The sequence below is a fragment of the Oncorhynchus keta genome, chromosome 7 (genome assembly GCF_023373465.1).
Source record: "Oncorhynchus keta strain PuntledgeMale-10-30-2019 chromosome 7, Oket_V2, whole genome shotgun sequence".
NCBI classification, from domain to species: domain Eukaryota; kingdom Metazoa; phylum Chordata; class Actinopteri; order Salmoniformes; family Salmonidae; genus Oncorhynchus; species Oncorhynchus keta.
Window position 1 is genome coordinate 15,933,770 of NC_068427.1, and position 60,948 is coordinate 15,994,717.

The 60,948-nt window shown below is 41.2% G+C and overlaps 4 protein-coding genes and 1 pseudogene across 11 annotated transcripts in view; all 5 read left to right on the forward strand.

Annotated features, from left to right (window-relative positions):
* The window catches only part of LOC118386063 (uncharacterized protein C21orf62-like), a 15,898-nt gene extending 12,816 nt beyond the window's left edge, over positions 1-3,082 (forward strand). For all 7 annotated transcript variants that reach the window (XM_052522052.1, XM_052522048.1, XM_052522051.1 and 4 more), the window contains one exon: positions 1-3,082. This exon is cut by the window's left edge and continues 1,164 nt beyond it. The gene's annotated coding sequence lies outside the window, so the exon portion shown is untranslated.
* Positions 3,083-8,819: 5,737 nt separating this feature from the next.
* On the forward strand, positions 8,820-17,179 carry LOC118386064 (uncharacterized). Its single transcript, XM_035773459.2, has 9 exons — positions 8,820-9,311; positions 9,543-9,595; positions 9,954-10,063; positions 12,070-12,190; positions 14,763-14,920; positions 15,149-15,297; positions 15,437-15,596; positions 15,683-15,810; positions 16,105-17,179. The coding sequence occupies exons 3-9, from the start codon at positions 10,015-10,017 to the stop codon at positions 17,002-17,004; spliced, it is 1,665 nt and encodes a 554-aa protein (XP_035629352.1). The 5' UTR covers positions 8,820-9,311; positions 9,543-9,595; positions 9,954-10,014; the 3' UTR covers positions 17,005-17,179.
* Positions 17,180-27,117: 9,938 nt separating this feature from the next.
* LOC118385809 (uncharacterized) lies at positions 27,118-32,093 on the forward strand (annotated as a pseudogene).
* Positions 32,094-42,527: 10,434 nt separating this feature from the next.
* LOC118386065 (interferon alpha/beta receptor 2) lies at positions 42,528-48,469 on the forward strand. Its single transcript, XM_035773460.2, has 7 exons — positions 42,528-42,694; positions 43,145-43,268; positions 44,127-44,302; positions 44,542-44,705; positions 45,510-45,669; positions 45,843-45,958; positions 47,997-48,469. The coding sequence occupies exons 1-7, from the start codon at positions 42,655-42,657 to the stop codon at positions 48,096-48,098; spliced, it is 882 nt and encodes a 293-aa protein (XP_035629353.1). The 5' UTR covers positions 42,528-42,654; the 3' UTR covers positions 48,099-48,469.
* A 116-nt stretch (positions 48,470-48,585) lies between these two features.
* Positions 48,586-59,476, forward strand: LOC118386066 (interleukin-10 receptor subunit beta-like). Of its 2 annotated transcripts, none has more exons than XM_035773461.2 (7): positions 48,586-48,786; positions 49,413-49,536; positions 55,363-55,532; positions 55,732-55,886; positions 56,723-56,870; positions 57,055-57,200; positions 57,340-59,476. In XM_035773461.2, exons 1-7 carry the CDS (start codon positions 48,723-48,725, stop codon positions 57,436-57,438), a joined length of 906 nt encoding a protein of 301 aa, XP_035629354.1. In that variant the 5' UTR covers positions 48,586-48,722; the 3' UTR covers positions 57,439-59,476. The 2 variants fall into 2 exon arrangements, with proteins under 2 accessions (XP_035629354.1, XP_035629355.1); XM_035773462.2 differs by having other exon boundaries at positions 48,587-48,786; positions 57,337-59,476.
* Positions 59,477-60,948: the final 1,472 nt, after the last annotated feature.

The following is a 60,948-nucleotide window of genomic DNA, read 5'->3' on the forward strand; positions in this document are numbered from 1 at the left end:
TTAAATTTTCCAGCTGCTCTTTTCTCTCGGTTATTGCGTGCAGATGGCCTATTAAAACATGTTGTTTTGAAACCGGTTACGATGGCTGCCTTATAAATGGGCCAGCCTGATTAGAACCTTGTTGGATCATCAGGCGATGGACTTCACTCTTCGTGACTGTACAGTTCTGAATCCACCTACTTAAGCTGGACTTGGTTGGGGTTTTATTGAAGATGAAGCTAAAAGCGTTTTGGACTGGTTTGATCTGGAGATTGGTCCGGCCCATGCTGGATTGATTACATCACTCTGTTTCTGGTGTTCTAGAATTCAGGGTTGTCCTGGAACAACCTTGGAGTGGAGTGTTCTCCTCTCTATGTTCCACAATGTGTTCTTCGGCTCATGTTCTAGAACAGGGATGGGCAAACTTTTTGGCTCGAGGGCCACATTGGGATTTTGAAATTCAACAGAGGGATGCACATTATTTTTTTTCACTAAATAATAATTCCCCCATCAAAAGTTTGTAAAAAAAATACTCAAACCTCCCGCCGGATTGAACGTAGTTTGCCCACTCCTGTTCTAGAATGACCATGTATATTTACTGTAGTACCTTGACCAGGGACCTACTATAGACCAGCCTAGTAAGGGTTAATAAATTGTACTCATGGTGTAAAAAAAAAGAAGGAGCATGCAAAGAGGTGTTAGGAACTCAGAAAACGAATGGCACCAATCTGGTCTTTATTTCCATCTCACATCCTGAGAGAGACGTAAACATTCAATTCATCTAAAACCACTCTCACAAACAAAGACTGCAGCCAACACTTCTGTTCTGTAGATCATCCAGTGTCTGAGTGTGTGTGTCTACGCGATGTATGCATGTGAACAGTGCATTCGGAAAGAATTCAGACCCTTTCACCTTTTCAACATTTTGTTACATTACAGCCTTATTCAAAAATGTATTAAATTATTTTTTCCCTCATCAAGCTACACACCCATAATGAGAAATGAAAAACTTTTTTTTGTGCAAATGTATTTTAAAATAAAAAACAGAAATAGCTTATTTCTTATATTTACATAAGTATTCAGACCCTATGCTATGAAACTCGAAATTGAGCACAGGTGCATACTGTTTCCATTGATCATTCTTGAGAAGTTTCTACAACTTGATTGGAGTCCACCTGTGGTAAACTCAATTGATTGGACATGATTTGGAAAGGCACACGTCTGTCTATATAAGGTCCCACAGTTGACAGTGCATGTCAGAGCAAAAGCCAAGCAATGAGGTCGGAGGAATTGTCTGTAGGGATACCAAGACAGGATTATGTCGAGGCACAGATCTGGGGAAGGGTACCAAAAAATGTCTGCCGCATTGAAGGTCCCAAAGAACACAGTAGCCTCCATCATTCTTAAATGAAAGGAGTTTGGAACCACCAAGACTCTTCCTAGAGATGGCCGCCGGCCAAACTGAACAGTCAGGAAGGTGACCAAGAACCCGATGGTCACTCTGACAGAGCTCCAGAGTTCCTCTGTGGAGATGGGAGAACCTTCCAGAAGGACAATCATATCTGCAGCACTCCACCAATCAGACCTTTATGGTAGAGTGGCCAGAAGGAAGACACTCCTCAGTAAAAGGTACATGACAGCCCACTTGGGAGTTTGCCTAAAGGCATTCAAAGATTCTCAGACAATGAGAAACAAGATTCTCTGGTCTTATGAAACCAAGATTGAACTCTTTGGCCTGAATGTCTGTAGGAAACTTGGCACCATCCCTACGGTGAAGCATGGTCGTGGCAGCATCATGCTGTGGGGATGTTTTTCAACAGCAGGGACTGGGAGATCAGTCAGGATCGAGGGAAAGATGAACGGAGCAAAGTACAGAGAGATCCTTGATGAAAACCTGCTCCAGAGCGTTTAGGACCTCAGACTGGGGTGAAGGTTCACCTTCTAACAGGATACCGACCCTAAGCACACAGCCAAGACAACGCAGGAGTTGCTTCGGGACGTCTCTGAATGTATTCGAGTGGCCCAGCCAGAGCCGACTTGAACCTGATCTAACATCTCTGGAGAGACCTCAAAATAGCTGTGCAGCGATGCTCCCCATCCACCCTGACAGAGCTTGAGAGGATCTGCAGAGAAGAATGGGAGAAACTCCCCAAATAAAGGTGTGCCAAGCTTGTAGCGTCATACCCAAGAAGACTTGAGGCTGTAATCGCTGCCAAAGGTGCTTCAACAAAGTACTGAGTAAAGGGTCTGAATACCTCTATCATCTTTTTTTTGCTATGTCATTATGGGGTGTGCAGATTTATGAGGGAAAAACGATTTAATCCATTTTAGAACAAGGCTGTAAAATAACAAAATGTGGAAAAGTCAAGGGGTTTGAATACTTGAATGCTCTGTACATGCATAGGTGTGTGCATATTATTTTCTAATCTACATATTGTAACCCTATGGGCCCTGGTCAAAAGTAGGGCACTATATAGGGAATAGGGTGCCATTTGGGATGTGGGCACTCACTAATGACTGTTGATGTTGGAATCTGTATTTCCGCTATAATCTCTCAAGCACAGGCTCACTCTGTACAGCCAGAAATCTGGCATTAGTCTTTCCCATCTGGGGAATGTATGAATAGACACCTCTGAAAACCATTACCTGTGGATTAAACATTCAGGCTAGGTCATCAAAAATGTGTTGCTCCTTGCTCTAACCCTCTGCCTCTTACGGAAAAACCACATGATTTCACATGTGCCAAACATATGGAAATGTCACATGTGAAATGATGGGATTTATATGTGATAATATTTCACATGTGGATATCACGTTGTGGATCAACATTTTCAAATGAGATTTCATAGATGATGCCCTACAAACAAAAATAAGTTATGATACACATTGTGTTTTCAGCGTACATATTTGACAAACATGACTATACTAGCTAGGTTTCCATCCAATTGGCAACACATTTTAATGTGAATATTCTAAAATCCGCATGAAAACAAGATGTGTTTCCATCAAATTGACTTGTTGCAGATAAAAGTGATGATGCAGTGCACATAAAAATACATTTTGCAGTTAAATTCCCATATACCGAATAAAAAATACAAGTTAAGTGTTTCCAGGACATTTTTTCAACTGATGAAAATGTTTGCATTATATAGCGTGTTCCACTCTGGTATTGGCACATGGACTCGAGCCAACAGCTCACAGATACAGTGCAGTATTAGCCTACACAAGTGGTTCCCAACCTTTTTTGGTTACTGTACCCACAACTAAATGTTGCTCTGCCCAGAATACCCCTGAAGTACCTCCTCGTGCATTTTAACATTTTACCTGTAGGCCTATGGTCTCATGCGTCTTCTCATGTACCCTTCAAGCTCATCACCTTGCACATTCACCACCCTCTGAAGTTCATCGTAACTTATTTCATCTGTAGACCAAAAAACTGCATCCCGACAAGTCCTAGTGGGAGGACCACACAACATGTCATGATGATTATTTTTATTTCCTCATATAAGCGTTTCCATCAACATTTCTTGTCTAATTCATTTCATAGACACAAATAGATCCCACCTTGTCTAGTGTATTTTGTTTTGTCGATATTTGGAAAGTTTACCAGCAGGTCCGTCATGACATTTTTTTATCCGCCATGAACTTTACACACATAAAAAGGTTGGACATAAACCTGGTTTAAGAGGGTACATTTATTTATACGGTCTTTATTATTCAACATGTTCTTACCTGGGATTTGAAATCACAGCCTCTTGGTTCACAGCAGGAAGATCGGAATGCCACGCCACCATGTCTGTGTCAGTAACTGATTTCACCTGTATTCCTACACTTTGGACTTCAAAGTAAATCTCAGCTTTGTTAAAAACACAACTCAAGAAAAAGTAATATATTTATATTAATGATTCAGGAGTAACATTAAATCAGAATAACATGCCCCACCAACATTAGACAACTATACAGAAAACCCTCAAATTGCTGAAATAAGTAACTGAAATCCATGATGAGAGAAGTCAGAATAACTGATAACTAAAATAGCAGTGCACTTGGCACTCTTTTGCTAAGCACTGAGATGTATTATAGGTAATGAATGTTTAGGGGAATGCTATTGACTTTGTGGCGCAGCAGAAATACAGTATCAGTGTATTCCAATTCCAGAGGTTGTGAATTCAAATCCCAGATGGTATCATAATTAAGCTGAACAGCGATAACACATGGAATTGCACATTTGAAAATCTGATCACATGTGAAGTGTTTCAAAAACATGTTTTCACATGTGAAATGCCTAGTGCTGACATTTTGGTTATTTTTTGTTTTTTTAAACCACTAATTGATGATGTCGGTTCAATTATTTGAATTCCATTTAGTTTATTATTCTGTGAGCTCAATGCGCATATTGCTCAGTTTCTCATAAATCGGACAAAGCCCGAACTGTGCGATGTAGTAGGGAGTTGTAGTTTCCAACAGGCTAATATTCTACATAGTTTACCACAGAAAATTTGGTAATTTACTACAATGCCCATAATCCATTGCGCACCTACATATCCAGTCTGTGTTTCTTTTACGCCTGCTATGTATAAGAGACAGAAGAATACACAATCAAGAGAGAGTTATCTCTACCTGAAAATACATGATCTAAGAAATTGATAGTTGGTATTCAGCAGTCATAAAAGTATCTGATGAAGGCGATTCATCCTTGTCCCTTCAATAAATCTGATTTATGTAGCAACAGTGTTCCTTTTTCTTCATTCTCCCAGATAGTCACCAGTTGAAGTATCCTGGGGTAAGGAATGTTTTTGGAGTCATAAAAGTATGCTTTACTTACATTGAAGAACTACCCATTTAAAAATAAAAATTCAGACAGCATCTGACTCTATAGAGATGATGACTAGGAATGAAATAAAGTCATCAAATAAAGCAAGTGTAATATACACAACAAATATTTTATTAAAGTGAAGTAATGTGAATAAACAATGGTTCATAAGTGATATGCAGTAATGGGCAGTCACTACCATCATGGGACTTGTATTAATTGTTTTATGCTGTGTAGTTACTTCATTCAAGCCACACAATGCATAATGCATTTAATGTTTAAAAATGCGTTTTTTTTTATAATGAAACCGTGACACTTTTTTTTATCGAACCAAAACAGAGGCAATCTCGAAATGCACTCATCGCTTGTCACTAGAAATGTCACATGTAAAGTGTTACAAATGCATGTTTTGAAATGATTTCACATGTGAAGATATGAAACTACACTGTTAACCATTGCTGTTAATTTTATGGTAAATTATAGTCATTTTACAGTACATTTCTACAGTAATAGGATACTGTATTAGTGTTTCACTATATTATTACTGTCAATCGCAATGCACTTGGGTGCTTTTTGGCCCGTCCTGCAAATCAACTTGGCATGCCTCACTTGCAATTTCATTTAAACTCATAGGATAGCCTTCTTTTGAAGCACTTATGGCAAGAACTGTAAAAATCAGCTACTTCAAGAGACAGAAGCAAATAAAAAGTTGGTGGTTGTATTTGATTAACATTTTATGGAAAAGGTATGGATATCAACAAACAAAGAAAGTCACGCAACTACCGAAGACAAACATAAGTACAAGGTAGGCGTTTAATGATTACATTTTTTAAAAGTATTGGCCTTGGACGAATCAATGTAGTGACAGCTTGATTCCACAAAGCCCGGCCTCTGCTTCACTCTGTTGGTGAAGTTCATCATCAACTTCCTTTAGCATGGAGGGGAGTTTCGTTCCCTAGGTATAGGACGACAGGTAGCCTAGCAATTAGAGCATTCGGCCAGTAACCAAAAGGTTGTCTGTGCCCTTGAACAAGGCACTTTACCCTAATTTGCTCCAGGGGTGCCGTACTACTATGATTGAAATTGTAAAACAACACATTTCACTGCACCTATCCGGTGTATGAGACAAATATTTTGGGGATCATTTGTGGATTTGGCAGCTCTAGCACAGTTCCACCTCAGACACCGCCAAAATAACTGCTATGTGGGTATAACAGTGTTGCTTCTGTCCCTCTCCTCGCCCCAACCTGGGCTCAAACCAAGGACCCTGAGAACACATTGACAACATTCACCCCCGAAGCATTGTTACCCATCACTCCACAAAAGCCATGGCCCTTGTAGAACAATGTGAAACAACTACTTCAAGGTCTCAGAGCAAGTGACGACACCAATTGAACAACTACTAGCGCTCGCCCGCTAACTAGCTAGCCATTTCACACTAGTTACACAGGTGTCCACTCGCATGGATCTGATATAATCAGGCACTAAGTGTGCATAACTACTCTGAGGATTTGAACTTGCAATCTTATGGTCTGAGTGTATTAATGTCTCAGCAGTGCCACCAGCTGGTTATTTGCTACCAAGAACATACAGTATATGCACACACTCTCAAAAATAAGAGTATGTTTATGGTACAGTGTTGTTCCCTGGTGTACAAAAAGGCCAAAGGAAAACATAAGATACCTTCAAAGGTACACATAGGAACTCACATGGTACTAGTTGGTACCTTTTAGGGTACATGTGCAGGCAATCTATAATAACGGTACATTTTTCTACCCAAAATATTACATTTAAAGCTGCGTTCGTACCATGTGGGAGGTGGGAATTTACTAGTTGTGAAGTTGTAAATACCAGTTGGAATCATTGATGTGCATTCAAATTGTTGGGAAACACAAATTGGCTAATGGCCAACAAGCTGCGTCAACCATAAATGAAAAGTACAGCTATCAGGTTGGTAAGCAAATTATAGAGTTCAAAAACCATATTAACATATTGGTTTTTCTAAATTATGTTTTGTTACATTTGACTGCCAAAAATGCTGTTATCAAGGTCATTTCCTTAGAAGTAATAATAATAATAATATTGTTTTACGTGTAAAGTGCTTTTCAAGAATAATCTCAAAGTGCATAAATAGAGCATAAATAGTCTTTCTCTTTTTTTTACCAGGTAAGTTGACTGAGAACACATTCTCATTTACAGCAACGACCTGGGGAATAGTTACAGAGGAGAGGAGGGGGATGAATGAGCCAATTGTAAGCTGGGGATGATTAGGTGACCGTGATGTTATGAGGGACAGCTTGGGAATTTAGCCAGGACACCAGGGTTAACGCCCCTACTCTTACGATAACTGCCATGGGATCTTTAGTGACCTCAGAGAGTCAGGACACCCATTTAACGTCCCATCCAAAAGAGAGCACCCTACACAGGTCTGTATCCACAATCACTGACCTGGGGAATTGGGACAGTTTTTAGACCAGAGGAAAGAGTGCCTCCTACTGGCCCTCAAACACCACTTCCAGCAGCATCTGGTATCCCATCCAGGGACTGACCAGTACCAACCCCGCTTAGCTTCAGAAGCAAGCCAGCAGTGGGATGCAGGGTGATACACTACTGTCAAGGTGACATCATAGGTCAGCATGTGGGAGAAGTCAGAGCTCAGGGATGATAGACGCGTTTCCCACTAGTAATTACCAGTTGGAAGGCCGTTCATGTGGATTTTTCCCAGTCGTATGTGGTAAAATCCAACTTCCCATGTGGTCATGAATGCAGCATTAAATACACTGATTACTGGACTTTAAAATGTAGGTGGGGCAAATGTATTCGGGAGCATCTCTTTAGCAATCAAGACCTGCACTGTTAAAAGGTTACTGTGCGGTTTCCAGGAGCTTAACGGCAGCTGGTTCACAGCAAGTTGATGTTTAATTTCAAATCTTACTGTCAACTAGTTACAAGTAGGTTATTGAAAATTTACTGTAACTTAGTACAGCTAATTCTTCACACCCACTGACCTGATGGTCTGGTTTAAAGAATTAAAATGACTATCTATAAATTAAATATCGTATGGTACTTTAGTGTCGCTTCTTATAAGCTGCCTCTGTTTCCATCGATCACATTACCCCATTCTTTCCTATGCGAAGACTCAATTATTATTAAGACTCTACTATTATTCTGACATTTCACATTCTTAAAATAAAGTGGTGATACTAACTGACCTAAGACAGGGAATTTTTACTAGGATTAAAAGTCAGGAATTGTGAAACTGACTTTAAATGTATTTGGCTATGGTGTATTCAACTGTAAGTCAAAAATACAAAAAAAGTACTAAAGTAGATTTTGGGGGTATCTGTACTTTACTTTACTCTTTATATTTTTGGCAACTTTTACTTTTACTTCACCACATTCCTAAAGAAAAGAATTACTTTTTTCTCCCCACATTTTCCCTGAAACCCAAAAGTACTTCTTACATCTTGAATGCTTAGCAGGACAGGAAAATGGTCTAATTCACACACTTATCAAGAAAACATTAGATGTCATCCCTACTGCCTCTGATCTGGCAGACTCACTAAACATATGCTTAATTTGTAATGATGTCTGAATATTGGAGTGTGCCCCTGACTATCCGTAAATAAATAAAAACCTAGAAAATGTGGCCATCTGCTTTGCTTAATATAAGGAACTTGAAATGATTATACTTTTACTTTTAATACTTAAGTATATTTTTGCAATTACATTTACTTTTTTTTAAATACTTTTAGACTTTAACTCGAGTAACGTTAGTATTTTACTGGTTGGCTTATACTTTTGTCATTTTTCCATTAAGGTATCTTTACTTTTACTCTAGTATGACAATTGAGTACTTTTTCCAACACTGCAGTTCTGTATGATAGCCACATTAGCAGCTAGTTAGAATTTAATTTAGGGGGGGGGGGATAATTACAGGGAAATATATTGATAAAAGTGACCTTGTCTGAGAGTCTTTCCGGGGTATGCCTACACAAAATATAGAAAATACAGACCTTATATGAAGTAGTTCTAAAATCCCTATTGAAAAATGAATGGTGGAAAAACTATTGGAACCATGTCCGGGTTTTACCGCTAGTTTATTGTGTATTATGACTCATACTGTGGTACTCAATTGACTCCTTGAAGGACAGCTCATCTCTCCTTGTCCCAGAATCGGCCAGGATGCATCGTGCGGCCCATTAACGACACATGGGCGAAGCACACAATTGGCGTTAATACGATGCCAATGGAGTTTCCCCATCAGCTCAACATTATATCCGGGGGCGCCTCTATGTTTAGAAACTCTGTGCTTTGGCCTGTTTCTGCGGATGAGAGTTTAATTTCCCTGCCAGAAAACAGGTGATACCGTAAAGTGTTGTGTATTCGCGCACAAATCCGGGGTGTACGGTCCAAACATGCACTCAATTGACTGTAGCGTATTTAAAGCACCCACAAGTTACCGGTGGCTGAAAATACAAACATCGCGGGATGAACGAGTGTCGAATTTCCGGTCAAGGTTGGGCCATTTAAAAAATAATTCCTTCCTCCCTTGCCCTGCAGGTGTATACTCGTCAGTCCTCAAGTGTCCACTTAATTTGAGGGCTGAGGGGATAGGGTGATTCTTTGGACTGTAAATCCTTTAGCGCGGATTGCTTGACTCTTTTTTTGCGTGTGTTGGCTCCTTCAGACCGTCTATCTAATATCTATGTTTTCGCATGTATATTTTCGCTTCTGCTTTTACGAACAGGTAAACATCACTTTCATCTGAATGGAATTCCTCAAGGAACGCAAGGTCTTCAGGTACAATTATTTATTAACGTCCGCATTTAGTTCAGATCAAGAAACAGTGTAACATGTATCATTTTATTATAGAAAAACTGGCTTTTCATTACTACAGGTCTGTTTTTTTTATATCCTAAAAATAGTTTGTTGTGTTCAATCATTTCAAGACTTGTAGAAGGCTTATCGACACAATACATAAATGATAGTAGCCTAGATGTAAAGTGTTGTTCTCCTGTCTCAACCTGATCTTCATGTTTGATAGGATACAAACCTCACAATAGTTATGTACAGGATCGAATCGTAGTGTCAACCTTTCCTATTGTGTGAGCAGGACACGTTTATTTTCTGTATTCGATATTTTTTGTTTGTTTTTCAGGTCAATAACCAACCATGAGTTAGAAGACTTAGGCTATGTGATGTTTAAAAAATAAGAAGATATGAAACATTTCCTTCTGACTATTTATTTGATGGTGCAGTGTGGCTATGGTAAGTTACCAACACCAATCATTGTTAAGAACAGGTTCAACATCTGACTGTACTGTTTTTGTCACTATCATATATGTTGTTGTAGTGTGTGTTATTTAAGCAATAAGGCATGAGGGAGGCCAAAATACCACGGCTAAGGGCTGTTCTTAAGCACGACGCAACGCAGAGTGCCTAGTGCCTAGTGCCTATTGTTCATATATCACAAACCCCTGAGGTGCATTATTGCTATTATGAACTGGTTGCCAACGTAATTAGAGCAGTAAAAATACATGTTTTATCATACCCATGGTATACGGTCTGATATACCATGGCTTTCAGCCAATCAGCATTCAGAACTCAAACCACCCAGTTTATAATAAGCATTATGATCTGGGTGGTTCGATCCCTGAATGCTGATTGGCTGACAGCCATGGCATATCAGACCATATACCACGAGTATGACAACATTTTTAAATTTTAATTTTTACTGCTCTAATTACGTTGTTGTAATAGTTTATAATAGCAATAAGGCACCTCAGGGGTTTGTGATATATGGACAATATACCATGGCTAAGGGCTGTATCCAGGCGTTGCGTCGTGCCTAAGAGCAGCCCTTGGCCATGGAATATTGGCCATATACCACACCCCCTCGGGCCTTATAGCTTAAATATTCCACCTTATATTTCTGGCAGCTGTTTTTGTACTGAACTGGAAAATAAAATATTTTAGTGGCGCAGTGGTCTAATACCCTGACTACAACGCTCGTGTCACGTGCGCAAGCTTTGAAAAATAAATGTAGGAATATATATTATTCAATTATTGCACCCACACTGCTCTCACACGTCAACGAGTGTCTGCATTGCCAAGGGCTAAAATAGAAGTCATTCCTATTTCTGACGCAGATCGCGCTGCAAGTCCTGCCTCTCCCATCTCCTCATTGGTTTATAGAAGCAGGTACCCACGTGCCATCTCCTCATTGGTTATACCCACATGGGTGATTGAAAGACTAACTGTTGCTGTTTGTCGTGGTAATAATATGAAGGTTTAGATGCCAATCACCATATAAGTTAAACATGAAAAATCCTGGAAGGAGGAGCGATGACTAGGAACGATTCCGTTGACTGTTTTTATGTGTGGATTAATTGTCGGAGTTGAGGACCTTGTGCATTTCAGGTCAAATAACAACCTAATGTTTATATCCCAGGACAAATTAGCGAGCTGCAAGCTAATGCTTTTCTGCCTTTCCCCAAATTAATGTCATTGGTTGAGAGTTTTTGATATTTCAACCTGCGTGTCAGGATTGCGTTTGGTGTAGGGGGACAAAATGCATTTCTGCACGATGGCGCACGCACGCAGCTGGTTTGTGTTCCGTGTAAGGCACTGCAGTGTTTGAGGCATCACTACAGATCCGGGTTCGATCCCGGGCTGTGTCGCAACTGGCCGCGAGGCGGTGTACAATTGGCCCAGCGGCGCCCGGGTTAGGGGAGGGTTTGGCCGGCATGTCCTTGTCCCAGCAACTCCTGTGGTGCACCGGGTGCATGCACACTGACACGGTCGCCAGTTGTACTGTGTTTCCTCTGACACATTGGTGCAGCTGGCTTCCAGGTTAAATGAGCAGTGTGTCAAGAAGCAGTGCGACTTGGCAGGGTCGTGTTTCGGAGGACGCATGGCTCTCGACCTTCGATCTGCCGAGTCCGTACGGGAGTTGCGGCGTTGGGACAAGATTGTAACTATCAATTGGATATCACGAAATTGGGGAGAAAAAGGGGTAAAAAATAATAACAAAAAGAAAACCGGTTCAATATAGCATTCCAGTTTTACTGCCAGATACCATCAGCAAGTTATGTATTTACTGCACCTGCCTACCTGGCCTCGGATAAGACACTGTGAACATTTGCTCTCACATATATATATACCCACCCACAAACAGTCTGTGTCTGTGGGCAGTATAGTGGTACCATAAACTGTATGTTATCTTTATGAGTTTGATGGTAATGGCCCTCACTGTATTAGCTTCTTCCTTTCAGCCCTGTGCTCCCTCCCTGCTCCAGTCAATGTTTCCATAGAGTCCCTCAACTTCCACCATGTTCTACGCTGGAGCGCCGGTCCAGGTACACCTCCTGGGACCGTGTACAAGATCATCCGCAGGTTGTCACAATATTTTGAATGACGGTTTATTCCCAAACCATTCTGTTGTTGAGGTATGCCCAAACCCAGTGCTTTTGCCTATATGCATTTAGCAGTGGTGGAAACACTGGACAGTTACTTTGAATTCAAACGGAGTATAGTGTCACCTATCGTCATGATTTTGTATGTGTTAATCTTGTTGGATAATTCTACTACTGCATTGTGGTTACGTTATTGGACTTTAGACAAATGATGTTGATCGGATTCCCATGACACACTTGATATGACTGGGTTGTGGATTGTCTCAGAGGTTAGATGTAATAACACTATAATTACAGTAGTAAATCATTGCTTTTCAGAGTGACAGTCATTGGAAAGTTCAAACTTCAGTCAGAGCATTTTGGTTTTCACTTGTGGAGAAAAGTGTTTGTTTTGAACATAAGCTATAACCTTTACCTTTAACCAACATTAGCCTATTCAGCATAATTTGCCTGTCTTACCAAGTGTGTTGTGGCTGGAATATTTGACTGCAGTGTGAACATTTTTTTTCTCAAGTATTGCTTTCACTTGACCGTAGATACAGCTTTGTGTCATCGTGGTCGTTGTTTCCACCCTCATAGTATCTGCTCTAGAGACTGTTATGCAGGTGTTACCACTTTAAAAAGGCTGTGAATTTCAAGGAAATTCAATATAATCAACCACTTTCTCTTCTGCTGGGGGTCTGGTGAGGATGCAACAAGTCTTACAGATGAGCTTACTGAAAACACAGCTTTGTTTTGTTTGAACTACAGATACAGTGGGGCAAAAAAAGTATTTAGTCAGCCACCAATTGTGCAAGTTCTTCCACTTAAAAAGATGAGAGGCCTGTAATGTTCATTATAGGTACACTTCAACTATGACAGACAAAATGAGAAAAAAATCCAGAAAATCACATTGTAGGATTTTTAATGAATTTATTTGCAAATTATGGTGGAAAGTAAGTATTTGGTCACCTACAAACAAGCAAGATTTCTGGCTCTCACAGACCTGTAACTTCTTCTTTAAGAGGCTCCTCTGTCCTCCACTCGTTACCTGTATTAATGCCACCTGTTTGAACTTGTTATCAGTATAAAAGACACCTGTCGACAACCTCAAACAGTCACACTCCAAACTCTACTATGGCCAAGACCAAAGAGCTGTCAAAGGAGACCAGAAACAAAATTGTAGACCTGCTCCAGGCTGGGAAGACTGAATCTTTAATAGGTAAGCAGCTTGGTTTGAAGAAATCAACTGTGGGAGCAATTATTCGGAAATGGAAGACATACAAAGACCACTGATAATCTCCCTCGATCTGGGGCTCCACGCATGATCTCACCCCGTGGGGTCAAAATGATCACAAGAACGGCGAGAAAAAATCCCAGAACCACACGGGGGGACCAAGTGAATGACCTGCAGAGAGCTGGGACCAAAGTAACAAAGCCTACCATCAGTAACACACTACGCCACCAGGGACTCAAATCCTGCAGTGCCAGACGTGTCCCCCTGCTTAAGCCAGTACATGTCCAGGCCCGTCTGAAGTTTGCTAGAGAGCATTTGGATGATCCAGAAGAAGATTGGGAGAATGTCATATGGTCAGATGAAACCAAAATATAACTTTTTGGTAAAAACTCAACTCGTCGTGTTTGGAGGACAAAGAATGCTGAGGTGCATCCAAAGAACACCATACCTACTGTGAAGCATGGGGGTGGAAACATCATGCTTTGGGGCTGTTTTTCTGCAAAGGGACCAGGACGACTGATCCGTGTAAAGGAAAGAATGAATGGGGCCATGTATCATGAGATTTTGAGTGAAAACCTCCTTCCATCAGCAAGGGCATTGAAGATGAAACGTGGCTGGGTCTTTCAGCATGACAATGATCCCAAACACACCGCCACGGGCAACGAAGGAGTGGCTTCGTAAGAAGCATTTCAAGGTCCTGGAGTGGCCTAGCCAGTCTCCAGATCTCAACCCCATAGAAAATCTTTGGAGGGAGTTGAAAGTCCGTGTTGCCCAGCAACAGCCCCAAAACATCACTGCTCTAGAGTGTGTGAACCTTGTGAAGACTTACAGAAAACGTTTGCCCTCTGTCATTGCCAACAAAGGGTATATAACAAAGTATTGAGATAAAATGTTGTTATTGACCAAATACTAATTTTCCACCATAATTTGCAAATAAATTCATAAAAAATCCTACAATGATTTTCTGGATTTTTTTTCTCATTTGGTCTGTTATAGTTGAAGTGTACCTATGATGAAAATTATAGGCCTCTCATCTTTTTAAGTGGGAGAACTTGCACAATTGGTGGCTGACTAAATATGTTTTTGCCCCACTTTAAATACTCATTATGGACCAGAGACAATTACTGAGTGATATGGGTATACAATTCTGTCTCACAACACTGCAAATGAGATATTGTTGAGGTTTGAAGACCACACAAATTAAACTTTTGAATCATTTGGAATGGAACCAAACATACTTTTTGTTAATGAAGTTATTCAACTCGCCTGCTCTTTGTTTTATTTGCTAATATTCGGCACCACACACAAATGACCCTCCTTGTTTCTGTCTCAACAGAGGAAACCACAGGCAGCAAGTTCCACATCAAACCAACGTGACAAGTCATAGGCTGGATCTAAAGTTCCCCAAAGAAGAGTATACATTCTGTGTTTCGGCCTTCCACAACCTCTCAGAGTCACCCGTGGTCGAGACCACCTTCACCCCCTTCACACAGAGTATGTCTGCTCTCCATTTTGTATTGCCAGTAGGAATGTTAAGATATTTCTTTGCTAGAGATTTCGAATAGGTGTTTGTGTGAGTGCAATTATTTACATTATCCAGGTCGACATTAAATTACACAATCTATGCATGTATTTGTGTGTGAACGTGTCTGATGTAACGTTTTTGTAAATTGTTTAATCTGTGTGTGAAATGATGCTACAGTACCATTATATCTTACTTAGCTGTTATTGGCTCTCCAATATTGTCTTTGGATGGATGTGGCAACTGCCTGGAAATCAACATCACACTGCTTGAGATAGAAACTATTAAAAAGGTCTATGGGAAATCATTATCTTTTGACATCTACTGGAAGAGAGCAGGAGAGACAAAGGTAAAAAAAAAAAAAAAAACAACTAGGCCTATTCTTTCCTTGTCTTCATTGCAGTATCAAATTGTACTATTTTTATGATGTGAACTATAGAGGACCATTTCATTGTGAATTATTACTCTTCATTCATGTTCATTTCCAGCCCCAAATGACCCAAACAACTCATTTAGCTTACATGCTGGAGAACTTGGAGGTGGGTATGGTGTACTGTGTGAGGGTGTACACAAGGATCATCACCAACCTCAACACACGGTCCTCTGGGTGGAAATGTGCTTACACCAGTGTTCTGGAGCCCAACAGAGGTGAATATTGTCTATAGTTTAAGTCAATGTTTCATCCCAATTGCACAGAGCCCCAATTTGATCATGATTCTCTCTCTCTCTCTCAGTCCCTGCTGTGGTAGCTGGAGTGTCTGTTGTCCTCATTGTGAGTGGGGTAGGTCTGATGGTTCTCACGTTTGGCCTGCTCTACACGGGGTTCCTGTGCAAGCTGAAGACTCATCAACCCAGAGGACTGGTGAGAAATGGCTACATCTGTAACTAACTACACCTCACAATCTCACTCTTTGTCATTGTTTCAATGTTGATCTGTGGATCTAGGATGTGAATTTGTGGAGCTTAAGAAATGCAAAGCCACAATGCAAATACAAAGCCAATACCAATTCCTGTAGGAAAATACTGTAAGAGGAACTCTGTCACCCATGTAGTCCACATAAAGGGGTGTACACAACATCTATAGCCATGAGATTCAGGAATTGATGTCACTGTACCTTTCTGTGTTTAACACAGCCTCTCTTCTCCCCCCATGCAGACTGCCCTGGTGGAGGGCCACTTCCTCATCCCAGAGCGGACGATCCCTGACTTGGTCTCTATATCTTCTGCGACAGAGGAACAAGGGAAGGCCCGCAGATCAAAAACACACCATGACAGAGAGAACTCTAACCAAGCAGGGGAGGAGGAGGATGATGAAGAGGAAGAGGGGGGAAACAACGGCTACATGGACCGCGCTGCGGGGCTCTCCTCTGACAGCAGCTCCAGCACCACACAGTCCCAGGATGCATCAGGGACCAACATAGCCCTCCTTGACACAGCAGGGCATTCTATGGGATTGAGTTCTGAGGTAGCTGCTGCTGAGGAGGAAAGGGAAGCCCCTGTGGGTGTGATGGTGCTAGGATGTCAGGCTCAGGGAGAGGTCACAGGTGAACAGGCGAGGGTCATTTCCAGCTTTGACGGAGACCGACCCAGACCTTTGGGACTTGGAGGGTTGGGTGGAGAGGAGGAGGAGGAGGAGGAGGAGGAGGAGGAGGAGAAACAAAGAGAGGTGAAGGAGACCTCTGGTAATGTCGATCTGTTCTCTGTGACTCTGGGGGCATTGAGGAGGGAAGAGGAGGGCGAGTGTGAAGCGGAGACAGACTTTCTGTTAGAATTTTCGAAACAGGAGCAGAAGCCTCAACTTCCCATCGACTCCTTACAGAGGAACTTACGACCGGGCAGCATGAGATCTCAGAGTGAGATACAGGAGGATACAGGCCTAGTACTGACACTGCCAAAGACAGTCTGCACATGGATATACTCTGAATATTCAAATAGACATGCTGACAGCAGCACAGAGACACACTCTGGCTACCTTGTAACGCACACAGGCACTGTGCAGGCTGACAATGAGACAGAAGAGGAAGAGGAAGACTTCTCAGGGTACATGGGACATTGATTATTGTGTGTGTGGCTCTGTGTAATAGTGTTCCTTAGCCGATAACTGCACAGATATTCCACTTGGTTGGATATCCTGTCTCACATAGGCCTACATTCCTTCCCAATTATTGCCTTCTGTTGAGGATGTGAATGTGTATGTAAAATAATAATTTCCATAAAATGCCATGCACTTGTTTTTGTATGTCGGTTTTATTTATTGTAATTCAAGTGCAATTTCACGAGAAGAATAAGCGCTCAGATCAAATTGTTATGCCATCTTAACCGACTTAATTTGGCATCAATGCGCTATTGACTCTTCCCCAATGATTGTATACACTACAATACCAAAAGTATGTGGACACCTGCTTGTCGAACATCTCATTCCAAAATCATGTGCATTAATATGGAGTTGGTCCCCCCCCTTTGCTGCTATAACAGCCTCCACTCTTCTGGGAAGGCTTTCCACTAGTTATTCAAACATTGCTGCGAGGACTTAGTGAGGTCAGGCACTGATGTTTGGTGATTAGACCCGGCTCGCAGTCGGCATTCCAATTCCTCCAAAAGGTGTTCAATTGGGTTGAGGTCAGGGGTTCTGTGCAGGCCAGTCAAATTCATCCACAACAATCTCGACAAACGATTTCTGAATGGACCTCGTTTTGTGCACGGGGATATTGTCATGCTGAAAAGGAAAGGGCCTTCACCAAACTGTTGCCACAAATTTGGAAGCACAGAATCGTCAAGAATGTCATTGTATGCTATGGCGTTAAGATATCCCCTCACTGGAACTAAGGGGCCTATCCCGAACCATGAAAAACAGCCACAGACCATTATTCCTCCTCCACTAAACTTAACAGTTTGCACTATGTATTGGGCAGGTAGCGTTCTCCTGGCATCCTCCGAACCCAGATTTGTTTCTTCGGAATTCCAGATGGTGAAGCGTAATTCATCACTCCAGAGAAGGCGTTTCCACTGCTCCAGAATCCAATGACAGCGAGCTTTGCACCACTCCAGTCAACGCTTGGCATTGTACATGGTGATCTTTGGCTTGTGTGCAGCTACTCGGCAATGGAAACCCACTTCATTGTTGCTTCCAGAGGCAGTTTGGAACTCTAGTGAGTGTTGCAAACGATGAAATGCCATTTTTACACACTTCAGCGTTCAGTGAGCTTGTGTGGCCTACCACTTTGCGGCTGAGCTGTTGATCCTAGACGTTTGCACTTCACAATAACAGCACTTACAGTTGCCCGGGGCAGCTCTAGCAGGGCAGAAATTTGACGAACTGACTTGTTGGAAAGGTGGCATCCTATGACGGTGCCACATTGAAAGTCACTGAGCTCTTCAGTAAGGCCATTCTACTGACAATGTTTGTCTATGGAGATTGCATGGCTGTGTGATCAATTTTAAATGCCTGTTAGCAATGGGTTTGGCTAAGAGAGCCGAATCCACTAATTTGAAGGGGTGTCCACATACATATGTGTGTATATATAATGTATATGAATGGACAAACGCATCGAATGAATGAATGGTGTCATGTGATCGATGGTTTGGTCCATTCATATATAGGGGTCCAATGGGCCGCATTTCAACAACATGCTGGTTATTGTGGTTCCACACGTTGAATAGGTACAAAAATCTCGGTGGTGAACCAAAAAAAAGTAAAGGGTACGACACTGTCAACCTGGACTCAGGGGTAGACGTAACATAATAAATGTAAATCTTGGACACTCCTATTAGTATGATATGTTACATTTCATATGGTATATATTAATTTGTGGATGGCCATCATCCATTTCGTATGATATGTTACAAATTGCAATTCCTATGATATGTTACGAATTGCAATTCGTACAATATGTTACGAATTTGGAAAAAGTATGCTATGTTGTGAATTCCAATTTGTTGTGGCTAATGTTTGCTAGGTGGCTAACGCTAGTATGAGCTAGGTGGCTAATGTTAAGTAATCTTAAGTAACCTTCTTTCTTATGTAACCGTACCATATTGTCAGGAAAAGAAAAGAGAGAGAACAACGAAAAAGCCTGGTCTTATAACTTGCGGTGCCCGACCCCTTGCCCATGTGTGTACATTTTAACATCAATTGGGGAGAGAGAGACTCAAATATCCCATTCATTTGTACATACAGGGCACGTTTGAGTAGTAAGGCGAAAGCAACCGACTGTAGATTAAAGTCAAGGAGTGACGTCTGGGGAGGTGCATCTGCAACAGCTGAAAATCGGACGCTGATGTGATTTACCAACAGTAAGGCTCAGTGCAACATGCCATTATTTATAAAAGATTTTCTTTGTAATGTCAAAATAAAACAACCCCCATATCACACACTCATGAACAGTAACTATACTGTATATGTGCCTGCTCTCCAGGACATCTACAGCACCTGGTGTCACAGGAAGACCAAGAAGATAGTCAAGGACCTCATTCCTCCAAACTACGGCCTGTTCACACCACTACCATCTAGAAGGCGGAGACAGTACAGGTGCATTAAAGCTGCGAACGAGAGACTGAAAAACACCTTTCTCCAAGCCATCAGACTGTTAAATAGTCACCAATAGACGGACTCCGCCCAGTACCATTCTCTGAACTTTAGTCACTGTTACTAGCCGGCAACACCTGGTACTCAACCCTGCACCTTAGAGACTGCTGCACTATTCTTGCTTAAATAATGTTTACATACTGTTTTACCCACTTCACATGTACACAGAACAAGAATATAAATGCAACATGCAACAATTTCTAAGATTTTACTAAGTTACAGTTCATATAAGAAAAATCTGTCAATTTAAATAAATTCATTAGGCCCTAATCTAAGGATTTCACATGACTGGGAATACAGATATGGAACTGTCGGTCAGAGATACGGTGCATTCGGAAAGTATTCAGACCCCTTGACTTTGTCCACATTTTGTTAAGTTACAGCCTTATTCTAAAATGTATTAAATAAATACAAATCCTCGTCAATCTACACACCATACCCCATAATGACAAAGCAAGAACAGGTTTTTTGTATTTTTAGCAAATGTATCATTTTTTAAAACAGAAATACCTTATTTACATATGTATTCAGACCCTCTGCTATGAGACTCGAAATTGAGGCCAGGTGCATCCTGTTTCCATTGATCCGCCTTGATTGGAGTCCACCTGTGATAAATTCAAGTGATTGGACATGATTTGGAAAGGCACACACCTGTCTATATAAGATCCAACAGTTGACATAACATGTCAGAGCAAAAACCAAGCAATGAGGTCAAAGGAATTGTTTGTAGAGTTCTGAGACAGGATTGTGTCGAGGCACAGATTTGGGCAAGGGTGCTAAAATTTTTCTGCAAGGTCCCCAAGAACACAGTGGCCTCCATCCTTCCTTCTTAAATGTGACTTTGGGACAAGTCTCTGAACATAGCAGTGCAGCAATGCTCCCCATCCAACCTGACAGAGCTTGAGAGGATCAGCGGAGAAGAATGGGAGAAACTCCCCAAATACAGGCTTGCCAAGCTTGTAGCGTCATACCCAAGAAGACTTGAGGTAATTGCTGCCAAAGGTGCTTCAACAAAGTACTGAGTAAAGGGTCTGAATACTTATGCAAATGTAATATCTGTTTATTTTAATACCTTGCAAAAAAATAAAAATAAACTGTTTTTGCTTTTTTGGATATTTTGTGTAGATGAGAAAAAACAACCTTTTTATCAGTTTTAGAAAGACTAAAAGAGTCACATTGACTGGAGCAGGCAGTTCACACATTGCTGAGAGAGACAATTTTATATTAGCATATTTTACCTCAGAAATGCGTTAATGACTACTATGAAGCAGTAGGCCTTGTGGGAAACGTCAAGGGGTCCGAATGCACTGTATTTTCCACAAGGCCTGCTGCTTCATTTTAGCCATTACTTTATTTCTGAGTTGAAATATACTAATATAATTGTCTCTCTCAGCAATGTGTGAACTGCCTGCTCCAGTCAATGTGACTCTCTCCTCCAGCCATTTTGTCCATATCCTGACGTGGTATCCAGGGGTGTGTACTACCTCATGAAGGTTTGCTCTGACAGGTATGTGTTTGCTTGTGGGTGTGAGTGTCATTCTGTGATCTGTATGAGTATCTCTCTCACTCCCTAAATATCTAAATCAACAAGCAAAAGCAGCCTTCCCTTGAGGCGTTTACTCATGGGAGATTCATTGCTGTAATTACACCACGTAGATGAAGAGACTTGTCAGAACAGGACTGGGAGTGTCTTCCTGCATTTAAGGGCAATGATGCATACCCATAGTTACCTTTAATCTGCTTACTTGTTGGCTAAATATTACAGTAACTGAAGTTCAAAACACTTCAGCTAGTCTTCAACTGCTCTTTCCCTCTCTCTCTTAGTCCCTATGTTTTGTCCTGTACAGAAGGGGAAGGGTCGGACAGACTTGGGAAGAGGTGGCTGGTTGTGAGCATGTGCAGTCCCCTCTGGTGTGTAGCCTGACCAGAGTTTCTCTGACCGAAACCCCACCTACCACAGCCAAGTGTTCGCTGTGTTGGGGAACCACATCTCACGCCTGACCCACCAAGATTGCTTTAAACTCATCAACGACAATGAGTATCAGCATTTCCTCAGGGTTAAAGTTCAAATACTTTGGAGTTGTGTTCAGTAGCACTAACAGAGCTTGCACCTTATACATTCTCCATTTGAAAAACATCTGGTCCCTTTGGAGAGACTTTCAAGATGCAGTGAGTCATGTCAGAACCTAGCATATTAATTTCTTACAAACAACAGTTGCAAATTCCAATAAAACTAGGCTACAACGCGTATTGAAGTTCACTTTCCTTGCTTGTCTAACAACACTAATGAATCTAGCAAATATGTTCTGGGTCAGAGTGCAGAGTATTTCGTTTCATTGCAGAAATGTTTGTTAGCACGTTTCTCACACTGGCTTTATCCACAGAGGAGTGTTGCCTAGCAACGCGTGCCTCGGAGGGAGGAGTCTACATTGCACAACAAAAGACCATGATTAAGGAATCTGTTTCGGACCCAACAGCTAGCCTGATAGCAAAAAATGTCTAAAAAATATATGCTTTCAGCTAATAGCGAGAAGTATCCAACAAAATAACTACACTATGGTGTTTACTAATCATAAACTATTTACATGTCGGTACGTTTGTGGACAAGTCTTACTTACTCAACCTTAAAGTCCAATACAGTCGTTTTTATCTTGCTATCATTTCTGAGTAACGATTTAAGTACCTTTTTATAGTGATTGTTTTAAATTAAAATGGTCAACAAGAAACAAATAGCTTCCAGATATTTTTTTAAAGACTGTCTGTGAGTGTTCTGAGTGGAGAGGGAAAAACGGGAAACCAGCTGTTATTGGAACGCTTCCTTACTGTTCTATTAACTAATTTACCGCCTGGTGACGTCACCAGTCAGGCCAAAACTACATCCTACCAAAACAGGCTAAAATTTCAGTTGGTCTTTTCAAACGGGTTTAACACTAGTGGCATTATCGTGATTTTGGCAATTTCGCAGTAATATGCCAACCTCATAGTGGGCCTTTAAAAAAAATAAAAGCCTGGTTGCACAGCAGTCACTAAGCTCGTTTGTCCCTCTGTGTTTCCTGTAGCCCACCTGGATCTACCCTTGGTGAGTGAGAGCCTGTGACAGCACTCTGTGTGGACCTGAGGCCTCCTGTGGATGGCCAACGAGATGTCTACGACAGGTTCAGCTACAAACTCCACATCAGAAGCAAACCGCAACAGGGATGGCGCAACAGTAAGGACAGGAAGAGCATGATACGTACACTTAAACTTCTTTATGATGGTCCTTTGAAGACCCAAAACCTGTGCCATATGTGTCTATTTGAAATTGAGTGACACATTCAAACTCATTATAAAGCACTCACTAAATCATCAGATGTGCTTATTAATGCATTACATGTTTTTCATTGCTAAATGTCTCTTCAGTGCAGTCAATTTTTCTGGATCAAAATGGGACTTGGCGTGGCCAATAATGTGGTTGCTGATTTTAAAAAATGTAGAGGCCTAGCTGTTGGTCACAGTGATACAATTTAGCTGTTTTAAAGCTAAGTTGCTGCAATTCTACATGCTTTGCCACGAGGCTAAGAGAACATTTAGCAGTTTTAAAGCACATTTCCTGCAGTTCTACACATTGGGCCATGGCTTATGCTACTGTATCAAACATTATAATAAAATCAATGGGGGTCTCATGCAATAACACAAATATTCCTGAATGCATACTTTTTACATTTTAGATTGTCCCTGACTGTTATTTTTGAGATTGTAATAAAAATGTATACAGTGCCTTGCGAAGTATTCGGCCCCCTTGAACTTTGCGACCTTTTGCTGCACTGAAAGTAAAGGGGCTGAATAATTTTGCACGCCCAATTTTTCAGTTTTTGATTTGTTAAAAAAGTTTGAAATATCCAATAAATGTCGTTCCACTTCATGATTGTGTCCCACTTGTTGTTGATTCTTCACAAAAAAATACAGTTTTATATCTTTATGTTTTGAAGCCTGAAATGTGGCAAAAGGTCACAAAGTTCAAGGGGGCTGAATACTTTCGCAAGGCACTGTATATACATATTCCATCCTACGTTTTTCCATCCTGAAAAATATTTACAAAATGTATATTTTTCAAATGTATTTTACGGTTTTTCCCGCCCGATACTTTTCTATGCTGAAAAAACCTGGCATGGTTTTGATGGTATCTGTGTCCAGTACTTTGTGGACAAGGTGTCTCTGAAGGGTAAGACTCCCAGCAGAGAGTACTGTGTCTCCGTAAGGATCTTAGGCGGCCCAGAGAGACTCGGCAGGAACTCATACAGCCACCCGCACTGTAGCTTCACTACTTTTAAGTACACCGCAGGCACGTGTGTGTTCGCATGGGTGTACACACATGAATCCATGTTAGTGGTCTTTGTGCCCTGACTCTCTCTTCACAGACAGAGGTCTCAGTGGTTTTGTGTCTTCTTGTGATGCTGTCTGAGCTCTGTACAGCCCTACTGGTTCACACTGGCTTAATCTGTCTGAAACGACCTCTTCCAGAAATACTGTTAAGTTATAGACTGATACAGATATTCTAGCCCTGGCTTCAATCAATCAAATGTATTTTATAAAGCACTTTTTACATCCGCAGTTGTCACAAAGTGCTTTACAGATACCTCGCCTAAAATCCCCAAAGAGCAAGACATGCTGATGCAGAAGCGCAGTGGCTAGGCAAAACTCCCCAGATAGCAGGTTACTCAATCAGCAGGGATTTGGGACAAAGTAACACTGAAAAGTGTTGGGTAACTCATAGCATTAAGTCACATCATAAACCTTAGCTTAGGCCTTGGTAAAATGTTAACGTGAGGCTCACAGTGGAGACACAACACAGGAAAGAGCTGCAGGTGTCACATATGCCTCCCCTCTGTCACACACACACGCCACCACTGTGATACATGTGCCTGTGGTTGTGCTGTGGTCACAAAGACAGAGGGCAGAGTGTTTAACAGACAGCTGCATCCCCGCCATCTGCTTCTCTCTTGTTTGGTTAAAGCTGTAGCTACAGAGTTTTTTTTTTTTTTGTTGGCTGACCTGAAAACATTCATATAGAAATGTGAGTTACAGATCTGTCATTCTCATTGAAAGCAAGTCTAAGAAGCAGTAGATCGGTTCAATGTGCGCTAGGTCTATGGTTCCCGTTCTTAAGTTTAGTTTTTGCGTCTTATTATTAAACTTTTGGTTTTGTACACCAGTTTTAAACAGCTGAAAATACAACTTATGTTATGGAAAATATATTTCACAGCGGTTTACACAATGACTGTTTTGTTTTATCACATTAACTGAAAAGAGGCGATCTATTCAAATTTTGGCAACCAGAAATGGCAAGGTGATTCCTGCATATTGTACCTTTAAAACAAACCCCTCTTTGTCTCTAATGCAGGGGTTCCCAAACTTTTTCACTCAGGACCCCCCCCTTCCAGCATTTCTATGGGCACAAGCACTGTTCATGACAAGGGCTGCTGCAGTCACAAAATTGCATCAGTCGGTGATTGTCAAGCAAATATCTGTCGGGCTCACGGTAATTGACCGTTAATTAACATAAGCACATTTAGCATCTCCTGGCTTCCACACAAGCCACTGATGCAGACCTTTAACATTTTCATTTGAAAAAGTCTAATAAATCCATGTAATATAGCCTACACCTTCAGTCAATCCATTGTTTATTTTAGACAGGTGTAAAGAAACATGATATGAAGAAAATGTGGTCTATTTCAGAAGAACAGAATAGCATACACAGAGTTGTCCTTTGGACCTGATGTGGCTATGCCATATGGCTGTGGGATACACTAGTTAATTTAGCAGACAAGATTTGCTTAGAATTATGTGGCATTATTTTATAGTATGAAAAATACAATTTAAAAAAGATGAATAAAATAAAGGACGTTTTCTCCAAACCATTTGAGGAAGTGCGCACACTATTCTGTGTTGAGCGGGTAACAAAGAAATAACTACTCCAATATGCTTAATTTAGAGTTATTAATGTAACTATATTTGTTTTACGAACATTGGGCTAAATGTTTAGATGTTTAATACATTGTAAGGCTGCATGATGAGACCTAATGATTTGAAAAAGTTGCTTGAAAGGCATGAGCTCTGATTTGTTTGTTTTTTTGCGCAGACTGTACACACTTCGTCAGTGTCTCATTCACACTTTGAGAAGCACTTGATAGGCATCCCTTTGTGTGGCTATAATGCACCCTAAAAAAAAAGCTATGCCTTTTGCAGCCCTTCTCCCTAAATGCTGCCCGCTCAGAAGCACCTCTCATCTCACTCACGCCTCTCATCTCACTCACATGGCTCTCCATCACGTGATCGGGTCTTTCTCAGGTTTCAAGTGAAGACCGACACATTGGGGACGCAACTGCGCATGTCCTTATCCAATTCCGAGGTGCATATTGAAAATATTGGAAGAACTGTACACGTTTACTTTTCGTCAGCCAACAAGAGGAGTAAGCCTAACGAATAGCAAAAGCACTAGCCAATCTACTATATCCCATAGTACCAAAGTTGACATATTCTGTGCAAGAAATACATATTCCAAACACAGTCTGGGTCAGTTGTAGGATGCGATAGATCCCAAATTAAAACAACCACTAGCATCAAAAAAACTTTTGTTTGCAATGAGGCTGACGCAACTGATCTGAACGTTTAGCTTAAAATGTTGAGTGCAGCAATGCGCACACAGCAGTAGGTTATAAGCGTGAATGTTCCATTAGCGGGAAAACACCATTATTTCTCAAAAGTGACCGCAAATGCAATTATGCATGTAATGCTTTAATTATAAACGTGCATTTTTATGGTGAAAATGATCTTCCCCAAACTTTAACCTCGAGCTTCCTTTTGAGTTTGGATCCTGCGACGCAGTTGGCAACAGTTGCTGGGACCACTGCTATAGTATCTGTCCAGGCATCCTGCTGATCAAGGGTCTGATGAGCTGCTTGGTGTAGCAGCTAGCCTAGCTGCCACTGTTAGGTGCCTATCAAGCTAGCAGGGTTTCCTTGAAGGCAGCCCGTGACGTGGTTAGCCCTTGTGGCTGGGACTGTGGATCGTTCCGGGCTTGTGACTGTATAGATCCTTGCCATTTGTTGCTGTTTCCATCTTCCCTGCGACCTGCCCTGTCTGGAATTGCAAGGAACAACAGCATAGCCAATGTTGCTATATGACAAAGAGAAACGCCTGTGGGAGTACCATCGAGGACAGTGGTGTCTCTCTATCACAGGCGAAGGAACTTTTAAACAAACAAAAATAGTTCTACAAGCAGTTGTTACAACAATGAGAAAATAGCTTCAAGTGTTGTGTCCAAATACTGGTGGAGTCAACTAATAAAAGAATGGACAACCTGACCAAAGAGATCCAGGACCTGAAGAAGAGTTTGTAGTTATCCCAGGGTCAGCTCAATGAGTTTAAACAGGAAAACGGTAAGATGGCAGCAGTCTTTAAGTCACTGAGGAAGGACATCAGTTCTGTATGTGAATCCATGATAACAATGACTGAGAAATCAGATTATCTCAAGGGACATTCAAGGCAGAACAACATTGTTGTGGATGGAATTGCAGAATCTCCGCATGAGATCCGGATGAAGTGATGGAAATTATCTCTGAGAAACTGAAGCTGGACCACAGGAAGAATGAGGTGGAGCGCGCACACAGGATTGAAAAACCGGCCCAGGTGACAGGCCCAGGCAGATAGTAGTGAAGTTCATGAGGTTAAAGGGCAAGGTAGCTGCTCTCGATAGAGCCAAGAACTTGAAAGGAACGTGCATCTTCATCATCGGGGACTATCCAGAAGCTGTGTGCCTCAAGAGAAAATAACATTCCGTCCATGAAAGCTACCAGAGCGCTTGAGCCTGGAAGGGATGGGTTCGTAGCTTCAACCCTGTAGCAGACACACACAGTTGCACGTGGTTCATATTTAACTGGTTAAATGGACTGCTGAATGTTTTTTTTCTCTCTTGCTTTGTTTGGTATTTTCCATATTCTGTCTGTCTGAGAAGCTACCCAGGAAAGGGATGAAAATAGCCCATATTTTATAAGGTTCATGAAAACTATAACTTGCTAACATCAGATAACGTTCATATATTAGCTATTTTTGAGACTCATTTAGATGATTTCCTTGGATGATACAGTAGTAGCAATACAAGGTTTATAACATCTATAGAAGAGACAGAAATGATTATGCTGTATATATTCAGGGCCATATCCCTGTAACGCTTAGAGAAGGTATCCTGTCAAGTGTTATTGAAGTGCTCTGGTTGCAGGGTCACCTCCCTCATCTAAAGCCTATTCTTTTGGGGTGTTGCTGTAGGCCACCAAGTGTTAACAGTCAGTAGCTAAATAATGTGTCAAACGCTTGGTACTGTATGTGATGTAAACCGAGAGCTCTACTTTCTTTGGGGTCCTCAATATTGACTGACTTTCATCAAACTGTCTGCTCAAGAGGAAGCTTCTCACTGTAACCAGTGCCTGTATTCTGGTTCAGGTTATTAATCAACCTACCACGGGTGTTTACAAGCACTACAGGATCAAGATAATCCACATGTTTTGATCACATTTTTTTGACTAATTCTGTAGCACTTTGTTCGAAAGCTTTGTCCGGATCCATTGGATGTAGTGGTCACAATATTAGTGGCTATAGCCAGGAAAGCCAAAGTTTCAAAAGGTGGCCTAAAATAGTGTAGAAGAGATCATACAAAATATTTTGTGACTCTTATGTGGATGATGTTACAAATATTAGTTGGTCTGACGTGATTAATGAGGAGTATCCAGCCGCTGCACTTGATGAATTTATGAAATGGCTTCTTGCAATTATTGATGAACGTGGCACCTGTTGAGAAACTGACTGTTAGAACTGTTGAAGCTCCATGGATTTATGAGGAATTGAAAAGCTGTGTGGCTGAAAGAGATGGGGCAAAAAGGAGTGGCTAATAAGTTTGATTGCACATCTGATTTACTGTAAATTGACAAATGATGTGACTAAACTTAACAGAAAGAAGAATAAACTATTATGAAGCTAAGATCAATGATACTGTATAAATAATGATGGAGTGGGAAAACAACACATTGGATTACTTTAAATTAAATTATGGGCAGAAAGATACATTCAACACCAACTTTCATCGACTCAGATGGCTTATTCATCACAACCATTTGATGTTGCCAATTATTTGAATGATTACTTCATTGGCAAAGTGGGCAAACATAGGCAGGATATGCCAACAACGAACAGTGAGCCATCATGCATTAAAAAACAGATGGTTTCTATCCCCCATATACATAACATTCTATTGGTTGCAAGAATTATGTATAATCATTTAAATTGAAAAACTTAAGTTTTGAATACTGTGTTTTGTGTGTCAGTTCATAAACCATGTGCCATGGAAACATGATTGTTATTACTGTACATATGTTGTCACAAAGAACGAGATACAAGGAACCGTTAATAGCGTGGGCATGACTTACACCACATTGCTGAATTAACATAAATGTGTCAAGTAGAGGAGGGGGAGTCTAGGCTAACACGCTGCTAATAAAAGCTAGGTTGTTTCCAATCTGCTCGCTATTTGATTTGTTCCATTGTGAAGCGTTGACCACAGCAATGGTTTAGTGTTGAGGGGTTTTCCCTTATGGGGGATTGTATGAGGTGACCTTAGTCACAGGCTCACACATGGTGTCAGATGAGGTGCAACAGTCTCTTGATTTAATCAACATATTTCATTTTAAACACATTAACACTGTCTGACTCTTTGCAGAGATAAATACAACACCAGGAGAACCTGCTTCCGGTGTCCTATGATGAGGAACGGTTTCCCTCAGTGCATTTAGTTCCACCATCGTCACCTTCGGGAAGCAGTGGAAAGGATGGAGAGAGTAAGGATGGCAGTGATCGAGACGGAGGGGAAGATAAAGTGGGGGAGGAGGAGGGCACGAGACAAGAGGGGCTGCTGCCGATCTGTCCTCTCTCAACCCCCTCTCCTCTTCCTCCTCTTCTTCCTCTAAAACAGAGGTGCTCCTACCCCATCCAAAAACACTCCGGCCTATCCCACTGTCCCGTCCACAGAGCTTAAGACCACCTCTGAGACAGTGTCCAACCGCCCTCAATGTCCTCTCTTCATAACGTAAGAGCAACAACGTGAATCTCTGCTTAGACCTGACTGCCTTTCAATGTCCATATCAAACAACTGTCAACTATCTGTGACCTCACAAACCAGTCAACTTCCAGAGCCAGCCAAATGTGGTTCATTGGGACAGGACTTGAGCTTCAGTCTTTTCTCAGAGAGAGAGAGACTACATGGACCGTAGAGGGATTACAGCAGATAAAAGAGGAGGAGGGGAGTGGTCATGTGATGATGTGGCTTTTCATATGTGAAAATGTGTTTTTGGAACACTTTGTGACATTTCAAAACACTTCATATGTTCCTAAAACACGTTTTCACATGATTTCAGATGTGAAATGTCACATTTCACGTATGCTTCAACATGTGATAACATGAAACTACACTGTTAGCCATTGCTGTTAATTTAGTGGTACATTTTATAGTCATTATACGGTAGATTTTTACAGTAATATGCACTACCTGTCAAAAGTTTTAGAACACCTACTCATTCAAGTTTTTTTTTTATTACTATTTTCTACATTGTAGAATAATAGTGAAGACATAAACTATGAAATAACAAACGGAATCATGTAGTAACCAAAAAAGTGTTAAACAAATCCAAATATATTTTATATTTGAGATTCTTCAAAGTAGCCACCCTTTGCCTTGATGACAGCTTTGCACATTGTTTCAACCAGTTTCATGAGGTTGTCACCTGGAATGCATTTTAATTAACAGGTGTGCCTTCTTAAAGTTAATTTGTGTCATTTCTTTCCTTCTTAATGCATTTGAGCCAATCAGTTGTGTTGTGACAAGGTATGGGTGGTATACAGATAATAGCCCTATTTTGTAAAAGACCGGGTCCATGTTATGGCAAGAACAGCTCAAATAAGCAAAGTGAAAAGAAAGGCCATCATTGCAGTTGCAAAAACCATCAAGCACTATGATGAAACTGAAGCAAGTCCCACAAGGACCACCACAGGAAAGGAAGACTCAGAGTTACCTCTGCTGCAGAGGATACGTTCATTGGAGTTAACAGCACCTCAGATTGCAGCCCAAATAAATGCTTCACAGTGTTCAAGTAACAGACACATCTCACCATCAACTGTTCAGAAGAGACTGTGTGAATCAGGCCTTCATGGTCAAATTGCTGCAAAGAAACCACTACTAAAGGGCACCAATAAGAAGAAGAGACTTTCTTGGGCCAAGAAACACGAGCAATGTGCTTTAGACCATTGGAAATTTGTCCTTTGGTCTGAGTCCAAATTTGGGATTTTTGGATCCAACCGCCGTGTCTTTGTGAGATGCGATGTGGGTGAACGGATGATCTCGGCATGTGTTTCCAACCGTAAAGCATGGAGGAGGAGGTGTTATGGTGTGGTAGTGTCACCAACAAAGCACAGTCAGTGATTTTTCAGGCACACTTAACCAGCATGGCTACCAAAGCATTCTGCAGCGATACGCCATCCATCTGGTTTGTGCTTAGTGAGACTGTCCTGTTGAAAAACAATTGATAATGACCCAACACACCTCCAGGCTGTGTAAGGGCTATTTTACCAAGAATGAGAGTGATGGAGTGCTGCATCGGATGACCTGGCCTCCACAATCACCCGACCTCAACCAAATTGAGATGTTTTGGGATGAGTCTGACTGCAGAGTGAAGGGACAGCAGCCAACAAGTGCTCAGCATATGTGGGAACTCCTTCAGGACTGATGGAAAAGCATTCCAGGTGAAGCTGGTTGAGAGAATGCCAAGAGTGTGCAAAGCTGTCATCAAGGCAAAGGGTGGCTATTTGATGAAACTCAAATATAAAATCTATTTTGATTTAACACTTTTTTTGGTTACTACATGATTCCATATGTGTTATTTCATAGTTTTGATGTCTTCACTACTATTCTACAATGTAGGGGGGAAAAAGAAAAACCGAGGTTCTGTGTTATGCACTATAGCCCGTTACCATATCATATGTGATTGAATATTATTTGCTGTTGGCTTGTGTGGGTGTGCAACATAGCTGACTTGAAACATTGTTAACAGTTTCAGGGCCATGGGCCTTTCTCATGATGGAAAATACAGAATAACATGAAGACAGGAACTGTGGGGGGGCACATTCAGAACGTAATGTTGCGAGAACAAACAGTCTTTTTTTAATATATAGATAACAGGAGCCAGGTGCCTGATAACTGTATATTCTACACAGCTACAACAACTGACCGCTGAAGCGCTTAGGGGGCTGGGACCAGCCTCTGCGCCAACAATCAACGATAGGCTGGGTGAGTCTAAACCACGCCCAGTCTCTACTCTGACAGGCCGGCTCGGACACAGGAACTACCTCCTGTCAGAGTATATATATAATATCTTTGTCAGGAACAAGTCAGTTCTCTGTTTGCCCTGCGAGGTGGGACAGAGAGCCCGTATATACGAAAATTGCATTTACCACTTATTGCTTAGCTAATAAAAAATACATTGTATACAATCGGTGACTCAATGTCATATTTATCCTGATACCAGATTCGAATTGACGCAACCCTAACACTAGGTGTTCTAAAACTTTTGACCGGTAGTGTATGTATTAGTGTTCTGCTATATATTTACTGTCAAATGCAATGCGCTTAGGTACTTTTTGGCCTGTCCTGCAAATTAACTTGGCATGCCTGACTTGCAATTGCATTTAAACCTATAGGATAGCCTTCTTTTGATGGCCTATGGCACAAACAGGATCGGTGGGTCCCCCGTCGGACTGTTGAGCTAACCTAGGCTAATGTGATTAGCATGAGGTTATAAGTAACAATAACATTTCCCAGGACATAGACATATCTGATATTGGCAGAAAGCTTACGTTTGTGTTAATCTAACTGCACTGTCAAAATTAGAGTATCTATTACAGTGAAAGAATACAATTCTATTGTTTGAGGAGAAAGCACCGTTATGAGCTTAAATGTATTAATAAACCAATTAGGTACATTTGGGCAGTCTTAATACAAACATTTTTACAGAAATGGAATGGTTCATTGGATCAGTCTAAAAATTTGCACAAACACTGCTGCCATCCAGTGGCCAAAATCTAAATTGTGCCTGGGCTGGCATAATACATTATGGCCTTTCTCTTGCATTTCAAAGATGATGGTACAAATGTTTTTCTTTGTATTATCTTTTACCAGATCTAATGTGTTATATTCTCCTGCATTAGTTTAACACTTCCACAAACTACAAAGTGTTTCCTTTGAAATGGTATCAATAATATGCATGTCCTTGCTTCAGGTCCTGAGCTACAGGCAGTTAGATTTGGGTATGTAATTTATGGCGAAAATGGAAAAAAAGATGCGTATCCTTAAGTGGTTTTAAGAAAAAGTAACAGTGCTCAGGGACACTTGACATTATGTCCTAGATTAAATCAGATCAAGTGTGAACACGCAATAGCCGATACCCGCATAGCTGGTGTTTTGGCAGTGTCAGAGGTGTAGTTTCTTACTTATTAGTGACCTTGATTCATCAATTGAGTACAAGTGAGGAATGAAAAGCTGCAGACACTGCCCTCCATGGAATGAGTTTGACACCTGCTGTAAAACAACACATTTCACTGAACCGATCTGGTGTATATGACAATAAAACATGGTGTATTTTTTATTCCGATAGATGCTTGTGGATTTGATAGCTCTAACTCAGTTCCACCTCCGACACCGTCATGCGGATGTTTTCTATCGTGAATCTGATAGAATCTAAGAGTGCATAAATTCTCTCAGGATTTGAACTTGCAACCATTCGGTCTGGAGTGCATTAATGTCTCAGCAGTGCCACCAAGAACATACACTACCGTGTAGCGTTTGGGGTCACTTCGAAATGTCCTTGTTTTTGAAAGAAAAGCAAATTTTTTGTCCATTGAAATAACATCAAATTGATCAGAAATACAGTGTAGACATTGTTGTGCAGTCTCGAAGGCCAGCATCCCGGAGTCGCCACTTCACTGCTGACGTTGAGACTGGTGTTTTGTGGGTACAATTTAATGAAGCTGCCAGTTGAGGACTTGTGAGGTGTCTGATTTCAAACTAGACACTCTAATGCACTTGCCCTCTTGCTCAGTTGTGCACCAGGGCCTCCCACTCCTCTTTTTATTCTGGTTAGAGACAGTTTGCGCTGTTCTGTGAAGGGAGTAGTACACAGCGTTGTACCAGATCTTCAGTTTCTTGACAATTTCTCGCATGGAATAGTCTTCATTTCTCAGAACAAGACACGACTGACGAGTTTCAGAAGAAAGTCTTTGATTCTGGCCATTTTGAGCCTATAATTCTGAGCCACAAATGCTGATGCTCCAGATACTCAACTAGTCTAAAGAAAGCCAGTTGTATTGCATCTTTAATCAGAACAACAGTTTTCAGCTGTGCTAACATAATTGCAAAAGGGTTTTCTAATGATCAATTAGACTTTTTTAAATGATAAACTTGGATTAGCTAACACAACATGCCATTGTAACAGGAGTGATGGGTTGCTGATAATGGGCCTCTGTACGCCTATGTAGATATTCCATTAAAAAATCAGCCGTTTCCAGCTACAATAGTCATTTACAACATTAACCATGTCTAAACTGTATTTCTGATCAATTTGATGTTATTTTAAAGGACAAAAACTGTGCTTTTCTTTCAAAACCAGACATTTCTAAGTGACCCCAAACTTTTGAACGGTAGTGTATATTCACAAACACTAAAAAAATAAGAGTACTGTTACTGTACAAGTGTTGTTACCTGGTGCACAAAAAGGTAAAAGATACATAGTGGTCCTTCTGTGGCTCAGTTGGTAGAGCATGGCGCTTGTAACGCCAGGGTAGTGGGTTCGATTCCCGGGACCACCCATACGTAGAATGTATGCACACATGACTGTAAGTCGCTTTGGATAAAAGCGTCAGCTAAATGGCATATATTATTATTATTATATTATATATTATTATATATTATTATTATTATTATTATTATTATTATTATTATTATTATATTATTATTATTATTATATTACATACACATAGTGTACCTTCACATAGGAACTCACATGGTAGTGGTCAGTACCTTTTTGGGTACATGTGCGGATAACAGTAGAATTGTACATTTTTATACCCAATATATTAAATATAAACCTGTGTTCGTAACCATGTGGGAGGTGGGAATTTTCCTGATGTGAAATCATAAATACCATACTGGATGCCTTCACGTGCTTTGAAATGGCTGGGAATCACCACTTGGCTAATGACCAACAAGCTGCGTCAACCATCATGCTTGTTGTGACGTGTGTGTGCTGGGAGTTCGGGAAACAAGTTCAGGGAGTGAATCATTTAATAAATAAATAAATGAAACACAAACACAAACAACACAGAGACAGGAAACAGAAACAGAAACCATAATGCCTGGGGAAGGAACCAAAGGGAGTGACATATATAGGGAAGGTAATCAGGGCGGTGATGGATTCCACATGTGTCTGACGACGCGCTGGTGCACGTAGCGATGGTGACAGGAGTGCGCCATAACAAGCATCCTGGTGACCTAGAAGTATACATGACAAATTCATGGAAGTATAGAGGAAGTTTTGTGCCAATAAAAACAAAGGGTAAAATATGTGTCCAAAAAAACAAAAATATTTTCTGAGCTTTCTTATATTCCCTACATTTAGGACAGACCTTATTCCTCATGATTTATTTACTTGATTCTGGGCAGCTTTTAGCAAAATGCACAAGTGCATTCTTGTAGTGTTGCACCGTATACCGGTACCACGGTTATATCACAGTACCAAAACGTCATAATACTTATGATAACAACATTTTATAATACTGTAGTATCGTTTTCATATGATAATACCACATTTTTCAGCCCTGCCAATTACACTTGTTTTATAAAGTCAGTTTTCTGCGCATCTATTCCTCAATCAGTTTTTGAAATATAATTTAGTCGTGATAGCGAGCTGGGATAGTGACCCTGATTGGTCTTCTGTGTTTACATTTATGCATTTGATACATTAGAGCAGAGCAAGTAAAGTTAATACATTGTATAATTGAATCCCTGGTATAACCAAAAGCACAGGCCAGTCTGAGTAGGCTCTGCAAGTTTGTTGTCACGCAGCCTCTGAGTGCCTGGGAGGACAAATACAGCACAGCTGTGCAACAGGCATGCTTGCAGCTTTACTGCAAAGGAAACGTCTTGTCTTAGCTCAAACGGTTAAAAAATATGACCCATATTAACAAAGCTACCTTTTTTATTCCTGCGTAATTTCACGCATATTTTATATATTTCATAAACCATGTTTTGGACCGTTTTAAACTAATTCCAGGTCGCTAATTATTGGTTTGATAAAGAACATTTTTCAGTCATTTTACCTACATAACAACCTGCTAACTTGAGTGTATGTCTAGGGAAATTTGATTGGGTCTGCTACACTACTCATTTGTATTTATTATGGATCCCATTATTTGCTGCCTTGGCATGGGGATCCATATCAAGGCATATCAAAAACATTACATTGCACAACACATTCATTGTGTGCCCTCAGGCCATTACCCTACTACCACATATCTACACACAATCCGTGTGTGTGTGTGTGTGTGTGTGTGCGTTTGTCTGTGTGCGTTTGTCTGTGTGCGTTTGTCTGTGCCGGTGTGTGTGTCTCTTCACAGTCCATGCTGTTCCATAAAGTCATGTGTACACTACACAATTTTGGCCACGGTTTAGCTATCCTAAGTTTTTGAGATTGAAGACAAAATCCCCATGTCGATGCCTACTCGGGCGCACGGCCATCACTGACGCTCGTTTAATGTGAGTGGATCAGAGACAATCTGAGGGCTACTGATCTTGTGCAACTACACGTTTTGAGAACAGTGATCAGCAATAGCCAATGAGAGTTCGCCAGAGAAGAAGCCAGTGAGATGATGACGTTGTTTTTCATCTCCCAGAATGTGTAGACTCAACCAGGAGCTACTACTAGTATGCTTTTGAACTTGTCTTTAACCAAAGCAAAAGTGTCATTGCTACAGCTCTGAAGTTCACAAGCAATGTTATTCAATTCAAAATGTTGGCAAGATATTTCAACTCTGTGTGGCAAACGTGAATGTCTTACTGAACACATTTTAGGCTGCTTTGAGCCACAGCTAATTGTAGCTACTGTACGTTAAATCTAATCACATCATTGTTTTTGTGAGACCACATGGTATCGAGAATCATAATGACCAAGTGAAGAATCTTGCAGTGTGTGACCCCCGTCTGTGCCACATCGTTTAGTGTGCGCACCACTATGTTGGCAACACAAAAATAACTACAGGAAAGAAGGTTGTTTAATGTGAGCGGCTCAGCGATGTTAGGATTTTGAAAGTCGTGTAGTGTACACCTGGTTCAAGGTGTATTTTTTAATCTGTTTTCTAAATTTGATTTTACTGCTTGGTGTGGAATAGAGAAGTCATGGCTCTATGTAGTATTGTACGTCTCCCATAGTCTGTCCTGGACTTGGGGACTTTGAAGAGACCACTGTTGGCATGGCTAGTGGGGTATGCATGGGTGTCTGAGCTGTGTTTTTTATTTTTTATTTCACCTTTATTTAACTAGGCAAGTCAGTTAAGAACAAATTCTTATTTTCAATGACGGCCTAGGAACAGTGGGTTAACTGCCTGTTCAGGGGCAGAACAACAGATTTTGTACCTTGTCAGCTCGGGGATTTGAACTTGCAACCTTTCAGTTACTAGTCCAACGTTCTAACCACTAGGCTATGCTGTGCTAGTAGTTTAAACAGACAGCTCGGTAATGGTGATGAAGTCAATCTCTCCTTTACTTTGAGCCAGGAAGATTGACATGCGTATTATTAATGTTAGCTCTCTGTGTACATTTAAGGACCAGACGTGCTGCCCTGTTCTGGGCCATTCGTAAGTCCCTCTTTGTGGCACCTGACCACACAACTGGTCAGTGGTCCATGTGCAACAAAACTAGGTCCTGTCTTGTTTATAGCGATGTTAAGAAAGTAGACCAGTGCTTTTTTATGGACAGACCTCTCCCCATCTTAGTTACTGTTGCATCAATATGTTTTGACCATGACAGTTTACAATCCAGGGTTACTCCAAGCAGTTTATTATCCTCAACTTGCTCAATTTCCACATGATTTGTTAGAAGATTTAGATGAGATTTAGGGTTTAATGAATGATTTGTCCCAAATACAGTGCTTTTAGTTATTTCTTGCCACCCATTCTGAAACTGACTGCAGCTCTTTGTGAAGTGTTGCAGTGATTTCACTTGCTATGGTAGTTGACGTGTAGAGTCATCAGCATACATAGACACAGAGGCTTTATTCAGAGCCATTGGCAGGTCATTAGTAACGATTGAAGAAAGTAAGGTGCCAAGACAGCTGACCTGGGGAATGCCTGCCTCTATGTGGATTATTTTGGAAAGGCTTCCATTAAAGAGCACTCTCTGTGTTCTGTTAGACAGGTAACTCTTAATCCACAATATAGCAGAGGATGTAAAGCTATAACACGTGTTTTTTTCAGCAGCAGATTATGGCAAAAGCTGCACTGAAGTCTAACAAAACAGCTCCTACAATTTTGATATCAATTTCTCTCAGACAATCATGAGTCATTTGTGTAAGTGCCGGACATGTTGAATAAGCCTGTTGAAAATCTGTATCTGGTCTGTAACAGTGTTCTTCGTTTGTCGAAAGAGAGTCGGACCGAAATGCAGCCTGGTGGTTACTCATGTCTTCAATAAATTACTCGCGATACATGAACATAACTTATACAAATACAAAAACAACAAACGGAACGTGAAACCTATTACAGCCTATCTGGTGAACACTACACAGAGACAGGATCAATCACCCACGAAATACAAAGTGAAACCCAGGCTACCTAAATACGGTTCCCCATCAGAGACAACAAGAATCACCTGACTCTGATTGAGAACCGCCTCAGGCAGCCAAGCCTATACTAGACACACCCCTAATCAACCACAATCCCAATGCCTACAAAAACCCCAATACGACAATACAATAAACCCATGTCACACCCTGGCATGAACAAATCATTAAAGAAAACACAAAATACTAAGACCAAGGCGTGACAGAACCCTCCCCCCTAAGGTGCGGACTCCCGGACGCACTTCAAAACCATAGGGAGGGTCCGGGTGGGCGTCTGTCCATGGTGGCGGTTCCGGCTCGGGACGTGGACCCCACTCCATTAATGTCCTAGTTCCTCCCATTCGCGTCCTGGGATAATCCACCCTCGCTGCCGACCATGGCCTAATAGTCCTCACCCAGAACCCCACTGAACTGAGGAGCAGCTCGGGACTGAGGGGCAGCTCGGGACTGAGGGGTAGTAGGCTCCGGTAGATCCTGGCTGGCTGGCGGATTTGGAAGATTCTGGTTGACTAGCAGATCTGGAAGTTTCTGGTTGACTGGCAGATCTGGAAGAATCTGGTTGACTGGTAGATCTGGAAGAATCTGGTTGACTGGCAGATCTAGAAGATCATGGCTGACTGGCAGATCTAGCTGCTCTATGCAGACTGGAAGATCTGGAAGAGACTGGTTGACTGGCAGATCTGGAAGAATCTGGTTGACTGGCAGATCTAGCTGCTCTATGCAGGCTGACAGCTCCTTGCAGACTGACAGCTCCTTGCAGACTGGCAGCTCTTTGCAGACTGACAGCTCTGGCTGCTTCATGCAGACTGACAGCTCTGGCTGCTTCATACAGACTGACAACTCTGGCTGCTTCATGCAGACTGACAGCTCGGGCTGCTTCATACAGACGGACAGCTCTGACTGCTCCATGCAGGCTGACAGCTCTGACTGCTTCATACAGACTGACAGCTCTGGCTGCTTTATGCAGACTGACAGCTCTGGCTGCCTCATACAGACTGACAGCTCTGACTACTCCATGCAGGCTGACAGCACCCTGCAGACTGACAGCTCCTTGCAGACTGACAGCTCCTTGCAGACTGACAGCTCCTTGCAGACTGACAGCTCCTTGCAGACTGGTACTCTTTGCAGACTGACATCTCTGGCTGCTTCATGCAGACTGACAGCTCTGGCTGCTTCATGCAGACTGACAGCTCAGGCTGCTCCGAACAGGCAGGAGGCTCCGGCAGCGCTGTAGAGGAGGAAGGCTCTGATAGCGCTGAACAGGCGGGAGACTCCGACAGCGCAGGAGATGAGAAAGGCTCTGATAGCGCTGAACAGACAGGAGACTCCAGCAGCGCTGTAGAGGAGGAAGGCTCTGATAGCGCTGAACAGACAGGAGACTCCGACAGCACAGGAGAGGCGAGGCGCACTGTAGGCCTGATGCGTGGTGCTGGCACTGGTGATACTGGAGCGAGGACACGCACAGGAAGCCTGGTGCGGGAACCTGCTACCGGAGGACTGGTGTGTGGAGGTGGCTCTGGATAGACCGGACCGTGCAGGCGCACTGGAGCTCTTGAGCACCGAGCCTGCCCAACCTTACCTGGCTTGATGCCCACTCTAGCCCGGCCAATACGAAGGGCTGGTATGAACCGCACCGGGCTATGCACCCGCACTGGAAACACTGTGCGCTCCATAGCATAACACGGTGCCTGCCCGGTCTCTCTAGCCCACCGATAAGCACAGGGAGTTTGCGCAGGTCTCCTACCTGGCATAGCCATACTCCCTGTAAGCCCCCTCCCAATATTTTTTTGGGGCTGCTTTTCGGGCTTCCTTGCCAACCGTGTTCCCTCGTATCGTCGGCTCCTATCTCCGGCTGCCTCTGCTCTCCTTAGTGCCTCCACCTGTTCCCATGGGAGGCGATCTCTTCCGGCCAGTATCTCCTCCCAAGTGTAACAACCTTTGCCATCCAACACGTCTTCCCATGTCCATTCTCCGAATAATTCATCCTCCTTTCGCTGCTCATGCTGTCGCTGCCGTGTCTTTCTCTTCGACTCCATTTTCCTGTAGCCCTCTTCGCACTGCTCCAGCGAATCCCAGGCGGGCGCCGGCACTCTCTCTGGGTCGACCGCCCACCTGTCTATTTCTTCCCACGTAGTATACTCCATACCTCTGCTGTCCATAACGTCATCCCTTCGCTGCTCATGCTGTCGCTGCCTGTTAACACGCTGCTCGGTCCGTGTGTGGTGGGTGATTCTGTAACAGCGTTCTTCATTTGTCGAAAGAGAGTCGGACCGAAATGCAGCGTGGTGGTTACTCATGTCTTTAATAAATGACTCGCGATACATGAACATAACTTATACAAAAACAACAAACGGAACGTGAAACCTATTACAGCCTATCTGGTGAACACTACACAGAGACAGGAACAATCACCCACGAAATACAAAGTGAAACCCAGGCTACCTAAATACGGTTCCCCATCAGAGACAACAAGAATCACCTGACTCTGATTGAGAAGCGCTTCAGGCAGCCAAGCCTAGACACACCCCTAATCAACCACAATCCCAATGCCTACAAAAACCCCAATACGACAATACAATAAACCCATGTCACACCCTGGCCTGAACAAATAATTAAAGAAAACACAAAATACTAAGACCAAGGCGTGACATGGTCAAACACAACTTTTTCCCAAAGTTTACTGAGGGCTGGTAACAGGCTGATTGGACTGCTGTTTGAGCCAGTAAAAGGTGCTTTGCTATTCTTAGGTAGAAAAATTACTTTTACTTTCCTCCAGGCCTGAGGGCACACACTTTCCTGTCGGCCTGATTGAAGAGATGGCAAATGGGAGTGGCAATATCGTTCGATATCATCCTGAGTCATTTACCATCCAAGTTGTCATGAGATGTGCTAAACTACATTTAAAAATATATATCTCTTTCTGGTACTCTTGAAATTCTGTTTGGTGCCTAACATTTTTAAAGTGGGGATCAGTGTGTGGTACACACTGTGTGTTTGTGGGATGCTCATGGGCAAATGTCAAGGGAATGGTAGGTCAAGCTATATACAATACAGTATTCTGTACTTATTCACAAGTTTATGGTCAATATACTTTTCAGTGTTTATGCCAATGGGGGGGAAAAAGGATACAAAGTGTCTTCAAAAGATTAATTATTAGTCATTTGACCGTTACAAATGTATAGTAGCCTTTACTTGCTTTTTGCCATACTATAGAAAACTTATTATCCTATTTGTTTTTATCTAGACAAGTCGGTTAAGAACAAATTCTTATTTACAATGACGGCCTACCGGGGAACAGTAGGTTAACTGCCTTGTTCAGGGGCAGAACGACAGATTTTTACCTTGTCAGCTTGGGGATTCAATCCAGCAACCTTTCGATTACTGGCCCAATGCTCTAACCACTAGGCTACCTACCTGCCACCCCAAACTGTTACATATTCAGGAAAATATAATGATTTTGAAGTGTGTATTATTTTATATGTATGTAATCAATGCAAAAAGAATGTTGTTTTGAGATGTAATATTTCTTAATGTCAAACTGTTAACGGTCAAATGACTAATACAAACATTTTGTAATTATTTTTTGTGGAGACATTTTGTATCCTTTTTCATTTGTACTTACTTAATAAAATGAAATATTTGTATATACCATCTTAACATTTGTTTTGTAGTTGTATGTTATAAACACAGTTAATAAACTGATGACAGCACTCTGTTCAGTATAACGTTATAAGCAAGCTTCATGTTCATGACAGAAATATGTATACTGTATAGCTTCCTTCAAACTTACCTCATACAGAAACACACAACGAATACAGCATACACTTCAAACATTCACAAACACAAATATTACATTGAAATGGACAGCAAAGAAAGGGAAAATAATGTTCAATCCAGTGTTGTACGTCCCATTTTAGCATGCAGCATTCCAGTGAGTGTGGGAGTGACAGAACATGGTACATGGATATTATAAGGTGTGTGAGTGTGTTAGGGGGAACATCTCAGGGAGGGATTTCTGGGGAAATGAAACTTACACCTTTACATAATGACAGCAGCAGCTCCTTGCCCCAGCTCATTGCACTCTAACCCCGAGACACACGGCCAGGCCTGCCATCCTACACAGCTACCACTGGACTGACCTGACCCAATCTGAAAGATGGGGCCTTGGACCCTGCTGCTCCTGCACCTTCCCCTGGGTAGGCTCTGTTTTTTTGAAGGGGTCTCTGGGGGGAAATGAAGGGGAAGGCAATATCTTGTCTGTTGCACAACTGAATGCATTCAACAAAATTTGGCTTCCGCATTTAACCCCTCAATTGATTTTCGTTGATTGTTTGGGTCATGCATTTTACTTTCTGGCGAGGACTGCAGTATTTAATGTAGGATGTTCCTCTTGCAAGTTGCAACTCTTGAAGGAGGCCTGTATAATGTACTGTATATTGACACACCACAGTATCTTATCTTCATTGTTCGTATTATTTGAGAGAGAAAAAAATTCTGTAAATGTTTGATGTGTTTTCGTTTGCATTGTCTCTCTCTCTGGCTGTCCTGTTCTGTGTCTGTCTATCATTTTGGGTGTTTTTTTTGTCTGTCTCACTGTCTGTCTGCCTATCTGTGTGTATGTGTGTGTGTGTGTGTGTATCTTCCAGTGGTGTCCATGCTCCCAGCCCCTACCAACGTGTCCATTGTCTCCTTCAACCTGGAGCACACTCTGACCTGGCTGCCAGGTCCAGGGACTCCTGACAACACACATTTCACAGTTCAGAGCCTCAGGTTAGCTCACACTTACACTTCAGTCCCATGCTTTCATTTAATTTAACTTCTCCTTATACGTAGCTGCTGAATAAGCACTTTCTTTTCAGGGTTGTCTTCCAGGATGATCCAATGCTTTCGTTTCGTCTGGTTAGTTGGTCAAGGCCAATACTGAATCACTGCAATTGTGCAATGTAGAGCCGTGTAGATATCTTCATCAGTGTTCCATTTCCTTAGCTGCTCCCTTCTATTTCTCTCTCTTTTTCTCTCTCAAATCAATTTCAATTAATTTTCATTTGCTTTTTTTCGTACATGACATAACAATGTACATATTGGCAAAGTGTACTTTGGAAATGGAATGATTCATTAATAATATCAACAACATCATGAAAAATTGTCAAGATTGTCACAAACAGGACAATCAGTGACAACAATAATCTAGGGTGGGGGGTGGGTGGAGTTGTATTAGAAATGGAAATGGAAATCAGTAAGTAAATAAATAACTTGAAGACGTGCAGGTTGGTTTGTCAGACACTGTCCCTCATTTTGGTTACATTTTAGTCATTTAGCAGATACTCTTATCCAGAGCGACTAGGATTAAGTGCCTTGCTCAAGGGCACATTGACAGATGTTTCACCTAGTTGGCTCTGAGGATTCAAACCAGCAACCTTTTGATTACTGGCCTAAGGCTCTTAACCGCTCGGCTACCTGACGCCCAGCAATGGGGTGTGCTGCCAACCCACAGCTCTCTGCGTCCTCCGCCCTACAGGAAGGGTAGCCTCTTCTCATCAGAGAGGTCTTGGAAAACTTAAATTATGATTTCAGATTTGGTGAAATTAAACTCTCTAATTTCTTTACATCTCTCTCTCCCTCGTCCAGGAAGAACTCATGGCAGCTCGTGAAGGGTTGTGCTAGGTTGAAGACCCGCCAGTCATGTGACCTCACTAACACGTTCAAGGATCCCTTCTATCATTACAAAGCCCGTGTTCAAGCCATCACCACTACTCAGAAGTCCAACTGGTCCCTCTCTATGCTCTTCTACCCCTTGACTGACAGTGAGATGCTTTTACTCTACCTTTTCCCCCTCCATTTCAGTCTCCTTTTCCTTCACTAGACAAAATGCATGTTGAGAATGGTATTTGAGTGAAACGTTAGTCTACTCTTTTTTTTAATATTAGGAAATGGACAAAATATTGTCCATTCTAGTGGTCCTCGTTACATCATTTACCTGTTTAGATTTACCTGTATATAATCATTCAGTCTTCACTGTAACCTCTGACCCCTGATGTTGCAGCATTGCTGGGCCCTCCAGTGGTGTCCGTGTCCGGCTGTGGGAACTGCCTGCTCCTGCAGGTAACTCCCCCCACATCCAGGGGCCTGCAGCGCTCCCTGTCCCCCACACAGCTCTACTACAGACAGTTCACCTGCATGGTGCGCCGGACCAGGGATGGATCTCAGGTAGGACTTGACTTGGTCGTTCACAATGTGACCCCCAATGGGGTAAGTTGGGGGGGGGACTTCTTAACATATCTCTTTAGCTGACATCTCCTTACAGCTTTGATCTTACACTCATTCTGATACCTTGCCCTGTCACGTTGGGTTTGACCTATCAGCATCATTTTGAGGTTGATGTTTTTTTTTACAGTGTAAAGATATGTGAAAGGACATATACCAAGAAAATAAAGTTGTGAGAATGTGGTCAAACCCACACACGTTATATTAGAATAGAACCTGAGAAGAACATCAGGGCATTGATGAGAAAGCAGATCAGTATCTGTTTAATATAAGAATTTAATCGTGCACATTTTTCCTCTCTGAGGGTTGTTTATCTTTCATGACTACAGATGTAGATACGGGTGGTTTTTGCCCACACCTTCCTCTCAGGAGCACACAGTCTGGTTTGTGTTCGAGGAAACTGCCTCTTGCTCTGAGAAAAAGTACGCCTACACAGATTCAGGAGGAGGGGTCTCTTCTCCTCATCTCTTTGTCAGTCATCTCATCTCCCTATCTCTAACCCACAGTTATTTGTCAATTCGGTACAGATACAGTGAATCTAATACAAGACAACAATGAATGAACAAATCATTAGTCAAGGGACTAATATCTTAATGAGATATTGGTATTATAGCTACACACATGGCTATGAATTAGACCGTTGTGGTCAATGATCAATGTGGATTACTTATCCAAAGCATTACAGCATGGTAAACGGGTCTATAAACATTATATAAACATTGTGACAATGTCTCTGCCTTTTTGTAGTTCAGCATGTGGGTCACCTCCACTGAGAAAACTGTGATTGGCTACCTGGAGCCAGGGGCGGAGTATTGCGTGACTGTCACCCCATCTACGAGCTTTAACCCTCACTCTGTCCCCTCTGAGCCCCACTGTGCCTTCACCAGCCCTACTGCTGCCAACACAGGTACAGTACCAGGGCCTAACAGCACAGCTAAGAGACCACACAGTGTAGTACAACAAAGCAATACAGCACTGGTAAATCAGTCATATACAACAGGCACGGCCATTATTTTACATCAGTGTTTACTTCTGTTAGCAATTATAGTCTGTAACCCTTGGTGTCTGTCTGTCCCCCAGTGCCTGTGGTTCTGAGTGTACTGTGTGCCTTTAGCCTCCTGGTGGTGCTCCTCTGTGGAATAGTGGTCTATAGTGGTCGCCTGCTCTGTGTGCACAAACCTCTCCCCAAAACACTGGTACTATTGCCACTTCATTCAACTGCACAGTGAAATTTGATTGGTAGATTGAACACTGCAGGTGTTCAATTTCACACCTTTGAAGTGTTTAAATGAGAACCACCAGAAAGTGTTGAATTTATACATTTCAAAATTCAGCCATTTAACACTGATACTTTGCAACACCAGTGGTGCACTAACTTAGTATTAAAGTTACACTGTTATAGTGTTTACTAATATATTGTATTTAACACTTCAGAATTCAATGTTTACACTACGTCAGTGATAAATGTATACTGTTATGGCGTTCACCTTTCCCTTTAGAGCATTTTGTTAAGTGTTAAATCAACAATTTAAAACTGTTTTAGTGTCTATATGGGTCCACACTTTTCAGTGTTAAATTAACACACTGTTTAACACACAGTGTAAAGCCTTATTTGCATATTTCCCAGAGTGCCTTGCTTTTCAAGTGAATTGTGGAGTTACGGCCCATGACTGTATTTGTTAGTGACAGAGACAGTGTTGTTGCATCCATTTTCATCCATCTTCACCTAGTGAGATCCTAAGCAAATGTCTTAGAATTAAAATACAATTCTTTAACACAATACAACGCATACAGTGCATTCAGACAGTATTCAGACCCCTTGACTTTTCCCACATTTTGTTACATTACAGCCTTATTCCAAAAATTATTTAAAATATAATTATCATCAATCTACACACAATAGCCCATAATGACAAAGGGAAAACAGGTTTGTAGACATTTAGAATAATAGTGAAGACATCAAAACTATGAAATAACACATATGGAATCATGTAGTAACCAAAAAGAGTGCACAAAGCTGTCATCAAGGCAAAGGGTGGCTCCTTTGAAGAATCTTGAATATAAAATATATTTTGATTTGTTTAACACTTTTTTGGTTACTATATGATTCCATGTATTATTTAATAGTTTTTATGTCTTCACTATTATTCTACATGTAGAAAATAGTAAAAATAAAGAAAAATCCTGGAATGAGTAGGTGTTTCCAAACTTTTGACTGGTACTGTATGTAAATCATTTTCTAATCTTTTTTATTTCTGACACAGTTTCAAACATTTCTAAAAACCTGTTTTCCCTTTTTCATTGTGGGGTATTGTGTGTAGATTGAGGATTTGTTTTATTCTATACATGTTTTAATAAGGCTGTAACGTAACAACATGTGGAACAAGTCAAGGGGTCTGAATACTTTCCAAATGCACTGTAATTCACAAGGCCTCATTTTGAGAGCCTAGTTTTTCCTAATACAGTTGCCTTAAAGTCATGGTTTACAGGCAAAACCAGGCCTGCAAGTCACATTATGCTGGCTGGCAAAGTGATGTAATTCCTATTGGAATCCAACCAGAGTGGGGATATCCAACATTTTGAATTTGTATTCACCCACAACCTCATTCAGGGTTGGGAAGACTAAGATATGCGGCTACCTTAAGAATCTAAACTGGAACTTGCATTTCATCAACAGGTGCAATAAATCCATATAACGGATTGGATTACCTTAGAAAAATGCATGTTATTTATATAAGCACAAGATTAATTAATCAACACATGCAATAGGGCATGCTGGGAAATATGAAAATGATGGATGTGGTTTTGGTGTAATACTGGTTATTAACACCAACATTAGGGTTCTTTTACACAAATGAGTGTTAATGTAACACTTAGAGTTAATTTAACACCTGAATCAACACTGGAAATGTTACAATGAAAAATCAACACTATGTAACACTGATTAATTTGACACCCTGCTTGAACAACAGTATTTTTTAAACAGTCTGTTCATAGCAACACAAATTAACACCACATCAACACCACAACTGCTTACACCAGGATATGAACATAGATCATTTTGCTACTGAAACTTTGCCTGACACCAATTTAAATCAATACAGATTATTATTATTGTTATTTATTCACTCCGGGGGAAAGGAAATTAAATCACCATCATTATAATGCTTTTGATATTGCCTCTTCCATGGCTTAATGCCCAGCCCTTTTTGGCTCTACTCTCTCTGCCTACAGTCCTCTGTTCCTCTCTGTGGTGGTGAGATGCCCACAGATCCCTCGCCTGACCGCTTCAACCTGCTCTCAGTCCTGCCTGTGGTTGGACCCCCATCACCATGACTTTGTCCCTCCCAGGCCATACACAGGGGAGGAGACGTGTCAAGGAAGAAGATGATGATGCAGTTTACTCTGGGCTATGGACTGGTGGTGGTATCCTCGAGATCAAATAAATATTTAACCCACAATTATCCAGTGATAAGATTATAACAAACCATTGTGTTATATTTATGTCTGAGTCATGACAAAGTTATATTATTATTTTATTGTGAATAAAGCTACTTTGTGATTGATTATAACATGTAAAAAAAAGGAATAAGCAAAAGCAAAATGTGAAATGTATGTCGATGTTTCTATAAATGTATTGAACTATGTCATATTCAACAAGTAGTTGAGGTTTCATTATAGACCTGTAATAAAAGGAGGAAATTGAATACGTTTTATTGCGATTCTTTATTATTGACACTGAATATAGCGAAGCTAGGAAATGCCCAGTGCGTGTCATGTTTTTCGTTTGAACCGTACGTAAAGCTTCAGTATTCTTGCGCAGCGTAGTTACGCTTACCTCGCAATTCTCAGACCATTCAGAAAGTTGGCAAGACAAACTCTCAAGAGCAGCCGCAAGAAGAATATAGCCAACAAAACATTTCAGTGTCGTTGGATTACATTGAAAATCTCTTGGATAACATGCAATCTACAGTTTTTACCATCTTGTTTGTCAAAGTATGTTTAACTTTACATGGAATTACAGGTCAGTATTTTGTTCTTGGTCTTACCATAGAAGGCATAGCCAACCAACGTGCTGTCAGGCGATTGTCTATGTTTGTAGGTGAAGGTTTTAAACCTCGTTTTGTAGATATTCCTTTATAATTTCACCGTCTAATATACATTTATTTAACACTCTCATACATTCCTCAATCTATTGTATTGCCAATTGTGGGAACCAATGGAAACACTTGACATTTTGTAGTCGTCATTGCTGTAAATATTAGTTTACTTCCTTCTCTGTAACGCACAGGAATGGTCTCTGTTACATTTACATACGGATGATGTAAATACACATAGGCTAAAGGTTTTATCCAGCAGCATTGCTGAATGGCATATTTGCGCAAGAGTGTTTATCTCTATGAAGCAGGCTTAATTTCTCGAGTACCTCTTAAAATAGTCTAAGACCTGAAACAATACTATTTCCCCACACCTGCTGCATGATGTACAGCAGAGCATCCCAACCTTTTTCGGTTACTGTACCACCAACTGAATAATGCTCTGCCTGGAGTACCCTTGATGTGCCCCCTCATCTAAATTTGACTAGTAGGCCTATCACTGGTGTACAGTATATTGTAGGTATGCTCAAATGTATATCTCTGTGCTTTACAGCAGTGTTAGCCAAACTTCCAAGTCCCAGTAACATCAGGATTAACTCTGTCAACATGGGACTAGTGTTGGAGTGGGATGCACCTCAGAACCACACAGAAAACATAACCTACAGCGCAGAGTACAGGTGAGTGGAGACTGTGGTAATATGAAAAACAACACAATGGAGCAAAGTGAGGGTGACACATTGAAATATGAGGAACTTCCTCCTGTGGGTGCTGGGAAAGGGTAGAACTGACACACCTTCAAGTCGACTTTACCAGTAGACTCTCAATGTGTCATAGGCACTCTGGCGTGCTCTTTGTACCTACACACATTCCTATTTTTCTCATACAGTATTGCTCACACTGCCACACACACAGACAGTATATTTCTAAGAAATGAGTGCAACTATTTCACTTCCACCTCAAAAAGCACATGAAAGAGGATTTTGACCCCACAATCTATTAGAAACATAATTTTGTTGATATATAATATAATCTCTGAGAAATTAAGCTAATTGGGTATTTTAATTGATAGGATTCATATTCAATAAATATAGGACCTAACACCTGAGTTGGAACCTATTTTTCTAACAATGAGGATTCCAAAGAAATTGTCAAAAGCCCCCATGGACCCCCCACACCAACAATGAGTATATGGTATCAGTTCTCTCTGACAAGTAGTCAGAGTATTGTTTCTTCATCCTATGCAATGCAATCCCAGTGAATTTTGGGATGTTTTTTATTCCCCTGTTCAGAGAAATTTGTCATTAAAGTTGTTAGGTTTTACAAATGAAATGAAAAGCTCAAATGTATTCAACCCCTTTGTTATGCCAAGCATTAATATGTTCAGGAGTAAAAATGTGCTTAACATGTCACAAAATAAGTTGCATGGATTCACTCTGGGTATGATAAGTGTTTTCTGTACCCCACACATACAATTATCTGTAAGGTTCCTCAGTCGAGCAGTGGAGTTCAAACACAGATTCAACCACGTCTACCAGGGTGGTTTACCATGGCCTCACAAAGAAGGATGGGTAGATGGGTATTTTTTTTTTTAAGTAGATATTTAATATCCCTTTCATCATGGTGAAGTTATTCATTACACTTTGGATGGTGTATCAATACACCCAATCACTACAAAGATAAAGGCGTCCTTCCTAACTCAGTTGCCGGAGAGGAGTGAAACCGCTCAGGGATTTCACCAAGAAAACTGAGGATGGGTCAACAATATTGTAATTACCCTAAAATACTAACCTAAATGACAGAGTGAAAATAAGTAAGCCTGTACAGAATACAAATGTTCTGAAACATGTATCCTGTTTGCAAAAAGGCACTAAAGTAAAACTGCTAAAAATGTGGCAAAGAAATTTACTTTATGTCCTCGGGGGCTCCCGAGTGGTGCAGCGGTCTAAGGCACTGCATCTCAGTGAAAGAGGTATCACTACAGTTCCTGGTTCAAAACCAGGCTGTATCACATCCGGCTGTGATTGGGAGTCCCATAGGATAGGACGGCTCACAATTGGCCCAGGCTTTCATTGTTCTTAACCTGTCTGGGAACCCCTCGCCAACAGCCAATGAAATTGCAGGGCACCAAATACAAATCAACAGAAATCTCAGAAATCAAATTTCTCAAACATACAAGTACAAGTATTAGGCACCATTTTAAAGATAAGATTATCGTTAATCCAGCCACAGTGTCTGATTTCAAAAATGCTTTACAGCGTAAGCTCCACAAACGATTATGTTAGGTCACCACCAAGCCACAGAAAAACCCAGCCATTTTTACAGCCAAAGAGAGGTGTCACAAAAAGCACAAATAGAGATCAAATTAATCACTAACCTTTGATGATCTTCATCAGATGACACTCATAGGACTTCGTTACACAATACATGTATGTTTTGTTCAATAAAGTGCATATTTATATCCAAAAATCTCATTTTACATTGGCATGTTATGTTCAGTAGTTCCAAAACATGCGGTGATTGTGCAGAGAGCCACGTCAATTCACAGAAATACTCATTATAAATGTTGATGAAAATTCAAGTGTTATGCATGGAACTTTAGATAAACTTCTCCTTAATGCAACCGCTGTGTCAGATGTTTTTTAAACTTCCGGAAAAAGCATAATCTGAGTACTGAGCTCAGAGCCCAAAACAGCCAAAATAAATATCCGCCATGTTGCGCAGTCAACATTAGTCAGAAATAGCATTATAAATATTCACTTACCTTTGATGATCTTCATCAGAATGCACTCCCAGGAATCCCAGTTCCACAATAAATGTTTGATTTGTTCGATGAAGTTCATAATTTATGTCCATATACCTCCTTTTGTTAGGGCGTTTGGTAAACAAATCTAAATGAGCGTGCAACTTCCAGCAGAAAGGTCGGACGAAAATTCAAAAAAGTTATATTACTGATCGTAGAAACATATTAAACTATGTATAGAATCAATCTTTAGGATGTTTTTATCATACATGTTCAACAATGTTCCAACCCGGAGAATTCCATTGTCTGTAGAAAAGCAATGGAACGAGAGCTACCTCTCATGTAAATACGCGTGACTATGAACGAGGCTGCTGGCAGACCTCTGACTCATTCCCCTCTCATTTGGCCCCACTTCACAGTAGAAGCCTCAAACAAGTTTCTAAAGATGGTTGACATCTAGTGGAAGCCATTGGAAGTGCAACATAACCAATATCCCACTGTAACTTCAATAGGGGCTGAGTTTAAAAACTACAAACCTCAGATTTCCCACGTCCGGTTTGGATTTTTTTCTCAGGTTTTTGCCTGCCATATGAGTTCTGTTATACTCACAGACATCATTCAAACAGTTTTAGAAACTTCTGAGTGATTTTTAGTAATATGCATATATTAGCATCTGGGACTGAGTAGGAGGCAGTTTACTCTGGGCATGCTTTTCATCCAAAAGTGAAAATGCTGCCCCCTATCCCAAAAAAGTTAACTGACTTGCCTAGTTAAATAAAGGTTAAATAAATAAAAATATATATAAAGTGTTATGTTTGGGGCAAATCAAAAACATTACTGAGTAACACTCTTCATATTTCAAGCACGGTGTTGGTTGCATCATGTTATGGGTATGCTTGTCATCTGCAAGGACTAGTGAGATTTTGGGGATAAAAGGAAACATGATACAGCTATAAGCACAGGCAAAGTCCTAGAGCAGTGGTCGCCGACTGGTTGATCACGATAAACTGATCGGTCTTCAAGGCATTCCTAGTCGATCACCAAATATTTCTGTAGAAAAGCCAACGAACGATAAAGGCTTGCGCTCCTTTTTTAAAACTATTGAATTGTTGCCGGTAGGTACACTTGATTCAAAAGTCCTGCTCACTGGGTAAGCAAAGTGTTCCTATGAGACAAACTCCACCCACCCGGCGGACCGGCATATATGTGACTAAATAGAGTGCACCTACAGCAAAGAGCTGCTGTTTTGATGAGTGAGTTAATGTTTAAGTTTATATTTAGCACTGTCACTGTTTTTATTCAACACTATTACAAAACGCGCTTCTCCGTTCTTCCAATCAGGCTGCAGTTGCAATGAATGAATAGCCAAGTATTGAAAGCCCTGCGTTTTATTATCATTATTATTAGCTGCTCATTGTGTCGATTTTAATATGAAGGAATATTTACCTTTGTCTGGTCATAGGAACAACATGAATTTGTGCATGAGGCAGATGCAGTGCGACTCAAGTTTTGCCATCAGGTGGAAGACTGTGTCCCCTCTCTCTGGTCAGTCTCAGCAGAGGAAAGTAAGGAGAGAGCAGGTGGAAGACTGTGTCCCCTCTCTCTGGTCAGTCTCAGCGGAGGAAAGGAAGGAGAGAGCAGGTGGAAGACTGTGCCCCCCCTCTCTGGTCAGTCTCAGCGGAGGAAAGGAAGGAGAGAGCAGAGACTGTGAGAGGCAGTTGGGAAAAATAGTTTCGAACAGTCATCAAAGTCAGAAACTCGGGGGTCTTTCGAGATCCGACTTTTCGACCTGAGGATCACTGACGTCGTGATTTGATCTCATTGAACATCAGAAGCAGGTACCATCAGTTCAATAAAATAAAAAAGCGAATTATTTCAATTCATGCTCCACAGTGGCTCACAAGTGCTAAACCAACTGATCTATTTTGTTATCAAAGCTCGAGTTTTTAAATATAACATGGTCTGATTAACAATATTGGCAGGCCAATCATATAGCCAATATCCTGTGATAATCTATTAGGCCTACTGCCCAAACCTCATTCCTACAAAATTGTTTGTGTGAAGTTAATGTAAAAACAAAAATAAGAGCAGTAGATCTCAGCTTGCTTTTTGACTGTGAAAGTGATCTTGAAAAGGTTGGTGACTGCTGTCCTAGAGGAAAACCTGGTTCAGTCTGCTTTCCAACAGACACTGGGAGACAAGTTCACATTTCAGCGGGACAATAACCTAAAACACAAGTCCAAATATACACTGTATTTGCTTACCAAGATGTTCCTGAGTGGCCTATTCAGAGACCTGACTAGTGGCCTAGTCCAGTCCATGGCATGGCTGTCTAGCAATGACCAACAACCAACTTGACAGAGCTTGAAGAATAAACAAGTAATAATAATGTGTTGTAATCGCTGCCAAAGTTTATTCTAACATGTATTGACTTAGGGGTGTGAATACTTATGTAAATGAGATATTTCCGTATTTAACTTACATTTGCACACAAAAAATACATCTTTTCACTTTGTCATTATCGGGTATTGTGTGTAGATGGGTGAGAGAAAAAAAAAGAGAAAAAAAAGTAATACATTTTGAATACTCGCACTGGCAAATCAGATGTTAGGTACTGTAACACAACAAAATATGGAATAAGTCCATTTACTTGCATTGGATTTGTGCCACAAATGCTAAAATGTTAGCATTTAAAGCAGTAGCCAGGTAAAGAAACCAAACCATGGGTTGCTGTCATACCTTCCATAAACTGCCTATTAATCATCTAGTAGCAGGAACAGCAACATCTAGTGATCAGAAGCTGGTAATATCAGGATATAGGACATTTCTCTGAAAGAAAAACATGTAATAATAATACATTCACTCAGAAAACATTGCATTGGATGAAGAAACAATACTCAGAGCACCTGTGTACTTTTTGTTGTGCTGGGTTTGGTTGAGGGTCCGTCGGTGGCTGTTGACCATTTATTTGTATTCCTCATGTCTTACTCATTGTTTGAAAGAAAGTTTGGCCCAAATTGGATGTTAGCTACTGTATTTATTGGATATTGTATGAACGTTGAAAAGATGTAATTTATAGACGTCTATGTTTGGGCCAAATCAAGGCTGGGCCAGACCGGACAAAATCTGAACCAAACATAGACTTCTATGATTGGTTCAGATTTGGACCAGACCAAAAACCAATGTCTGTGGAACTCAAGGCCGATCTGGACTTCACCAAAAATAGACGTCCAAAAGGCATCTGCATCGGTCCGTGCTCACTGAGGAGTAGCCTGTTGCCTGAAATATAATTTTATGAATGGCCAATTATGTGATAAGCCTTCCGTTTGTAAAACACCAAAAAAGATATCCGGACAGGACCAAAAAAAGACGTCTGCTCGTGCTTACTGGGGTGTCGGGCAATGGAATTTTATGAATATCCATCCATGTGTTGGGCCCACCATTTGTAAAACAGGCTGTTGCCTTTATTTGTCCAACAACACACTGGAGAGGCACGCTGGGAATGGACAAGCAAAATTATTTGCGCCCCTGCCTTTGATAAAGTGGGCCCTGATTATCACAGGGCAGCATCGGCGTTCATCTAAAAAGCCCATATGCCACTGGTTGAGAGAAATGATCATTGTTTTTGGGCAAAATTTTGTGAGGTTCTATGTGTTGTTTGTTGTTGGTGCGTCTTGGTCAGTTTAGCTCCGAAAATGCCGCCCTCGTCAATCTGCCACCACCTAATCTACTGCAATAACTATTATGCCATGTTTTGATACAGGGGCTTGGTCAGCAGCTATGAAGTTGTATGTTGGAACACAACAGCCCAAAGCTGCGACTTCACCAGTCATCTAAACAAATTTGGAGTGTACATTTTCCAAGTGAGGGCAGAACGAGAGGGGGACACATCTCGCTGGATGAAGACTGAGTGGTTTGTCATGGATGAACACAGTGAGTTTATACCCATCTCCGTAACAGCTTTGACAGATCTTCAGTGTGTCACTGTGAATAAAGCCTGGAGTCTGACAGAATTGCCTCTTTAATAGACTAGTCTATGGTTATCAGCTAGCAAGTGTGATTTCTTTAACCCTCCTCATCTGAGAGGTGTTCACTTCCTCTTGGTCACTTCCTTTCAAATGTCTCTCTACAGCCACGCTAGGCCCTCCCGGTGTGACTCTTGTCTCCAGTGGTGCTGTCATTGAAGTGAGCATCAACGACCCAGTGCTCAGGATCTCTGAGTTCAAAGACGTATACAACCACGCAAACTTTAACATCACCTACTGGAAAGAGGGTCAGGAGGAGAAGGTATGGTGACCATTTTGCTTTCCATTTTTTCATCAAGGGATCCGATCATGTTAAAACAAAGGAAAACAGACTGTCGCCGGATCTTTCACATCTGGTGGTTAACAAGCAGTACTTCATAGTAACGGGAGCCAATAAGGAGTACGAGGTACAGGTTTAAGCAAATTGCGAATTATACCGTGACATGTTTATGGATCTAATAGTAAAGACGTGTCATTTAACGTTCAAAATTGTTTTATTACGTTTTTAATTTGTCATGAACACAACCAGTCATGATGTTTTCGTCTTATTGTCAACAAAAAAAAAAGAGTAGACTACTTGTGCATGCTCGTCCACTCTAAAATAGTTCCAGCATCCGAACAGTGCGCTTACGCCATTTGATGAATGGAAAGAGACATCTTTTACAAAACACCTAACAGTTTAATAACAATCGCGATTATCATTGGGTCGACGCTCTTGTAGCCTGAATTAATTGATGCGTCTTGCTGACTGTCCCAGGATGACAAGTGCAGACACGTGGGTGTTTTTTTTTTGTTTTTTTGCCTTGACACAGGTGGGGTTGTTCGTTTAATTTGGAATACACTTTTATTTTAATATTTACCACTGTGGCAGCATAAATAGCATTTTAAACAAATAAAATAATGGTGAAATTAGCATTACTTAGAGCACCCCCCCCCCAAAAAAAAGTTTCACTTTGTTGCTTTTTGGGGGAACTTTCTGGGTTTAGGGTCAGAGCACAAAAACTACTTCTCCATCTGCCAATGGTACTGTTATGACTGTGGGTGGGATAATCTGATGGCGCTGTCGATCCTCACTACTTCTCTATCACCCCCTCCCAGGACAAAAATACAAAATGCACCCCACTTCGTAAAGTGGTCTTGGCGCTGGAGCCATGGACCAGGTACTGTGTTCAGGTCTGGGTGTACACCCAGAGGTTCTCCAAACACAGCCAGCCCAGCAATGTTACATGTGAGAGCACCGCGAAGGGTGAGCCCCATGTCTCTCGCTCTCTTTCCGCCTCTCTCTCTCTCTCTCTTCCTCCCTTTCACCGGTTAAACACAAATGATGAGGATTTGATTAGATTGCTGCCTTCAGTGCTTCTCCAAGTCCCCTCTGCTCAACTAAATTCTTCCTCCCTGGTGTCCTTTTTCCAACCCCAACCACTCCTCAGGCAATGACAGGCCTTGGGTGGCAGCGCTGGTGACGTTTGTGGTGATGGCTGTGGCAGTGGCCCTGCTGGCCCTGGCCTTCTGGTACTGCTACAGGGTGGTCCGCTTCCTCAGACCCAAGGCCAAGCTGCCTGAACATTTCACAGAGGTCAGTAGTATGACTCATGATCATTGTGTTTTAATGAATAATAGACTGTGTTTCTTTGTGTGTAGCAGTGGAGGGTGATGGGTCAAAATAATGCTGTTCTCTGTAACACAATTAAGTGGTATTCTATTCTATGCAGTAGCTGTTGGATCCCCCATGCTCCTCCATCCTGGCCATACAGAGCAGCCCCCAGCCTGAGGAGGTGTACCATGAGCTCCGCGTCATGCCAGGTGGGGCATAGACAAAGGAGAGCTCAATCTGTTGGTCGGAAGAACGTAATACACACAGACTGGGAGAAAACACACAGACCGTCTGGCTGTGTTCGAGAGTATCAAAACTGTGAATTGAGACTGACTGACAGATCTACAAATAATATTGAAAAGTTATTTACGTTGCAAGGTGATTTGTTGATCAGTCATTCTCGACTCGCCTTTAAAGTCGGCTGCAATGTCGAACACGACCAAAGTGGGTGGGGAAGATATGGGTCAAAAATAGGAAGTGAGTAGTCCGATGTGAAGTAAGAAAAGAGAACAAGGACTGAAATAGATGGCAGAAAAGAGGACGTGTATCTTATTGAGAATTGAGAAATAATATTCTGACATCTGGGATTTAGTGATTTTTATTAATGTTGATGAAATGCTAAGAGAGCTACTTACTGTGATGTGTTTATTTATGTGACCTTTATGTGTATGATAATGATCAATATTGCCTATCATTCATTATGGCCATGCATGGTAAGCCTACACTGGCATTTTTTGGGGAATCATGGCTATAGGGCAACGGACCAGGAAGGGAGTATTACATGGTCTGTGTTTATGCCTTGATGCACTCTGTGTTTGTTCCTATATGTCTCTGTGTGACTCTGTGTTTGTGCCTATATGTCTCTGTGTGACTCTGTGTTTGTGCCTATATGTCTCTGTGTGACTGTGTGTTTGTGCCTATATGTCTCTGTGTGACTGTGTGTTTGTGCCTATATGTCTCTGTGTGACTGTGTGTTTGTGCCTATATGTCTCTGTGTGACTCTGTGTTTGTGCCTATATGTCTCTGTGTGACTCTGTGTTTGTGCCTATATGTCTCTGTGTGACTCTGTGTTTGTGCCTATATGTCTCTGTGTGACTCTGTGTTTGTGCCTATATGTCTCTGTGTGACTCTGTGTTTGTGCCTATATGTCTCTGTGTGACTCTGTGTTTGTGCCTATATGTCTCTGTGTGACTCTGTGTTTGTGCCTATATGTCTCTGTGTGACTCTGTGTTTGTGCCTATATGTCTCTGTGTGACTCTGTGTTTGTGCCTATATGTCTCTGTGTGACTCTGTGTTTGTGCCTATATGTCTCTGTGTGACTCTGTGTTTGTGCCTATATGTCTCTGTGTGACTCTGTGTTTGTGCCTATATGTCTCTGTGTGACTCTGTGTTTGTGCCTATATGTCTCTGTGTTTGTGCCTATATGTCTCTGTGTTTGTGCCTATATGTCTCTGTGTTTGTGCCTATATGTCTCTGTGTTTGTGCCTATATGTCTCTGTGTGACTCTGTGCTTGTTCCTATATGTCTCTGTGTGACTGTGTTTGTGAAGGATATTAAAGGACCAATGCAGCCATTTTTATCTAAATATCAAATCATTTATGAGTAACAATGAGAGTAAGGTACTTCAATTAAAATAGTTAAAAGGAAACAAATAGCTTTTTATCAAATAGCAACTTCTTAATCAAGACATTTGCTAGGACTGTCTGGGAGTGCTTTAGGCAAAAACAGAAAATGAACCGTTATTGGCAGAGAGGTTTGGAACTCTTTCTTATTGGTCTATTAACTAATTTACCACATGGTGATGTTACCATGGAAGGCCAAAACTCCATCCTACATAAAAAGGCTGAAATTTCAGACGGTCTTTTCAAACAGCTCTTATACTTAAAGGACATTAATATAATTTTCATATTTTCACAGTATTATTCCAAGCTCATAGTGTGGAAATTTAAAACACAGGTAACTCACGTTTTTGACTGCATTGGCCCTTTAACATTGGCCCTTTAACAGTTGAAGGTACTCTATTAGCACTTGGAAGATGTCGTTTGACATTTGAAGTCATGTTTTATAGACTTTTTACCATTTTATATATATTTTTTTATTTTACCTTTATTTAACCAGGCAAGTCAGTTAAGAACAAATTCTTATATTCAATGACGGCCTATTGCGGGAGACCACACACACAAACAAGTAAAAAATGTGCCCAACAGTTAAAAATGACTTGCCAAGGGAATAAATATATATTTTTAAATGCTCATAAATGTTTGGTGTTGTCACCTATCATTGGTTATTATCAATGCATGTTTACTTAAAGTTTAAATATAATGAACACAAATATAAACACAACATGCAACAATTTAAAGATTTTACTGGGTTACAGTTCATATATGGAAGTCAGTCAATTTAAATAAATTCATTACCCCTAATCTATGGATTTCACATGACTGGGCAGGGGCACAGCCATGGGTGGGGCATAGGCCCACCCACTGGGGAGCCAAGTCCAGCCAATCAGAATGAGTTTTTCACCACAAAAGGGGAAATTATTACAGACATAAATACTTGTCAGTTTGATCAGCTGTCCTGGTGGCTGGTCTCCACAGGTGAAGAAGCTGGACGTAGAGGTCCTGGGCTGGCGTGATATCATGTGGTCTGCGGTTGTGAGGCCGGTTGGACGTACTGCCAAATTCTCTAAAACGATGTTAATGGGAGAGAAATTAACATTCAATTCTCTGGCAACAGCTCTGGTGGACATTCTTGCAGTCAACATGCCAATTGCACATTCCCGCAAAACCTTGAGACATCTGTGGCATTGTGTTGTGGGACACAACTGCACATTTTAGAGTGGACTTTTATTGTCCCCAGCACAAGATGCTGTGTAATGATCATGCTGTTTAATCAGCTTCTTGATCAGGTGGATGGATTATCTTGGCAAAGGACAAATACTCACTAACAGGGATGTAAACAAATTTGTGCACAAAATTGAGAGAAAACATATTTGTGTGTGTATGGAACATTTCTGTGATCTTTTATTTCAGCTCATGATACATAGGACCAACACTTTATATGTTGCGTTTATATTTTTTTCCAGTATCTATCTTCATGCTTACATCCTTATAATCTAATTACATAGGCCAACATGTGATCCAAATCTCTAACATAAGTAAATTAAATATATTATCTTGTGACAACACAGCTAATGTATTTATCTAGATGTTACTGTAATGTTGTGTCCCATGTTATAGCCTACAATTGGTCTTGTCTGTAATATTGTTGTCACAAACAATATTGTCAAATGTCTATTAAGCGTGAGAATTGAATACATATTATAGGCTACACATGGGTTATTGTAGGGGATTTCAACACTGGATTTCTACATTGGAAGCTAAATCTGTGTCTCCTAAACCGGCCCTTAATGAGAAAGTACCCCAGATACCAGCCGTGGGGTCAATACCAAGTGAATTTGACAGCTTGGCATATTGTTTACCCAGTAGCTTCTATGAACTGAAAGTATTCACACCCCTTGACTTATTCCACATTTTGTTGTTTTACAGCCTGAATTTAAATGGATGAAATAGATGTTTTTCCTCACCCATTTTTTTTAAACCTTTATTTTAACAAGGCAAATCAGTTAAGAACAACCTCTAGTGACTCCCAAACCCGCATGCGGGAGCGTAATCATCGCCTGAAACTAATTAGCATAACGCAACGGACATAAATATCCCTAGAAAATATT

Excerpts from the sequence above, each read along its gene's own strand:
- LOC118386064 (XM_035773459.2), top strand. The coding sequence starts at position 10,015 with ATGAAACATTTCCTTCTGACTATTTATTTGATGGTGCAGTGTGGCTAT. Across the intron at positions 10,064-12,069 it reads GATGGTGCAGTGTGGCTATG|CCCTGTGCTCCCTCCCTGCT; the intron begins GTAAGTTACCAA and ends TCTTCCTTTCAG. Across the intron at positions 14,921-15,148 it reads CTTCACCCCCTTCACACAGA|CTGTTATTGGCTCTCCAATA; the intron begins GTATGTCTGCTC and ends TATCTTACTTAG.
- LOC118386066 (XM_035773461.2), top strand. The coding sequence starts at position 48,723 with ATGCAATCTACAGTTTTTACCATCTTGTTTGTCAAAGTATGTTTAACT. Across the intron at positions 55,533-55,731 it reads GTTTGTCATGGATGAACACA|CCACGCTAGGCCCTCCCGGT; the intron begins GTGAGTTTATAC and ends GTCTCTCTACAG. Across the intron at positions 57,201-57,339 it reads TGCCTGAACATTTCACAGAG|CTGTTGGATCCCCCATGCTC; the intron begins GTCAGTAGTATG and ends TCTATGCAGTAG.
- LOC118386065 (XM_035773460.2), top strand. The coding sequence starts at position 42,655 with ATGGGGCCTTGGACCCTGCTGCTCCTGCACCTTCCCCTGG. Across the intron at positions 44,303-44,541 it reads CTTCTACCCCTTGACTGACA|CATTGCTGGGCCCTCCAGTG; the intron begins GTGAGATGCTTT and ends CTGATGTTGCAG. Across the intron at positions 45,959-47,996 it reads AACCTCTCCCCAAAACACTG|TCCTCTGTTCCTCTCTGTGG; the intron begins GTACTATTGCCA and ends CTCTGCCTACAG.